Source organism: Juglans microcarpa x Juglans regia, chromosome 2D (assembly GCF_004785595.1).
Source record: "Juglans microcarpa x Juglans regia isolate MS1-56 chromosome 2D, Jm3101_v1.0, whole genome shotgun sequence".
Taxonomy (NCBI): Eukaryota; Viridiplantae; Streptophyta; class Magnoliopsida; order Fagales; family Juglandaceae; genus Juglans; species Juglans microcarpa x Juglans regia.
In genome coordinates, this window is record NC_054596.1 from 32245791 (window position 1) to 32316933 (window position 71143).

The window sequence follows — 71143 nt, forward strand, 5'->3', positions numbered from 1 at the left end:
CCCGCCATATTTATGTTCAAACTATATATTGTTTGCTCAAACGGGTTTTGAATGTACGTTGGAATAGTTACTAATCATGTTTAAATGATTATATTATTTGGACAACTTCTTCCATCTCCAAAAATATTGATCGAATGAAATATAAAGTGTTCAAACTATAATTGTTCTATTCTCAATGAGAAATGATATTTGCAGTCATATAAGCATCCGCACAATTTTTTTAGAAAAAATGAGTAAAAATGAGATCTATATGAAAAAAAATTAATTTTCTAGTGGTGGCTTCACTCTTTTTCAAAATGAATATGTAGTGTTTGCTTAACCCATGATTGTAATTATTCATTTTCAATTCCATAAAAAAACAAAAAGAAAAATCCTTTGCATTCGTATAGTTATATAAATCAACCAAAGGGTAAGTCAATTTCCGGCTTAAATTATTAACTTATCCTGCTAATTTTTAGTTCGACTGTAACTAATTTTTGTTTGAATGTTGATTTCTTTATTATCAAACATTTTAATACCCGTTCGAATGAAAATGACTTTAGGGACGACATTTTTTTCAACAGTAACTAATTTTCGTTCAAATGTTTATTTCTTTATTATCAAACATTTTAATACCCGTTCAAATGAAAATTGACTTTGGGGACTACATTTTCATAAATATTTGTAGAATAATAGGTGGTGATGTAGAATTTAAATTTTAAATTAAAAAAAATATAAAATTAAAAAGTATACATCTTTAATGAAGTGAGGAACGATTGTTTGAAGGGTTGTGTTTGATAATTCAAAGATCAACGATACATTCACAGGGATGTGCACAGGATTTGTATATGTAGTATTTAATATATAAATGGTGAAAGTATTTTTAGAGTTTTCTTGTAAGTATCGTGTAACCATATACAAAACATTTTTTTTAGAAAATTAGTACGAGCATCGAAAAAAACCCCAATGAGTCCCCATTTCAACTCCCCTCCTCCGCCACCACCTTCATTTTTTAGCTCTCCTCCTTCTCTCTCCATTTCGCCTCTTGTGAGCCTAGATCTAAACTTCTCTCTATTCTTTCCTCTTTTGAGATTTTCATCTCTCCCCATTATTAAAGACAAAAGGAGCTCCACAGAGGTTTTTAAAAGTTTAATGAGCAGAATTCAAGTTTCTTTCCAGAATGCATCAATTCGGATTTATGCTTGATGAGTTCACTTCGGAAGTGTGCTAAAGACTTGTGCAGGGTTGAGAACTTTACATGCAAGGCGGTAGATTCATGCTTATGTGGTGAAATGTGGGTTTGACTTCTATAATTAGTTGTTGTAGCTAGTTCACTCTAATGCAAAATTATTTGTGCAATCTTAGGGTTAAATCATCTAGAGCCCTCTATTTACAACCTAGGTAATTGAATGAGCTAAAGATAGTAAAATAGTTTTTGTTGTCTAATCCCCCCCCCCCCCCCCCAACAGGAGAAATGAAAAAAGGGGAATCAAAGGTAAACTTTAAGAAGTATAAGCCTTGCATCTCTTCCCCTCGCCTGGCTCATTCTCAATCACGATAGGTGGCCTCTTGGAACTTTAAAGGTAAGCCCTTTTAGAGATAGGGGCGAGCCATGAAACAATGGGTTTTTTTTATGAAATGTTGTACAAAACACACACACACCAATAATGAAAAATAAAATAAAAGTAATCACAATCAAATACACGACACACAATATACGTGATTTGGTAAATTGTCTACATCCAAAGAGCTGCATAAATCTTATTAACTAGAAAAGATTAATATCACTCAATCTCAGCTCACACTCTCTAGGGATTTTTTCTCTCTCACATAATATGCACTCACTTGACAATTGTTCTCTCTCAAAATATGCTGAAAGTCGTCCAACACAAGTTAAATATGAAAAATATATAGTAAACGACATTGGAAACCCTAATTGGCAAAATCTACGTTCTTCGCTCAAGCGGCGTGTTGAGCACACCTCGAGCGAACAACCAAATCAACATTGGCTTGAGCAAGGTGTCGAACGAAACTCAAGCGAACACTAGGGTTTGTGTCTCGCGGGACTCGAGTGAATTCACGAGTTGAGCTTCACTCAAGCCCACTGTCCAGCGCACATCCAGCAAACACAGTTTTTAGCTCCAAAACCAGTCTCCACATACATCCCAACAATCTCCCACTTGGAGACTGGGTCTCCATATGCCAGCCACTGTTTCCAGCCAAGCCTTATCATCATCTCTGCAGCTCATAGCTCCCGTCTTCAAGCCAGAAGATGCACGAAAGTCAAGCTCGACTTCAATCTTCCACGTAGATCGCCCTTAGTCAACACATCCACTGGAACTCACAACTCCCACTGTACTAGGAGTATCCGGTCTCGAACCAATCTTGGCAACCTTAGCGAACTTTCTCAGGCTTTCATGAGGAACGACAAAGTTGATTCCCTTTGACTTCCTAACATGTTTCGCGTGATCAAGCCTGTCTTTTTGCACTCTTGTATTTTTCCGCAAATCACTGGACCCTGATGTTAAATACAAAGAGTTAGATCTCTTACCATGCACTAGGACTAGCGCACCCTTAGTGATCCAAGCTCTTCCAGAAAACGCTACTGTAAAATCGCTGCCATCAAGCTGTTCCACAGAGATCAATTTTTTTTTTAGATCTAGAACATGTCTGACTTGCTGTAAAGTCCACATGCCCCTGTTTAGAAGTGTGATTTGTACATCATCCACTCTCACTTCATCTAGTGCCTCTCCATCAACTGCATACATCTTCCCAAAATCACCAGTAACATAATTCTACTTGATTTCACGATGTGAGGAGCTATGAAACGAAAGCCCTGAATCTAACACCCAATTGTCAATCGGACTGTGCACTGCAAGAAGTAAGGCATCATGAATTTCTTCTGCCAATACATTCACAATATCATCCTCAACACTTTCTTGATTCCTACAGTTTCTCTTAATGTGACCCAGTTTGCCACAACTCCAGCACGTGATCTGCTACCCAGATCTCATCTTACTTTTCCCTTTGCTCTTGGAGCTTGACCTATTATGTCTTCTGCCCTGATTGTCAACATTCAGGGTCGATCCTGAACCAGAGAACTCACCCAGTCTTTCCTACGTACCTCTTCGGCAAGTACCATGTCATGTATGTCGTCGTAGTTTAGTTTCATCTTGTCGGCTGAACTACTCACAGTCATCCTCATGGCCTCCCAACTATTTGGCAATGATGCCAACATAATCAATTCTCTGGATCTCCTCATCAAACTCAATCTCTACAGAAGAACGTTGATTTGTGATTGTATTGAATTCATTCAAGTGTTGGGCTACAGACATACATTCTGACATCTTCGGATTGAACAATTTCTTAATCAAGTACACCTTATTGTTCGTCGACAACTTTTCATACATGCCTGACAAAGTCGTCATGAGATCTACTGTGATTCTCTCCTTACTGAAATTGTGTGCCACTGTTCTGGACAAGGTCAACCGAACAAGCTCTAGAACCTATCGATCTAACATGGTCCACTCAGCATCATCTATGCTCTCTAGCTTCTTTCCCAACAGTGGAAGGTGAAGCTTTTTCCCACATAGATAATCCTCGATCTGCATCTTCCAGTATCCAAAATTAGTGCTGTCGAACTTCTCGATCCCGAGTGTGATCACTTTATCTCCAGCCATCATTCTCCTTCACATCCGACCTTTGCTCTTGATACTAGTTGTTGTGAAATGTTGTACAAAACACACACACCAACGATGACAAATAAAGTAAAAGCAATCACAATCAAGTTCACAATGCACAATATACGTGGTTCGGCAAATCGTCTACGTCCACAGAGCTGCAGAAATCTTATTAACGAGAGGAGATTACAATCACTCAATCTCAACTCACACTCTTTAGAAATTTTTGCTCTCTCACACAATATGCACTTACTTGATAATTGTTATCTCTTAAAATATGCTGAAAGTCATCCTACACAAGTCAAATATGACAAATATATAGTAAACAGTGCTGGAAACCCTAATTAGCAAAATCTGCGTTCTTCGCTCGAGCGGTGTGTCGAGCGCACCTCGAGCAAACAACCAAATCAACATTGGCTTGAGCAGGGTGTTGAGCGGGGTTCGAGCGAACACTAGGGTTTGTGTCTCGTTCAAGCTCACTGTCGAGTAGGACTAGAGTGAACTCACGGGTTGAGCTTCGCTCGAGCGCACATCTAGGAAAAATATTTTTCAGCTCCACAACCAGTCTCCACATACACCCCAACAGTTTTTTCATGTGAATTCCAAGTGTAGCTATTTTTGTTTTCAAGAAATTGTATAGAGTTTGCATATCTTAGAACTGCATCTAGTTACTTTCCACTAATTAACATGTATCGAAGAAGTGGGTCTATTGAAGACTTCTTGGAATGTGAGCACATAGGTCTTGTGTTATAGAGCGCTATGATTGCTTCTTATGGGTTCTCTGGGTGAGGATGAGGTGACGCAAATGAAGTTACTTTCTTGTGCTTGCTATATGTGTTCATCCCTGATAATGAGAGGCATGAAGAGCTAGAGACAAAAGTGTATTTCTACTTGCAGGCATGTAAAGAACATACTCTTCACACTACTTACATGGTAGAAGTTGATTCGGTAGAACTTTTTTTATTGATGAGTTCACTTCAGAAAATGTGCTCAAGACTTGCAGGGTTCATAATTTTTCATGCAAGACGGTTGATTTATGCTTGTGTGGGGAAATGTGGGCTTGACTTGAATTTTTAGTTATTGTGGCTAGTTCACTCTAATGTAAAATGATTTGTACAGTCTTAGGATATGTAAGTCCTACGTAGTTCTTTTAAAAGAAGTGGAGCCCATCATGAAAAAGTGAATCCCATGTATGCCCTACTTTTTCAATGCAAAATGTGCGTAGCTTGCATACCTTAAGATTGTATTTAGTGTTACTTTGCACTAATAAGCATTTTTCAAGAAATGGCTCTATGGAAAACTACTCCTTGGAATGTGAGCACACAATTCTTGTGTTGTGGAGTGCTATGATTGCTTCTTCTGGGTTCCAAGGGCAAAGATGAAGTGAGGTGAACGATGTTACATTCTTGTGCTTGCTATATATATTTGTCCTTGATAATCAGAGGGATAAAGAGCTAGAGAGAAAAGAGTATCTATACTTGTAGTGATATGAACCCGCGGGAATGAAATCTCTTGAACCCATCAATTTGAAAACTCCCCAAGAAAGCCAAATTCAAGTCAATAGATGGAAAACCTAGACCCAATGAGAACTCGTTTCAAGAACCTAGATTATATTAAAATTTAGACCCGTTGAAAAACCCGTCTCAAGAACCCAGATTACAAAGGAGGAACACCACAAAGGTTGTGATTTACCTTTGATAAGTTCAAAAGTTCAATAAAAAACAAGATGAGATAAACTCAACTCACAATGAATAAATTCATCAAATTTCATAAATTTCTTAACATGAGGCAACAAAGAGTATTTAAATTAAAACCTAATTAAACCCTAGCCAAAATAAAACCCAAACTTCCAAAAATACCCCTAAGTGAATAGTATTGCGGCTACAGTAACGCGCTACAGTACTTGCTACAATAAAACCCTAACCTTAGTTCAATAAAATAATAACTTTCCCAATAGGCTCTTGCATAAGCTCTCCTTAAGTCTTTCCCATAATAAACTCAATTATTCTAAACTAATAAAATAAGTCATTTAAATGAATCAAACAAATTAAAAACCTTCAAGTGCCCAAAGCCTTGAAGTCATGTTGTTGTCCTCTTCTATAGCTTATCAAATGAATCAAAACTAGCAAATCTTGAATGTTAGGCTCTTGCTAAACTTGTCCCAAATGGATTGCATCAATCTTTGCATTGCCTCCTTGTCTTCTTGGCTCTTGAACTTATAATTGGCTCATCTGAAAGTTGCAAAGGATCTTTAAGACTAGGCCCACCTTGGTTCCCATCATGTAGATGTATAGAGAACATACTCTTCACACTACTGATATGGAAGAATTTGATTCGCTAGAGATTTTGGATTAATTAGTCACTTTGAGAAGTGTGCACAAGACTTGTGCAGGGTTAGAACTTTTCATGCAAAGCAGTAGAATCATGCTTATGTGGGAAAATGTGGGTTTGACTTAATTTTTACCTATTGTAGCTAGTTCTCTATAATGTAAACTAATTTGTACAAACTTAAAGTGTGTAAGCTCTGCGTAGTTCTTTTAAAAAAGTAGAACTCAACATGTACCTTATAATTATATCTAGAGTTACGTTTAAGAAGTGGGTCTATGGAAGACTCCTTCGAATGTGAGCAGACAGTTCTTGCGTTGGGGATTGCTATGATTGCTTCTTATGGGTTCCCTAGGCAAGGATTAACCAAGGCAAACGATATTACTTTCTTGTGTTTGCCATATGTGTTTGTCCTTGACAATGCGAGGGATAAATAGCTAGAGTGAGAAATAATTATTTTTACCTGTAGCCATGTAAAGAAATACATATGTCAGAATTTGATTTGGTTTAGTTTACGTACAAAATATTTTTTTTTAAAGATTCAAAATGTCTGTGTGTGAACTGATTGAAGAAACTATTCAACACATTTTGTGGGATTGTCTTTTGCAAAGAGTGTTTGGGGTAGCTATAGTAAAATCTATTAAAAAATGCAACTTGAGAAGTCAAAACTTTCAAGGTATTTGTATAAACTCATGCAAAGGAACATTTGGTTTAGAAGCAACTCACTCGTCTTTAGGAATTCCTTTTCACATCCACTTCAGTTAGTTGAACAAGCGAAGAAAAATTTTACAAAAGTTTTAATTGCTTCAAGAGAAAGATGTGCCAAACCCCAAGATTTGGTTTTTTCATAGCAAATTGGGATATATCCATTGATAACTCCTGTGGAAAAATGGGTGCTGGTATTGTTATCAGAAATAAGGAGGGCTAGGTTTTAGCTTAAGAGAAACTCTACTTGCAACCGGGCTAGGAAACCCCACGTACTCGGGCGCTTATTTTGATGAAAATTTTTATTTTTTCTACATTTCTCTACTCTTCATTTTGTTCCCTCTCTCTCACTATCAATTTTTTTCTAGCCCTCTTCTTCCTCTCATTCTCCCTCTACATTTCTCTCCTCTGTACATCGCAAACATTTTAGCGTACCCTACATTTCTGACCCTCTTCAATCAAAACTTTCTGCAATGGAATAGTATGCTAGCATACTTCATTGCTCGATTTTTGGAAAACCTTTTGAAGAAGAAGACATTCCAGCCTCATTGCAGAACTTTGATACTTTTGACATTGCAAAGGAATGGGAGAACATGTTGAAGGCAGCAGATTGGACAAAGCTCATCAGGCTGGAAATGTCTTACCGAAATATGCTTGTAGGTGTTAAAGACAAGCTAAAGAAGAAAAGGATCTAGGAAATTGTAGAGGAGGGTCTTTATTCTTCTTAAACGGGACCAAAGCGTAGAGATGAAGTTTATTCAGTACAGCTTCGCGAAAGTGTATTTCCGTGAGGTTTTCTTGTTTAATCTTTCGGGTAACGATGGAGATGAACAACTTGACTACCTTGCAGAGCGTGGAGATGGAGATGAAAATCAAGAAAATTAGTAGAAATTTAATGAAAATGGATAGAAAGTATGGGAATTGAAGATATTAGAGAACGTACATAATCAGCTTCAATTCACTCACTTTCTTGTATTTGGAGTCTTAGAAACTTCTTGTTGGTTTGGTTGTATCTAGGAAGAAACGGTGTAAATGTAGAAAAGCTGCTGCGACGGGGGCTAAGAATGCATGCAAAGTGTTTGATAAATTGTTGAAGAGAAAATCACTAGTTAGTTTGGCCATGGAAGACTCACCGAGAACACTTTCTCCTTCAACATTACAATCTGCATTAATAGCTTGGGCTACTTTCTCTTTTTCATGTCGTCTTTCATCCATTTTTTTTAATCATCTGACATGGCCGATTACACTGCGGTTGTACGTAGCAGTTCTATTAGCTTAAATACAGACATATCGGCCGAGCTGTACATCACCTGAGAATGTTGAAGCTAGCTTTGGTTGCTTTTACAAAAGTATGCTTTTGCTTGTTTAATTGTTCAAAGTAATTTATTACAATAATTTGCAAATTACAATAATAGAACGGGATGCAAATAAAATTATTATAACCCCAACAATAATAAAGTGCATAAGTATGTTGTAATTCAAATAAAGTACATAAATATGTGTCTAGTTCAAACAAAAGTTTTTGGTTAAAACAACGGATGAGAAATGCACAAGTTGATTCAACAGGGCCTAACCTCTGCTAAGCCTTTTTCTATAGTAATGAGGTCCTAAGGGTTTTACGGCCCAGAAAAAGGGCCCAATGGTGAGGGAAACAGATACTACTATAGAAATCACAAGCAATAGCCCAAGAGAAAAGCATCAGAGACACAGAACATGGAAGATGAGAGCTCGGGTAAGAGGTAAGCATTCTGAGACTTTCTCTGTAAATTCTCAGTATAAAAGAGGATTGATCGATGAAGATAATGATGAATTAGACACATTAGTGGCAAAGAAGGCAAGAACTATAGGCAGTGATAATGACAATTCGGAAACTGATATAGTGGCGGTGGTTATTGATCGGCCCGTCAATCATCATGAAAATTTTAAATTCAAACTGTCGAGAGGTTGGAACTCGTAGATATTTCAAGACCTTTACTTGATAGTATACTATCAAAAGAAATCCAATTTAATCTTTGTGATGGAGAGTAAAATAAAAGCCGGAATGTTTGATTATTTGAAAAAAAAAAGGCTTAATTTTGATAGCTGTTTTGTGGTGGAACCTTTGGGTAGGAGGGGTGAATTGATTCTTTTGTGGAACTCAGAGCTGAGTGTGGAAATTCAAAAATACTCTCAGGAGCACATTAGTGCTTGGATTACAGATGTTTACACAAATATAAAGTGGTTGTTCACGTGTTTCTATGAACAGCTTGAGATTAGTAGGAGAGAAGAGGCATGGAGGGTTTTGTCATTTATTAAACCCTTTAGTCACCAACCTTCGCGTGTGATGAGGGATTTTAATGAGATAGTGTTTAATAAGGAGAAATCAATTTTAGAGCAGCTTTAGAGGAAGGTGATTTGTATGGTCTGGATTGGAGAGGGTACAAAATCCACTTGGAGTAACAAGGTGGTATATCTTGATGTCACGGCTGATAAATGCTGCGATTCGATTACTGAAATCGATTTCTAGTTTTTTAAAAAAAAAAAAAAAAATTGCACTTTGGGAATCTATAACACGTGGAGCGAAAAAATAGCGCTACGTGGACCTAGAAATCTGCTCAGATCTTCTTCTACTTCCAGACTCGGCGGGCACCAAATTAACAGAAAACAACTTACAACCCCGTCTCGAGAGGCCGTCCCTGAGCCGACGAGATGTACCGAACGGCGGCGAAGCGTGTTCTCCTCCTCCGTGTACCCTCCGGTAGCAATAGCAATGCCCGTCTTCTGCTCCCACCCATTCTTCAATCATTCGCTGCTAACTCTTCTCCTTTATCCACTACTAGTGTAAATCCAAATCAACGTTCTCAAAACCCTAATTTTTCTGATCCAATCTCTTCATCAACATCTTCTTCATCTTCATCATCAACGGCCGATGAAGCTCGACGTCAGCATAGCCGCAGACCGACGGCCGAGTACGAAGACGAGCAAGCACGGGTGCTTCATGCCACTCTTCCCCACGTGGTCTGTCTCTACTACGGATTAGCCTAATTCAATGATTTTTTTAATTAATGCCCTCTATGTGTTTGTTTTAAGTGTCGATGAAATATTCGATGCCCTTTTGAATTCCTGACAGAAGTCCCTTTATAACATTAATAACGATGGTGGACGTACAGGTGAGGTTGGGATGGACTGAAGCTGCTATGATTTCTGGTGCGAGGGCCGTCGGTGTTTCTCCTTCTATAATTGGCTCTTTCCCAAGGAAAGAAGCCGCTCTTGTGGAGGTAATTTTGTCCCTCTTGGTCGATATTGGTATGCATATAAAACAATGACTAAAATAATTTTCTATCTTTTAAGATTTATAGGGCTCGTTTGGAGAATGTTTGGGGAATAAGATGAGATAAGAATTTTGTAAATAATAGTTAGATGATTTGTGAATAGTAGCGGGATAGTTTGAGATAAGTATTTATTAGGTTTTGAAAAATGAGAGTAAAAGAGTTGAATAAAAAATATTATAAAGTTAAAATATTATTATAATATTTTTTTTTAATATTATTTTTGTTTTAGGATTTGTAAAAATTGAATTGTTTTTTGTTTTTTATTTAAAAAGTTGAGAAAGTTGTAACGATTAGTCTAAAAGTGTTTGTGTTTAAATGATGTTTGGAAAGGAAATGAGATGAGATGAGATGGAATGTGATGAAAAATGATTCCAAACATCCCCAAAAGTTAAATTCGATAATGGGTTTGCAAGTGGCATTTTGGCCAATATTCTCTAGCACTAGGAAGATTAAGATTCTTGGGCACAAGACCCACCGGGTTTAAGTATAACCTAACAACTCCAATAATTTTGATAATAATATGACTCTTGATTTAAGTTGAGTCGTGCCGATAGTGTCTGTGGTCTTCTGTTTAGTCACGGTGTGTTGAAATAAATTATGTTTAGCCATCCGTGTTGAATTGATCTTGTTAACAGCAGGGATTCCAGTTCAGATGGCTTTTTCAATAGGTTTGAATAATCCAAAATTGTTGCATTTCTTTTGAACATCTTCATGCCAATATCGTATACTTCCTATAAAAGTTTTGCATTAGCAGGCTAAGGACCATTTGTTTTGTGTTGGTAACTACCCTGGTTGCATTCATTAGTTGCTTGGGTCAAGTGAAACAACAAATTTTGCATGGGACACTGAGTATTTCTCCACTTAACGCATGTTAGTGATAAAACTTGGGGTTTGTGATCTGAACTTCTTTCAACATGTCTTATGAGTTGATGATGAATATTTTTCCCCATCTTTGTTTTTTGCTTCAGTTTTTCATGGATGAGTGCTTGCAAAGGCTCATCGATAGAATTGAGTTGGGTGAGGACTTAAAAGGCAAGATACCTAGCGAGCGAATCTCTGAGCTTGTTAGGTTTCGCCTAGAAATGCAAGCTCCATACATATCAAAATGGCCTCAAGCTCTTAGCATTCAGGTATCATCTGTTGCTCCCATTCCTCTTGTTAGAGCTTTGATGTTATTAGTAAGATAAGAAACACAAAAAATATCTGCTATCAATTATATCTGCAGGCACAACCAATGAATGTTCCAACAAGTTTTAAGCAGCGAGCAATGCTTGTAGATGAGATATGGCATGCTGTCGGTGATGAGGCCTCTGATATTGATTGGTATGTAAAGCGCACTGTCCTTGGGGAATATACTCGACAACGGAAATATACATGCTGACTGATAGTTCCCCAGGTTCACGTTCTTTACTTTGTTTTTGGAATCCAGATTTGCAACATAACTTTTTTTTTTTTTTTTTTTTGCATGTATAATTAGTCATACCCATTATGTAATGTGCCCCATCTTGGATGTTGGTAACTATAGTTGTAACAATCCATCTTGTTTTTCTGTAATATCTAGAGGATTTTGTTCGTATAGTTTTGATGTTCTTTCTTAATGAACTTTTCTTTGGTGTAAACCCTCATGTGCTATTGTGAATGCAGTACTGGAAATGACCTTTTACTCTATTGGTTGCTAATTTTCTGGCAGATTTTCGTGATACATGGTCTTTCTTGGATGGCCGTGTGAAAGATGCTTTTGATCTGAAGAAGACCATTCAGGAGGTATATCATTTTCCCTTGGTTCTTTAATGTTTTGGGTTCTTTCTGTATTTCGCAAATATATGACCATTTGGTAACGTTAAGTTGGCAATGTGTAACACCCTTCGTCATGGTGAATTCTTGCAGGCAAAGTATTTGGCGGAAACTGTTGGTGCTGGTATGGGGAGCTCTTTGCAAGGATTTGTGAAGAGAGTTTTTCCTGGATGAATGCTAGTTTGCCAGATGGTTTAGAAAAAATATACTGCGAGTATCAGGTGCTGGGCCACATGGGGCATGCATCGGGATTTGAAGTATTCTTCTTCTTTCGCTTGATTGCCTCTGATAAAGATTGTTACCTGGAAGAGATGCTGTGTATGTGGTACTTTGGTCTTACGTATTATCTCCAATGTTTCATTACTCTAAATTCTTTTTCAATTGCCATGAAGCCACCGAAGAGTGAATCTTAAATAATGGTACTTTTTCGTTACATAAGTTACTATTAAACTTGATATCCTGTGGATTGCTCCATGGACCTGCGAACAAGGGCAGAATCTCCCTTGGGCAAACAGGTAAGGTAGAAATAAAAACGATAGAGTTCGTTTGGCAAAGAAATATTATTTCAATATTGTTCACACAACGAGCCCTGTATGGGGGAACTTATCTCATCCATATATTTTTTTTTTTTATATCATCAATGTTGTTGTACTTATTTAACCTAATGTTGCTTCTTGTTTGCTCATATTTATGATGTGTAAAATTAACATACCTACATGAATACCCATAAAAAATTACTCGAATCAGTCTTTCTTATAGTTGAATTATGATGTGGTTCACATAATTGGATGAACGCCAGCTGCTGGCTGGAATTTTGGGACTGAGTTCTTCCCTGTTTTGCTACGTTTTCCTGGAGGATCAGATGGTATCAAGTCCTACAATTTAGTTACTATTTTGGTTGAGTTTAGGTTTCTGCTTAGCGGGTCTAATTTGCTCCTCTTTGTAATTAATGTAGAAACAAAAAAGAAAGAGATATTAAACCAAATTTTATGGACCTGAAAAATGAAATTAGCGATACGACAAGTGAATCTAGCCAGCCAAGCAATTTTTCTTATGTGAGAGCTCTAGAATGCTTTCTTGCCTACCCCTTCGTGAGTGTTGCAGGCACTCGACGGAGTTCTGGCTCCGGCGTCCTTCCCTTTAATTTCTTATCCTTCCCCCCGTTTTCTCTATTAATATGATGACGATTGTGCATGCTTGCATATACATGCATAAATATATTTGTATTTATGACTTTATGTATACATGCATGTATAAGATGTATGTTGATGTATCGGAGGAAATCAAGCCACTCAGTGGTGGCTTGCCTCTAGTGGTTCGGACCAATTTCATCTACTTGCTAGCGTACTGTTGTCTCTTATTTTTTTGGGAGATTTGGCTTGCAAGGAATAAAGCCAAATTTGATAACATTCTCACTAACTCTATACCATCATTGATCGTTAGTTGGCTTAGAAATCTCAAAATCCTTCTTAAACCTCTTTTCTTTTGCTCAACTTAAATGCTTCCGCCCTTCAGTCTCTTCACATTTCTCGGATCATCATTCGGGGCTAAGAGGCCAACTTTGGTGAAGTAGCTCTTCCCTCCTTTTGGCACCCTCAAATTTAATATTGATGGGGTTTCCAAAGGCAACCCAAGTTCTTCTGGTTGTGCTTTTCATGTTTTTTGGGCTTTGGTACTATACTCTTGTAGAATTATCAGCTTTTTGAAATTTGTCTTACTATGTGCTATCAATTAAGTATTTCTGAGCTTACTATTGAATCAAATTCCCTTCTTGTGGTAAACTTGTTTAATATTGATTCCCAACCCCCTTGGCAATATTTTGATATTTGAGATGATATTTTACAGTTCATCATTTTTCTTTTGAAAAATTCTACTCATCATCTCTATGCACCACACACTATATTTATTTTTATTTTTTATATTTTTTTCTCTTATCAAATATGTGGTGTTTAGATGATGAGTAGAAAAATTCAATTAGTTTAAGAAGAATAAAAAAAAAGTATGATGTATAGTATGTAGAGATGATGAGTTGCAAAGGTCGAAGGTTTTTCCAAACACGGCTAAGAGAGTCAAAGAGGGTAGAAATAGCCAAGGAGGAACCGCATAGGTAGAGAACACATAGGACTAGAGGGGAATGGAGGGACGATGCAATTTTATTTTTAATTTTGATGGAAAAAAAAATGAAAACTTATAAAGAATATAAGAGATGATATATGATTATTTGTTATCTTATTTTATGAAAACTTTTTTTTTTATTAAATTATCGATATATGGTCAGGTGGGTGAGTCACTCATAAATAACGAAACTCTCTCTTCCAATATATACTTTTAAGATTGAGAGGTTGATCTTAAATTCTAGCTCACAATCGTGTGGACTTCTTGTATGTCTTTTGGATAGTTTCTATACTAAATATTAACCCAAGCCGATACGAGAAGGTTGCCTCTTCTACGGTTAAGTTTACACATCATTGGAATTTCTTAGTAGGTGGCATTTTTTTTCCCTTCAGATATAACTTGTTTGGACCTCAAAATTCTCATGTGGACACTTGCTATCAATGTGATGGTAATTGATCGTTCACCACTTTATAAGAGAGTAGTAAATAACTAGTGTTGACATGCTCAAAACACTAGAGAAAAAAGTGTTCAAGTCTAAGACATTCATAACTAGCCACTAAAGAAAATAGAGCAGCAACCATTAATTGAAACTATGTAGAGAAGAAATGTTCACTTGTACACGTCTTAAGAAACCACAACACAACTATTGGGGAAAAAAAAAAAAAAGAAGAAGGCAAATATAGAGTACAGAGAGGAAAGCTTTTGCAATTACAATACAAGACTCAGGATCAAAATCTTGTTTCTTAGGCAATTTTGAAACAAGTACATAAATAGGAGTATCACTTGCTAAACTAATTCGAGGCATACATATGGATATGGAAGTGAGAAAGTACAAGAAAGTAGAAGAAAAGCAAGCTTGTCAAGAAGAGGAAGTGGGAAAGCACAAGAAAATATAATTTTCCATCATTCCAAAGTCCATCGTTCTTCCTTAGAATACATGTCTATTTAGCTTGTCAAGAAAAGGAAGTGAGAAAGTACAAGAAAAGATAGTTTTCCATCGTTCCAAAGTCATCATTCTTCTTTAGAATACATTTATATTTAATATGAAAATGATAAACTTGCTACTTCCTACCACCCATTTACTACTCCTTTTAGAGCATTCTCATCCGGTGTCCTATACTTTTTCCCTATAATTTGAAGATCAGTTTACGTTTTTTACTAAACTTGCCCCTTCATTCGAATCCTTATTTTAGGGAAAAGGTTTAGAAGATGTACAGTGGTTTCTTAAATATAGGGAACCACTATTCATTCCCTATTAATTTTAAAAATAATTTAAATAACTACGAAAATATTAAAAAAAATTAATTTTAAAAATATTATCATACCCAAAAAAATAATTTAAATTTTTGTTTAAAATATTCACTAAAGTAATAGTTCAAAATATAAGCAAAAATATTGAGTAGTTAAGTTTGTAAATGGAAGTGAGAGAAAAAAATAATAAAAAAAAAGAATATAGAAATATTATTTTAATAGAATAGAGAAAAGATAGGGAATGAGATGTATGAGATTTTTAAAAGATGAGTAAAATTTAGGAAAAAATTTTAGGAAATGTTGGTTTTAGTTAAATTATAGGAAATTTTGTAGGGAATGGGATGTGAATGGTCTTTTTTTTTAATTCCTTTTTTCTTAATGATTAAGAAAGTGACTATTCTGCTGCCTGTAGATGACCACTCATTGCAATAGATGACCACTCATTGTGCCGTCTAGTGTAAATTATATATATATTTTTTGCTTTTTATTTCCAACATTTTTTTAAAAATGCTTAAATATTTTAAAAAATAAAAAAAATACAAATACACTAATAGTCACTTCTTTAATCATTAAAAAAAATTAAAAATAAAATTAAATACTTGAGCAGTCAAAATGAGGAGGCAAATTAAAGAGGCAGGGTAGCATTATTCTTCGAAAGAATAGCTATCTTAATTCGAGTTTTATGAAAATGAAAAAAAAAAAAACATAACCAGAATAATATTATTTAATGTAAAATAAAACAGTACAAGTGGCCAATTAGATGTTTGAAAATTGCTTGTAAAACAAACTGTTGCCTATTAAATAAAATAAACCATTCCTATTAAATACACACCCATCCAAGTGAAGAAGAACAAAAGTAAAAATATGAGCATCAAACAAGACAATTGTAAATGGTGTGTCAATACATTTATTTGTTGCCTTTTTATTTTTGATATTTTTTTTCTCTTATGTGAATAAGTGAGAATGATGGCTAAATTCCCTTGAAGCTTAATGAAACACGGATGGTTGATCACGTGTGAAGCCCGTGACGCTTGAGTTGCATCATCAAGTGATTGAGCCGTAGGATTGCGACACATGTTGGCATCTGCTTAATAATATATATTTGTGGCTATGGGATACCGATGGTTAATTGATTTTGATTTTCATTCTTTTGGTTTGTATTATTGAGAGACTTCGAGAGAGAGAGTCTGAGAGAAAGCAACTAGGATTTCTACCTAGGGTTTCACTGAGAAAGAAAATCTGTGCGATTTTCTCGTTTGTGAGAAAGAGGGTTTGTAAACTAGTTGTTCTAAAACTTCTCTTTGAAGGACATTGATCATCAATAAAGCTCTGAGGCCAATTCTGCCGTGGACGTAGACCATTAGGGTCAAACCACGTAAATCGGTTGCGTTATTTCTCTATTTTCTTTATATTCTTTATTTTCTTGTTTTATCTTATTACTGTTTATATTCTTGTTAACTTCTTGTTCTATCTTGCAATTTGATTTGGTATTTAAACTCGTTGGATCTATAAGTCTATTTTTTGGTATCAAACTGTATATCTTGCATTCTGTTTGGCAAAGAGGGATTTGAGAAGTTCCATAACAAGTGGTCTCTAGAGCCTAGGTCGAGGGGGATCATGAAGTTTGCTATAGAAAAATTCACTGGGGAAAATGATTTTGGCTTATGGAAGATCAAGATGAGGGCACTGCTAGTCCAAAATGGATTGTAGGATGCCCTCATTGGTAAGAAAAAAAGACTCTTCCTCAAAAGAGGAAGAAAATGAGACTGTCCATAAGGACATTCTCTAGAAAGCACACAGTGTCATAATCCACTCCCTTGGGGATCAAGTCCTGAGAAAGGTGGCTAGTGAGGATACTGTTGCTGGCATATGGTTGAAATTAGACAATCTAAATATGACTAAATCCCTAGCTAATAGACTTCACAAGAAAACCAAGCTTTATACTTTCAAGATGACCCCTGGGACTCCAATAGGCATCTTGATGAGTTCAATAAAATTATTCTAGACCTAGCAAATATAGATATTAAGGTGGAGGATGAGAATTAGGCCATCCTCTTAATGAGTTCTTTGGACTCATCATACCTAAGTCTAAAAGAAACCATGATGTATGGTAGTGTAACGTCCATCCTTGTAGTGAGACTTTTTATAAAATGATTTTAGAAAAGATGACAGGAATTACTGTTTGATTTAAAAATTTTTGCTTCCATACTCAGGGTGCAAGACTCTATGTTATAAAATAAAATGTGCTTTGAGAATAAAAGAAGTTTACAATGGAAAACATTAATTTTAACAATAAAAATGCATCTCATATATTTAAACACTCATGCCTAGACTTCAGTGCTCTTCCCCTTGGGTCGTGTCCGTCCTCACGCGTGCTGCTCATTTGGTTCTTGTGGGGGGAGGGGTATGCATAAAAACTAAAATGAGTTGATGACTCATAAGCATTACTTCATATCGTTAAAATATAATAACATATGTTTTCATTTATGCATTCATCATATCGTATATACTATACGTACATGCATGCGTGCGTTCGTTTGAAAACATCACTGGACGGGATTTTTCTTTAAAAAATAGTTTTTATTTTTTTTAAAATGAGCTTTCTCTTCGTAAAACGCTTCTCCTGCCAGTGCCTTCATTTCTTAAAGAATGCGATGCATTCATGCATTCATACGTTCATGCATTCATATATTTTTTCTTATCACTTTTATTGGCACTTTCATTGGCCGGTACACACTGTTACACCCCGTGTGTTGGGGTTAGCGGTCTTCATTTGGATCCAGACTCAGCCCATGGCCACGGGTTGGGAATCCCTTTTCAGTCAGGGGTAGCACTGGGTGCACTACCAGCACTACTTACCCGGCATTGCAATCTGCCCATTCATTCGGTACCCTTTTTGTTCACTCATGTGGTCGTTACGTCTTTTCATACATTAAACGTTCAGTCCTTTCATTCAGTTCAGTCATTTCCTTTTCAGTTCTTTTCATTTAACAGTTCGTTCATGGAGAAACATCATTTAAGAGCATGGGCTTAAACATCGTATTTCATGGCATCATTTAAAGCATCCGTTCATGGTATCCTTAAAACATCAATTCATAAGGACATTTAAAACACTTTTTTCGCATTGTTTAAAGCATTAGTTAAAGCATCAGGCATAAGCCTCAACATTTCTTTTCGTAGAAAATACATACAATAGATATTGCGTATAGTCATCCATTCACATGCCTACAATTAAAACTTTAGGTGCATAAAAATGGGTTGCCAAGAAGGGTCGTACATATATATACCTTTGAACACTTATACTTAGTATGCTTTGTAAAACATCTTTCATATTGTTTTGTAAGGTGTGGTAAAAGAGAAGCGTTTCGTTTTCATTTCTTGTATTTTGGAAATCTCTAAAAGAATATGAACATAATACTTACCTAGACTCTATGTTACTTTCATATCATGCAGTCCATTCATGTGCATGTCAGATGGCAACATACATGCATACACATAACCTTGACATCTTTCTTTATCTAATGCATAAGCAACTAGACTTAAAAGACATAACTACAATTCACTTGGAACACTCTCATTCTATCATATGCTCTTACGTGCCTTTTACTATGTTAAAACTTTCGAGATCCACTTACGATTACTATATCTTCCAACTCAAGGTCTTACCTCGAGTGCCCATCCACTAAAGTGAACCCATGATTCACCTTAGGATTAAGACACTAAGACCTTCATCTTACTCTTCCTGTTGATGACATTTCGAGGCATGATTTGGACAGATGGAGTCACGCGTCCCAACCCTAGATAATACGCCCGTCACTACCTCCATGCACCTTAGCTCACACTAAATCCTCATTCTCATCCATACACGTCACACGGCTCTAAGTCGACTTTGAGGCTTAAGCACCGTGTGCCCATGCTTAAGGCAAATTACCCATTACATATGGTGAATCTATCCGGTATATGTGTCTCACCAGACTACATATGTACCTTATCCTTTTATCACCTAAGAGACCAACATATAACACGTTGATCACATACTCGTAAGGACAAGCGCCATACTCCGATACCAATCTTTTCTTAACCCGGCTAGCATGACTCTTCATGCTACCAGCCCCTTTTGACTGTTCATCTCAACACTTAACACGAAAAGACTCTATTCACAACTATGTCTTACGTCACGTCATATAGTTCGAGACTACTCCCAAGTTACACTGTGACCGTGTCACGTCACTTGATATCCCGTTACGTCATTTCTACACCAACTCCTAACTCATCACGAGTACGGTCCCTCACGTACTCCTGTCATATCGTAACATCTCGTCACGTTCTTGCTACGCCATTCCTATACTAACTCCTTACCCATCACAAGCACAACTGCCAGTAACCATGTCACTTCGTGACATCGTCTAGTCATGCTTCCGCTACGCACTCTTACACTTGTTTTGCCACTACACACATACTTCCAGCCATAAGTCAGTTATGGTGACACTTTTCACCTTAGACTTCAGGCCACATTGTAGCTACTTCGGGATACTATTCCACAGTTCCTGAAACTACTCACCACGCTCTACGCCTATCAACCACACAGCCATCCTTATTTCTGCGACACGCCACACGATGTGTCGCTGCACCTCATGGAGTACACTCCATGTGTATTCCCTTCACACACGCTACGCCACATCACCACTATAGTATATACTCCATAACCACACTTCACAGCACAATCCACAACACTACATAGCATAGTTCCCAATTACACCTAACACTTCACTACACAGCACAATCCACAACACTTCACAGCGCATCACATCTTCATACTACACAGCGAACTCCACAATACTAACAGCATAGTCCACAACCTAACCAACCAATTAACATAAATAATGAGGGATAGAGGGTTATACCATCGTCGGGATTTATCCGTGCATTGTTCACTGACCATCACAGTTGATGACGTCGGAGAGGTCAAGGGAGGCTGAGGGTGGTCTCAATGTGGCTAGGGTGGCGGAGTCGTGGGTTTCCAAGGGAAACCTATAGGTCTCAAGGCATGGAAGTCGGAGGGAGGAGCTTGGCTAGTCGTGGCTGGTCATGAGGGAGCTTAGAAGGTTGCTGGTGGAGCTGTGGTGACGAGGTGGAGGCGGCATGGCAGCCTACGGCTGCGAATCTAGGCTAAACGGGTGGAACCCGTGTGCTAGAAATTGAGGGGGCATGCGGTTGAGGGAGGCCAAAGGGCTTCATGGGGAGTTAGAGGAAGGGAGAGGGAGTCAGTAGTAGTGCTCAGTGGGGCTAAAATCGGCACACGGCGGAGCTAGGGCCGTCGGTGGCCTTGAAGGTGTGCAAAACCCATTTTTATGGGTGTTGTGCGTGTGTGCAAAGGAGAGGGAGAAGGAGGTCCGTGGTGGCTGGGTTTGTGAGAGGCGGTCACCGGTGTGAGGTGGTGAAGGTGCAGTGGTCTGGGTAGCCACGCACGGCGGCACCGGGCTGGGCTAAGGAAGAATTCGACTCAGGAGAGGGGGTTTCCGTCGGGCTCAAGGGGAAATGGAGGAGAGAGAGAGAGAAGGGAAAAGTGAGGGAGAAAGAAAGAGGGTCTGGGTTTTAATCATGATCCCTTTATCTTGGGATCTTCAAAACGATCTAACGGTGGGGAACTAAAACTCTGATTTAAAATATGTAAACATTAACTTAATTAAAAGTACTGAGAGGAGTTAAGGTAGAATATTATTTAAACTAAACTTTAGTTTATAAAATAATATTCCTTCATCATTAATAAAATGATGAAGTCTTCTTTAATATATTTAAAAGAATAAAACTATTTAATTAATTAGAGTTTTCAACATAATTCAAATCTCATAATATTTTAAATAATTGAAATTATTTTAATAAAATGATATTAAAATGATTCTCAACAATTATAATATTTTTGGAGCTCTTCAAAAATATTATAGTTGTCTTATTTAAAATGAAACTTAGTTCAATAACACTGGAAATACTCCATATAAATATTTTCAGTGTATTTAAAATACTGGGCATACTTTAGAAATCACATAATATCTTTAGAAACACGCAATCGAGGTTTGACACGTATAATGAGGCTCGCAATTGCTAGAGAGAATGGGCAAATTATTACATAATTTCCATCCTCGGAACTTGATTACGTCAGAAAGAATGAGCGGGTTGTTACAGGTAGAGACTCACTGACACTAGATGAAGTACAATCTGTACTTCATATTAGGGAACTACAAAACAGAGGAGATACCAAACAGGATGATGGGGAGGGTCTATCTGTTAGGGATAAAACAGAAAAAAGAGAGAAGAGGGGCAAGAATGAAACCAAGAAATTTAGGTCTAAGTCAAAGGGAAAACATTTTAAATGTTTTCACTGTCACAAGGAATGACACTTCAAGAAAGACTGTTCTGAGAGGAGAACAAACCTTGGGAATAATCCTAAAGAGGCAGGGGATGCCTCTGTGGTATTTGAGGGGTATGAGAGTGCTGAGGTACTCACTGTGAGTGAAGTTGATTAAAAAATAGAGTGGATAATGGATTATGGCTGCTCCTTTCACATGTCTCCAATCAAAGATTAGTTTGAGACATTTTCTGAGTTAAATGGAGAACATGTAATCCTGGGTAATAATAAGTCCTGCAAAATCATGGGAATAGGGTCAATTAGACTAAAAATGCATGATGATGCCAAGAAAAACTTAATTTCTCTTAGCATGCTTGATTTATCAGGCTGCACCTTCAAATCTGAGGCATGGATTCTTAGGTTTACTAAAGGCTCTTTAGTTATTATGAAAGGGGTAATTAAAAATAGATGGTATACACTACTTAGGAAAACTGTAGTTGGGGAAGCATCCCCTATACAGAGCATTGTAGAAAATAAATCTATGTTATGACATAGGAGGCTTGGACATGTATGTCAAAAGGGCCTTTTAGAATTGCAAAACCAAGGGCTGCTAAGTGACCAAAACCTAGGGAACTTACCTTTCTATGAAGATTGCATCTATGGAAAGGTAAAGAGGATCAAATTTAAGTCAGCAACTCATAACACCAAACAAACCCTAGACTGTCCATTCTGACCTCTGGGGACCTGCAAAAGTAAATTCAGGGAGTTATTACCTCTCCTTAGTGGATGATTACTCTATGAAGGTATGGATATACATCATAAAGAACACAAGTGACATCTTTGAAAAATTTAAGGAGTGGAAGTCTCTAGTGGAAAACCAAGTAGGTAGAAAACTCAAGACCCTAAGGACTGACAATGGTCTAGAGTTCCTATCCAATGAGTTTAATTTGTACTGTCAAAAGGAAGGAATTCTTAGGCATAAGACAGTGAGGGAAACCCCTCAACAAAATGGTTTAGCTGAAAGAATGAACAAGACCATCTTAGAAAGGGTAAGATGCATATTGTCTAACTCAGGGCTGCCCAAAACCTTTTGGGTAGAAGCTGTCACCACTGTTATTCACCTTATAAATAATTGTCCCTCCTCTACTATAGGGTTTAAAACCCCACAGGAGTTATGGTATGGGAAACCTCCCAACTATGACTACCTAAGAGTGTTTGGGTTTGTTGCCTATGTACATTCAAAAACTGATAAGTTAAAACCTAGGGCACTTAAGTGCATTTTTATATGGTACTCTAAACGGGTTAAGGGATACAAACTTTGGGTAGATGGACTTGGAAGGTATAAATGTATTGTGAGCAGGGATGTGACTTTTAATGAGTCACAAATGGCTCGGGTACAGGAAGAAAAATTAAACCAAGAAGTTGATAAGTCTCTAAGGGGTTTACAGGTTGAGGTGGAGCAGGTTAACACCTAACCTGAACCTGAAACTGGGGAAGGCAGTAACCCTGAGGAATAAGTCTTAAGGGACATGGATCAAGGTGGAGTTAGCTTCTATAATTTGGTTAGAGATAGACAAAAGAGTTATTAAACCACCTACAATTTAGTATGGAACATGAGAAACCTGTGAACACACCCTTAGGTCAACAATTCAAACTATCTGTAGATCAAGCTCCTAAAACATAATCAAATATTAGCTTTATGCAACAAATCCCCTATGCTAGCATAGTGGGAAGTATAATGTATGCAATGGTATGTTCTAGACTTGACTTGACCTATGCTGTGAGGGTAGTTAGTGGATTTATAGGGAATCCTGGAAAACCCCATTGGCATGCCATTAAATGGGTATTAAGGTAGCTGGCTTGCTTTACTAGGTTAGGTCTCAGTTTTGGGAATAATGTAGAAAAGGGTTGTGACTTGATTGGTTTTGTAGACTCTTACTTTGCAAGGAATGTAGATACTAGGAAGTCCTTAACTGAATATGTGTTTACTGCTTTTGAGGGAGCTGTTAACTGGAAATCACACTTACAATCTGTTGTATTTTGTCCACTACAAAAGTTGAATATAAAGCATTGATTGAAGCTATAAAAGATGCCATATGGTTAAAGGGTATTGCAAGTAAATTAAATATTTTCAATGGCAATATCACAATACATTGTGATAATCAAAGCACACTACACTTAGCAAAAAAATCAAGTTTACCATGAAAGATCCAAACATATTGACATAAAGCTTCACTTTGTTAGAGATGTTATAGAGTCTAAGGTTGTAAGTGTGGAGAAGGTCTCAACTAAGGATAACCACTAAGATATGATGACCAAGTATTTCCCTTGGTCTAAGTTCAAGACACTGTTTGAACTTAGTTAGTATGGAGTCTAGAGACTGTCCCCATTAGGGGGACAAATGCAGGATTTAGCAAATTATTTGTTGCCTTTTTATTTTTGATTTGTTTTTTCTCTTATGTGAATAAGTGAATGATGGCTAAATCTGGACCCTGGAAGCTTCATGAAACACGGATTGTTGATCACGTGTGAAGCCTATGACCTTTGAACTGCATCATCAAGTGATTGAGCCGCAGGATTGCGACACGTGTTGGCATTTGCTTCATAATATATATTTGTGGCTATGAGATAATGATGATTACTCGATTTTCATTTTCATTCTTTTGGTCTGTATTATTGAGAGACTTTGAGAGAGAGTCTGAGAGGAAGAAACTAGGGTTTCTACCGAGGGTTTCATTGAGAGAGAAAATCTGTGCGATTTTCTGGTTTGTGAGAGAGAGGGTTTGTAAATTAGTTGTTCTGAGGCTTCTCTGTGAAGGACATTGATCATCAATAAAGCTATGAGGCCATTCCTGCCATGGACGTAGACCATTAGGGTCGAACCACATAAATCGGTTGTGTTCTTTCTCTATTTTCTTTATATTTTATATTTTTTTGTTTTCTCTGATTACTGTTTATATTCTTGTTAACTTCTTGTTCTATCTTGTAATCTGATTTGGTATTTAAACTCGTTGGATTTGTAAGTCTAATTTTGGTATCAAACAGTATATCTTGTGTTTTGTTTGGCAAAGAGGGACTTGAGAAGTTCCATAACAACCACTATCACAAAAAAGACGCAAAAACCGAACTAAAAAAAGGTACAATTCAGGTTGAAGAAAGACAAGTGTAAATATGAACATCAAACAATAACAATATCAATGAGCTTTATCCACTTGTTATAGTTCTTGATAAATATAATTCTGGATAGCACATGGTAAGATTGTAAAATTTTATACATTACACTACCATCTTATTTTCATTTCACTATATAAGATGTGTCATATTTATTAGTATTGAAAAATTATTTATTGAATAATTTTTTATCATTTAGATGACAGATGTACTATATCTTACCTAGTAAAATAAAAATAGAAATACAGTGTATAAGATTTATCAGTAAAATAAGGGCAGTGTTAGGTAGCTGTTGGAATTTGACTTTGGGGCACATTTCGGTAGCTGTTGGATGGCATAGGCATGTTCAGATCTTTTTATGCATAACGCGGTAGAGCTTGCATACTGCCCCATAATCAACCAAAATGAATTCCGCTTCAGAGATTGTGGCGAAGTTGAATCTCAAGCCCAACCCAGAAGGTGGTTTCTACGCCGAAACTTTCAGGGATGACACCATCGTTCTCACCCAGTCTCAGCTCCCCCCAGAATGTATGTTCTTTTCATTGCATATTCTCTTCATTTTTATTTTTTTTCTAGATCTTTTGCAATAAAAGGTCTCAGGATCTATATAAAAAATCTAGAGCATTTGATTGGAAGTAACAATCGTTAAATAATCGACTTCTCTGGAAAATATAGAGAACCTAATAAAGATTTGTAAATCCCCTTTAGTTTTGCAAAAAAGGAAAAAAAAAATTGTGGAATCATTTGTTTTGCCTATGTTTGTTGCCAGATAAGGTGGACAGAGGCGTGAGTTCATGCATATATTTCTTGTTATCGTCTGGGAGCGTATCGCACCTCCACCGTATACCGTGTGCAGAAACCTGGCATTTTTATTGGGGTGAACCTCTTACGGTACGCTGACACCTTTTCTTAACACTGTTATTACAATATCAAGCATTACGTCAAGAGTTCGAGCAAAGGGATTTGCTCTGTTAAACTTTCTTTGGTACTAAGTATGGACATGGTTTTAGATAAGTAATTTAGGCTTCATTTGGATAGTGAGATGAGATGGGATGAGATTATGTGTAAATAGTAGTGAAATGACTTGAGCAAAAGGCTATTTTGCTTCGGTGCCTATAATAAGTTGGCTTACTAAAAGTATTTGGATCTTAAGAAGAAAACAGGGAAATCTATACAACTTCCATTATTTTCTAAACTTGCCTTTATTTAGTTTTAACATCACTATGGTTTCTGTTAGGTATTGGAACTGAATGACAAAGATGGGAGTGTCAAACTAACCTGTCTCGGACCCAATCTGATGGACAAGGAGCAGCCACAGTACACAGTGCCTCCAAATGTGTGGTTTGGTGCTTATCCAACGAAGGACATCAGCATTTCCCCAGATGGGTTGGTACACGTAGCCCCTCCAAGGAATGCTGAGAATCATTTCTCCCTTGTGGGATGCACTTGTGCTCCTGCCTTTCAGTTTCAGGACTTTGAGTTGGGAAAACGATCCGACCTTGTCTCACGCTTTCCCAGCAGTCGGCCTCTAATCACTCTCCTCACACTGCCAGGCTGATCAACAGAAGCTTGTTTTATTTTGCTATAATCATGGAAAGTTTGTGCTTTCAGTGTTGGTTTTCCCGAGATGATAATTGACAGTGCATACATCATTTTTCTCTTAAAAAATTCTATTCATAATCTCTATATACCACACTTATTTTTATTTTTTATATTTTTTTTCTCTTACTAAATATGTGGTGCATGGATGATGAGTAAAAGAATTCAGTTAGTTTAAGAATAATAAAACAAAAATAAATATAATATATGGTGCGTGTGGATGATGAGTTGTAAAAATCGAAAGATTTTTCCAAACACAACTAAGAGAGCAAGAAATAGCCAAGGAGGAACCACATAGGTAGAGAAGGCATGGAACTAGAGGGGAATGGAGGAACGGCGCAATTTTATTTTTAATTTTGAAGGGAAAAAAAGAACCTATAAAGAATGTAAGAGATGATATATGATTATTTGTTATCTTATTTTATGAAAATCTTTTTCTTTTAAATTATCAATATAAGGTCAGGTAAGTGAGTTATTCATAGATAACGAAACTCTCTCCCCCAATATATACTTTTAAGATTGAGAGGTTGATCTTAAATTCTAGCCCACAATCATGTGGATTTCTTGTATGTCTTTCTAATAGTTTCTATATTAATGTTAACCCAAGCCGATATGAGAAGGTTGCCTCTTCTACGGTGAGTTTATACATCATTAGAATTTCTTAGTATGTGGCATTTTTTTTCCTTGTACACGTCTTAAGAAACCACAACTACAGGAAAAAAAAAAAGGCAAATATAGAGTACAGAGGGGAAAGCTTTTGCAATTACAATAGCAAGCTCAGGATGAAAATCTTGTTTCTTAGACAATTTTGAAACAAGTACATGGATAGGAGGAGTATCACTTGCTAAACTAATTCGAGGCATACATATGGATATGGAAGTGAGAAAGTACAAGAAAAGCAAGCTTGTCAAGAAGTGGAAGTGAGAAAGTAGAAGAAAAGATATTTTTCCATCATTCCAAAGTCATCATTCTTTCTCAGAATAAATGTCTATTTAACATGAAATAAAGCTAGAATCCCAAGAAACAAATATTTGGTATCGAAGGAGCAACACTACACTTATCGATAATATATTTCCAATAGGTTTTTTGATAAACAAATTTCCCTTTTTTTTTTCTTTTCTTTTCTTTATATATTTTTTTAATCATCATAAATATTTAAAAAAAAAATCACAACATCATTAAAAAATACTCTCTTAATCACTAAGTTAAAAATAAATAAATCATTCGGGACACTTTTCAAATCCGAATTCGAGACCCAAAGCAATTCTCTCAAAGAAGTGAAATTGGTTTTAAGGCTTTAGATGGGAAATCTATACACAGATTGGCAGTCATGGGACGGGCTAAGGTCAAGACTCAAAGTTCACCGTGAATTTTCAAAAAAGCCCTCACAACCATCAATTTTAGCATTTTTGCCCTTATTGAAATCATGACTCATGAGGTGAGGAAAAACAAAAAAAAAAAAAACATAACCAGAATAATATTATTTAACTGTTAAACGAAACAGTACAAGTGAGTGACCAATTAGATGTTTGAAAATTGCTTGTAAAACAAACCGTTGCCCATTAAATAAAATAAACCATTCCTATTAAAAATACACACCCATGCAAGTGAAGAAGAACAAAGTAAAAATACGAGCATCAAACAAGACGGCCACTATCATCAAAAAGACGCAAAAACCCAACTAAAAAGGTACAATTCAAGTTTAAGAAGGACAAAAGTGTAAATATGAACATCAAACAATAACAGTATCAATGAGCTTTATCCACTTATTATAGTTCTGGATAAATATAATTCTAGATATGGTAAGATAATAAAATTCTATATATTACACTGTCATCTTATTTTTATTTCATTGTGTAAAATATGACATATTTATTACTATTAAATAATTTTTTATCATTCAATTGTGACAAATATAGTGCATCTTATATAATAAAATAAAAATAAGATGAGATTATGGTGTATAATATTTTTCGGTAAGAGTAATGCTAGACTGCCGTCCAACAATGACCGTTGGGCGTATTGCTTAGGCAAAACATATCCTTTTTATTTTTTTTATTTTTTCTTTTCATATTTTTTTAACTTCTTTAAACCTTTTTTTTTTAAATTATCAATACATTAATAGTGATTTACATAATCAGTAAGTAAAAAAGTTAAATACATGAATGATCAAAATGAAGAGACAAATTAAATGGATAAAATAGCATTAGTCTTTTCGATAGGGAGTCGAGATACTCTGTCGTCCAGAATAGCCAGTTCTACTTGACCGCTAGTTACTTTTGCAACTCATTTTTTTTCATCTTTTTTTTTACATTTTTTAATATATTCAATACACTTAAAATTATTTCCTTGTTTATTAATAAGTAAGTAAGTAAAAAAAAAAAAAAGATTTGTTTCTCGAACGGTCAAGAACAGTTTTTTCCTTCGGTAAAATAAGGGCAGTGTTAGGTAGTAGGTAGCTGGTGGAATTTGACTTTGGGCCACATTTCGGTAGCTGATGGATGGCATAGCCGCATAGGCATTTTCAGATCTTTTTATGCATAGCATTGTAGAGCTTTTATTTGATCTGTATCGATCGCATACTGCCCCATAAGCAACCAAGATGAATTCCGCTTCAGAGATTGTTGCGAAGTTGAATCTCAAGCCCCACCCCGAAGGTGGTTTCTACGCCGAAACTTTCAGGGACACCTCCATTGTTCTCACCGAGTCTCAGCTCCCCCCAGAATGTATGTTCTTTTCACTGCAGATTCTCTTCATTTTCTATTTTCTAGATCTTTTGCAATAAAAGGTCTCAGGATCTATATAAAAAAATCTAGAGCATTTGATTGAAAGTAACAATCGTTGAATAATCGACTTCTCTGGAAAATTTAGAGAACCTAATAAAGATTTGTAAATCCCCTTTAGTTTTGCAAAAAAGGAAAAAAGAAATTGTGGAATTATTTGTTTTGCCTATGTTTGTTGCCAGATAAGGTGGACAGAGGCGTGAGTTCATGCATATATTTCTTGTTACCGTCTGGGAGCGTATCGCACCTCCACCGTATACCGTGTGCAGAAACCTGGCATTTTTATTGGGGTGAACCTCTTACGGTACGCTCTGACACCTTTTCTTAACACTGTTATTACAACATCAAGCATTATGTCAAGAGTTCGAGTAAAGGGATTTGCTATGTTTGCTCTGTTAAACTGTCTTTGGTACAATTTAGAGCTGGAATCAACAAAGTTATATTTTAGCCAAAGTTTAACTAGATTGCATTGCATACAAATTTACCGCAGTGGACTCAACAAAGTTATTGTATTTTTAACTTTGATCATTTTCACTGGTCAAATTTGTTGAGTTCAAGTTGCTGGTCAAATATTATTTTGGCATAAAAAATTTCCTCTCTCGCGTGCTATTCGTTTCGCACGAGCTCACAATTCTAGAAATGAAATGAAATGATGTGTAAACAGTAGTTAAATGATTGTGAATAATAGTTGAATGATTTGAGCCACGAGAGGAAAAGACTATTCTGCTTCAGTGCCTATTAAGTTGGCTTACTAAAGGTATTTGAATCTTAAGAAGAAAACAGGGAAATCTATACAACTTCCATTATTTTCTAAACTTGCCTTTATTTTGTTTTAACATCACTAAGGTTTCTGTTAGGTATTGGAACTGAATGACAAAGATGGGAGTGTCAAACTAACCTGTCTTGGACCCAATCTGATGGACAAAGAGCAACCACAGTACACAGTGCCTCCAAATGTGTGGTTTGGTGCTTATCCAACGAAGGACATCAGCATTTCCCCAGATGGGTTGGTGCACGTAGCCCCTCCAAGGAATGCTGAGAATCATTTCTCCCTTGTGGGATGCACTTGTGCTCCTGCCTTCCAGTTTCAGGACTTTGAGTTGGGAAAACGATCCGAGCTTGTCTCACGATTTCCCAGCAGTCAGCCTCTAATCACTCTCCTCACATTGCCAGACTGAACAGAAGCCTGTTTTATTTAGCTATAATCATGGAAAGTTTGTGCTCCCAGTGTTGGTTTTCCCGAGATTTGTTCATCTCTCCTGGATTTTGAGTGCTTAAGCATTTACACAATAGAATGCAAACTTTGGACCTCTGTTTTTTTTTTTTTTTTTTTTTTTTAAATGAGTATAATCCGATCTCTTTTGGAAGCTTTGCGTTATATTAAATCGTGCCAAGTTAATTATAATGAGTTTATTGGCTTTCTCTCTGGTGGCATGTAAAACCCATGCGATAAAACTGTAAAACCTGATCTCAAACAATGCTCTTTTCTATCAAGAAAAAGGAAGGTAGTCAAACCCAGTAGAAACCTGGTAATCAATATTAATTCCATCTCTAACAAAGTAATAGCCTCCTGGGGCAACAAGCTCCCAAAGGAGCACCAGAAGACCATTCCCACTTTTCAATTTGACTAAGATCCATAAGCATCATGCTTAAACGTCCTTCTAGTAACTCGACTATACGTGTAATAGGATCTTTCCAAAGGTGGAGTTAAGGAAGTAAGCATAGGTGCTTCGGTTTCCGGTAGCAAGTAATTAGGAATTTGTTGTGCAAAGAGTGCGTTATGACCTGTGGTCGCCTGCCTGGTGGGGACGGCTCCTCTGTTGTGGGTAAACGGAAAACCTTACTCGACGAACCTGAGGAAAGGTTGCACAGCAGTAGTAGGGGAGTTAAGACTATAGCTTTTTGTAGTGCTAGCAGGAATGTAAGTGAATGAATCTCATCTCCTAGCAAGTGAAGTGCTTGCGTCCCTTTAAAGAAAGGGGTGCTTTGCAGATAGTTTCTCGGGTTTGTTTGTAGTAGACCCTTCCAAAATCAAGAGGAGTCGTTTTGGGCCTCAGCCTACATGAAAGTATATATGTGAAGGTATTTGGCTGCAATGGCACGAACCCAAAGCTATTCAGAATTCAGACAGATGTCCCGGCTGAACTTTGACAAAAGGACTTTATTGTACTCATGAAGCCCAACATCCCTTCATCTTCAATAGTAAATTCGAGAGCCAAATCAAAAAGCTTAAGAAGCAGTTGATCTTGATCTTACGAAATTCATTCGTTTGATTTACCATTTTTGAGATTGAGATTCTAGTCTTCAGAAGACCAATAGCTCAATAAATTTGAAATAGAGGGATAGAGAAGATCATATCTACTATTAAAACAAAGAAGAAGTTGACATGGGACATACCAAAAGAAAGATTTACATAGAAAGAAAGCTTTTCATAGCATTTGCGAGAGCTATCGCTTACTCAATTTGCACAAAACTACTTCGGTAGCTTTGCCTTCGTTACAATTTCCTACGAAACTTGATTGACCCGTTAGGGCCTTTCATGCTCTCCATAGACATAGAAAGAAGGACTAGCCTCGCACCGGATTCAGGCTCTTTAAAAGGTCCTATCACTTTCTTGTCCCTATCTAGTCCACCAACCAACCTCAGTGAACCAGTCGATCCAACTTTGAAGTCGGAGAAAGCTTTTTGTTAACAAGTCGGGGTTCACATGCTGCTTTCTATCTGTCTAAGTAAGTCGAACGAAGCAGTTAAAAGGGAGTTTGGAAAGAGCCCCAAGGAGGAGGAAGAAGAAATCAGAGAAAGATCATTTGAAAAAGATTATCCAAGTATCGTGGAGCTAACTAGTAGTGACCCCTATCAAGCAAACAAGCCCAGTGGAAATGCTAGTCAGGAAGGCTCTAAGAAGGTTAGGAAGGATAGGGTTTCAAACCTCCATTCCTTTCGCTTTCAGTTTTTCTTGTGCCACTCCAGCTTTTACTCAAACCATTCTTTGAACTTACTTAATAGGGGTGACAACCTACCTTGGATTGATAGCTTTTCTACCGATTCCGAATGCAAGCTTGGCTTAAGAGGCAATTCTAACCTATCTCCTTTCCAGTGTCCTTTAGCTGACAAGGGCGAAGAGATCAATCATGTCGAGGTGAAGGGATTCTTAAGCACGAATTCAACAGGCTACTGGGCTCTCGAAAGCAAGGGTTCCCGCTTTATTGAGTGGAATGATGAGAAAGGGGACTTTTTATATGGGGACGCCATTAAACTTAGCTTAGCTTCTGAAAGCAATCAACACTTGTATAACTAAAAGATTTACTTTGAATGGCACGACCTTCATATAAGGGAACTTAGAGATCAGGCGACTTCCCTAATGAAACAAGAATTGGTTCAGAATCTCGAATTTATAAATCGAGATCGACAAGTGGGTTGGTTCGTTTCATCGTTCTATCTATGAGATTCTCGGTCTTCGTTCGTGATCATGTTGGGCAAAAGGTAGTTGTAGAGGAGCAGCTATGAAACGGCGATCCCCCTTTTCCATTGAAGTATGGGGGGCCTCCTTCCTCACCATTCCACCCTATTCTTTTTAGGGATTTTACCGATTTTGAAGGTAGCTTGCTTACCAAGCCGCCTACTTGAAAAGCTAGTTTCCAGAAAGAAGCAAAAGAGAACTCACAGGCAAGGAAGAAGCATCATCCTCCACTAAAACTTTAACAAGGTCAAACCATATCTTAATGAATAATCTGACTAAATGAGGAAGAGCTCTTTATGTGTTCGCACTTTACCACCATAAAAAATGCACAAAACTTCAATTGGTGGAAGCCAGTCCATGAAGACTCTCCTTCTCCAATGCTTCTTTTGGATTAGAATGGGTGGGATTCAGGATTCAAATAGGAATTTGAAATATCATAGAAGAGTCTCAATCTTTCTTAAGTTAAGAAGCCAGAGCAAGTGCATGTGAAAGTTCGCCTAATACTCAAATTGGGTTCTCCTGTTCTGGTGGCAGACTAAAAGACGTAAAGAACGTAGAGCGTGAAGTTAAATTAGATCCATTTTGAGGACGAGTTTTAGGCAGAACGGAGTCCTGCCCGGTTGTGGTCTGGCATGTTGATGAGCCTCTATTGACAGAAGCAATCAAAGTACTACAACAAGAAAGCCGTTGCGCGTTAGAACAAGCAAGGGATTGGTCCGCTATTCCTGACCAATAAATAGAGTAAGAACTTAACTACTCCTCTCCTCCTACCCTCTCATCTCCTTATCCTATCTGCTAAGTGAAAACACATACGATCTTGCTAAAACATCTTTTTTAATTTCACGAACTTCCTTTTCTCAAAATGGATATTTTTCCACAACTTGTTTAGCATAGCCATGGGTAATCCTACTCATCTCCTTCCAGCTTAAGCCTTTCGACCATCAAAGGAAGGGTCAATTCTTGCTTTCCAACTAGTGTCCTAGGATCTGATTCCGGAGTATTCAACCAAGAGGGCTTCTGCATTATGAACGAAGTGGTCGGGGGTGAAGGCTTGCTCTTGGAGTATAAGACATAGTAATCAAACTTTCCTGAGGGCTCCCCAAGTAGATCAACGTCTAGGTCACCTGCCTCATACCTCTCTTTCACCTCCCCACGGATAGCTAGATCTGGCATTCATCTTTATCATATTGACCATCATCTTTACACATACCCTTTGCTGGAAAGGTTATGAGGGGTCTACCCAATCATTACCTTCCTTTAAGAAAGTTCCTCGGGTGAATTGATAGTTGTCCCCTAGAAGCCAAAGATAGTTAAAGTAGAGTTATGACGAGCAACCCCTCTATGCTCGAATCAGGGTAATTTGGCTTGGTAAAGGCAAGCCCGCCTCCAGTAAGTGAACAACTTAAAATAAATGACTTCGCTTTATTGGCAATAGCAACAAGCCCTCGTTTAAGAAGAGTTATATTTGACCATCGCTAAAGGGTACTTACTATAAGGCTACATCTAACTCATTACCTAACGTCATGGTCTTCTCAATTGGTGGTTTTGCTCCCGTTCCTACTCCTGTTGTTGACAAAGAAACGTATGTCTCAATTAGATGACATCGACACATTATATGCAATCTACGTTCATAGGTTCTACCTTGAAGCTCTTCTCAGTGCTTGTACAGCTTATTTCATTAAGTAGTTTGTTAGGCGCGTAGTTAATAATGAAATGATCTTCCCTTCTATGCGATGTGCCACTGATCTTGATCTGCTAGTTCCACCATATTTTCATTGATCGTCAGCTGAGGAGGGCATTCATACAGCGAAAAATCTTGTATAGAAGTCAAAGGCAAAGACAGATGGAAATCAAGTTCCACAACTACTCTGATCTTAATTACTATTTGGCATTTGCCAAGGATCCAAGCCTTCGCGGGTAAGAAGTCACATCTTCACTCCACTCAACTCATTTACGAATTCGTAGGTCATAGATGGGCTCCTCCGAACTCTAGTGAAGTGTGCGTGGATACCGATTATGGCCTAAAAATTGAGTGAATAGTGAGTCATTCATATTAGTCGACCCTATCAGACAACATCTACCTATACAAACTCGATCAGAAGATAGGGAGGATCTGACAAAGGTACGAAATTCCGATTTTTCGGAATGCAATCCAATCTACCAAACTGTCATGTACATCAATGAGGACATAAAATTTAGGTATATGTCTCACCTCTTGAGTTTGGACCTCTAAAGAGTAGTGATAGGGTTACTATCCTATTACTACTTATCTATTACTTAAGTGCATTTCAAGTTTTTTTTTTTATTTTTTTATCATTTTCTTTTAAGTATTTTTCTAACATATTTAATCACTAAGAAAAAATTAAAAATATATATATATAACTTTACTAATACTCACTTTCTTAATCATTAAGTAAAATAAAAAATTAAAAAAATCAAATAAATAAAATAATAAATAAATAGCAGTAAGACAGTAACTCTTATCATTATTCAACCTCTAAAATGCATTCTGCATTTATCTAGGGAGGGCGGCAATAATTTATATCCGCTACAGAACATCAAAATCGTGAACAGTAGATTTTTGCAGAAAATCCTTACCTTGAGATGGGTAAAAGCTACAGTACTAGCGATTTGGGAATATGAGCTTAACAAGTGAATCGAGCATGTCAAGATAGAACATAGCAGCATTTTTTAACATGGCAGCATTAGCAGTATAAAGAACATGCTGCATGCAAATATCATATGAATTATGATTTAGCATCTTACATATTAATTAAAATGGTGGCACAATAAAAAAAATGCAGCGCCAAATCCGAAATACCTAACAATTTCAGAAACCCTTCAACAGAAAGCAAAAAATCAAATGGAAGGACCAGAAGAGAACAAGTGAAGCAAGATGAAGAAGCTTCATCTTGTGTGTAACTAAAAGTAAACCAAAACCTTAACTTAAGTGAAGAATCACCACATGCACAGCCAATACCAACAAAATCCACATGCATATGATTGAGATCATCATCATTGCATCTAAAAGATCCAACACTCGAAATCTTTTCCCAACCACAGTGGATTAGGCCTTCATAGCTGTTGCAACTGTTTTTCTTCCCCGTCCTAAGAGATGGCATTAATCTGGCATGCTTATCCTACTTCATTCATACTTTGAGTCACGGTGGCCACTAGTATTTGCGGAAATAGAATGATATCATAAGATGGCAGGATTTATCAATCAAAATCAAGGAACTCCATTCTTTTTCTCATGGAGCCCTTCAGATCTGTAGCATCCCTTTCGGCTTTCTGAGCCTGGAGAGATGAGAAAACGGCCTGAAGTTATTCAGAAGGGAAAAACAGAAAAGCAAGAAATTCTCTACCAACCAATCATCTTAGAGCAGTCACACTCTTTTAACTATATCAATACCCTTGTAAAAAAAATTTGGAACATATTTGATACAAGGGATCATGGTAAAAGAAAAATTTGCAAGAATTTTTCTGGAGATTCTTTTTTCTAATCTCAAGTCGAATAATGCCACGACTGATCGAATGTATAGCTGTTCTGCATATTTTCAAAAGCATAAAAAAACTTCACATTATCATTACTGAACTTTTGGCAAAGGCAATTTGGAACACTACAAAGAGTTAGTGAAATGCATTCATGGCCAGTGCACTGGTGATCAGTGTTCAGTTTTAAAAGAAAACAAAAATCATGTACGAGGAACTTACCCTTTTTATCTCTTCTACTGACACACGGGTCATATGTGGTGGTAGCTCTTCCTTATCCAACTCCTAAAGAATCAAAAAGAAAAAAGAAAAAATCAGCGCACAAATTTTGCAGTAATTACTAACAGCCAAGTCTCATGGTATAAGAGAGAACCCATTATACCAGCTCTCCAATTAAGACAACATTCTCTCCACGGATTACATATAGACCTAAGGGGATGTCACAATATAGATCACCAACTATAACACGCTCACAGGCATCTTGAAGAACAACATTAGCTGTGCATAGAGAAGAGTACTGCTGTTAATCAAGGTTCAATTTTAAGAGAAAAAAGGATAAGAAACATTAGAACTTAGCATGTTATGTGGGATAGATATTTTACCAAATTGATCAAAAGAACATAGTAGCCCCAAGAGTTTTCTACCATCTCGTAACAAGACAAGAAGTTTTTCTGCAAGATTCATATGTTGAAGGAGTTAGGAGCAAAAAAATTAGTAATGAAGATATTATCTTTACATCAATTAGTTTTAATGGATGCATTTCTAATTCATAAATGATGTAGCGACAACTCGGTTTCATTATACAAGATAGTTGTTTGATTTCATATCCATTAAAAAATTCCGGGATAGCTCAAAACGCTGATGAATTAAACATAAAAAACACAGAAAAAGAATGCTGGTACATATTGATAATATCCTTTTCAATTGCAGACCATCTGTGGATGAGCTTAGAATGCTTTTTCTTAATATTTTATTCCATTCGTCAATTGTAATAGATTTTCATGGCATGAACATTCATGACTTCCATCGTATCTTTAGACAATCATGCATAGGTGTTGTTCTTGTATATGTCCCGTGTACTTGGACTATGCCTACTTTTCTCATTTAAAGTTCTTTCTCTAGTGATCCAAAAACAAAAAGAATGGTGGTACATAGCAAATCCCCCCACATGCCACAGCGTGCATAGAAATAAATTATTAAACATAGGATGGAAAATATTCTTTTTTTGATAAGTAATAAGTTATTATATTGATATAAAGATGGGCATAGCCCAGGTACACTGGTAGCATACACATGCATACACCTATTTAAAAACTAGAAACAGTTACAAGGAAATTATGGAAGCTGAGACCATTCAAATCTAAATCAATGGCCCACAAAATCAAAGTCTTCTAGAAAAAACTCCGAAACTCTTCCAATGAACGTTCATGATCCTCAAAATGTCTTTTGTTTCTTTCACTCCAAATACACCAAAAAATACATAATGGAGCCATCTTTTACACGGCTGCAATAGGTGGCGTCCCAGTGATCCCTCTCCAACTTGCTAAGAGTTCAACCACCCTACCCGGCATTACCCATGCTATTCACATTCTGCTGAAAAAATAATTTCATATATCACAAGCAAACTCACAGTGTAAAAGTATATGATCCGCCTTTCACTATTATTTCTGCGCAAACAGCACCAGTCTGTTATTATAAGGCCACGTCTTCTAAGATTATCAATGATCATAATCTTCCCTAGGGCTGTTGTTCATACAAAGAATGCGGCCTTGGTGGGTGCTTTACTCCTCCAAATATTCTTCCAAGGGACCGAGAATGGTAATAGCATCATAAAAAGAGCGGACCGAGAATTTCCCTTTTCTAGAGGGTCTCCAGACCATCACATCTTCATTTGTGGCAGCAATAGAAGTATTATACAGCAAGTTAAGAAATTCCACCAAAGCATTCACTTCCCAATCATGTGCATCCCGAGTAAGGCTAATATTCCACTCCTGTGAACCTTGATTGATTACCCTCAAATCAGCCGCCGTGGCTTCTTTTCCCCGTGCAATACTGAAAATAGTAGGATAAGCATCCTTCAAAGCCATGTCTCCCACCCACATATCTTTCCAAAATGGAAAACATTCCTGATACCGACCACTTCTTTATCATAAGCCAAAATAAACATAGAGAAGACTTGACTTTGGCAAATGTCAAAATTGAGCCTATTAGATGCTCCAAGGTGTAGCTTAAGTTTTACTCAGTAATATCATAAAATGAAATTTCGTGCACATTCAGTTCAGAGGACCCAAGTGAAGGAACCATCCTTGACTAGTGTTGCATCCTTAGTTATTATTGGATTATGCTGGGAGTGGACAATTCTCAAGTCATTATTTGAACTATAAAAAGAGGTTATGTCTATATATTCTAATTCAGGACTATATATACAACAGTAGACACAGGGGCTTTAAATAGCAGCTTAATGCCTTTTTTCCTTTCTTTTCTAGTCGTCCTTTCTAATTTCCTACCTTAGTTGTTATCAACGTTGCCTTTTCCTTCTAGTAGTTTTCTCCTTTGTTATACTTTTCTGGCAATACGTTTGTTTTTCCATTGAAAGCACTGACAAAAATGTCAGACCGTTACCACAATTGATCACGGTGTGTTAGTAAATTGGGAATTCCTAATACTATAATCCCTAAGTTCAGACACCAAAATCGTAGCTTTTTTTTTTTTTTAGAAATCCAAAATCGTAGCTTTCATTAATGGGAAAAAGGAAAGAAAATCTCAAAGTGAAACCACGGTAAACATCAAACATTATCAGAAGTTCCTTTTTTTAGACGGAACCTTCCCTAAAATTAAAAACTGATAAAATCTCGACAAGAGAGAGTGCACAAAGAATCTATAAGTCACAAAGGGACTAAGTAATGAACCTATTACATTGAATTCTATAATATAATTTCACCAATAATAACAAGAGGACAGAAAACTTCTTAATGCAATTAAATTTCCAAAAAACAAATAAAGAACCCAAATTATAAATTGTAAATCGTTGAGCAACCCATTCGCATTTGGCTTCAAATCCAACCTTCATACACACAAACACAGAGAGAGAAAATGGAGGAGAGAAAGTACTGTCAAGATAGCTAGCAAGAGAAGTGGAGAGCAAGACGTCTTCAGGGCCAGCCCACGACATGGAGCTCTCTCTTTTCCGTTCACTTCAATAAACACCCAACAAGTCCTCCAAAGTCTCCTCAAAGTGGCATTGGCTTCCAAACCACCCGCTCCAAGGAAAAGATCCAGAAAAAACGAAAGCCGCACGCACAAAACTAACTCTCCAAACTCCACAAAACCACAACCAAACGCAATTTCAGCACAAACCCATATCAGCTTAGAGTCTGCGACATTCAAGAGTGTTAGGTTTGGACTTTTGCCTCACCAAACTTGGCTTGAAATCTTTGCTCAAGGATTTCAGCTTTTCTAAACTCATTCCTCCGAGACAGTGTAAAAACAAAACAAAATTAGGCATCGCTTCAGCTTACGGCCTTTGGTAAACCATTAAAATATATTTCTTAGTGGGTAGACCGAATTGGGCTCTTTTAAAATTATGCATCAGATGCTCTGGGCCGTTGGATTGGTTCTAAATGATAGAGGGTTCCGCCCAGCTGTGGACCAGATCCACTGGGTCTTAATAATCATTCACGGTGTAAATGTCAATCACAGGTAGACTCGAGTCAATTATTTCTCTTTCAATAACAGCTCCTTCGGAGCGGATGGGGTGTGAAAGGCCATTTAACACCCACCAATAGAAACACATCAGCGAATTACAAATATTATTTTTCTTAAAATTAAAAGTTGAGAAAAAAATATCGAGGGATATTTTTATAATTTTAAAAAATTTTAAAGATAAAATTGATTAAGTTTGCATTGCACCCCCAAAATGAGATTGTACGTAGTATTGCTCAAAAAGAGAAATAAAATATTGTTAAAATATATATTTTTTAATATTATTTTTGTTTTAAGATTTGAAAAAGTTGAATTGTTTATTTTATTTTATACGAAAATTTAAGAAAATTGTAATGATTAAATTAGATAAGATGAGTTAAGAAGAATTATGAAAATAAACGATAAAACTCTGCAAACTCTTGCACAAATTCTAGGGTCTGGGAGTTGAAGAGAACTAGAAACTTAAAATAAGTCCGGTAACATTAATTTAGTATTTCGATTATTCGTGAATCCACATAGACCACAATAAAAGATGTAGTAGTACCAATCAACTTCATGTATCTCTAATCCAAATAAAATATATCTTTTTTTTTTAAGAGAAAATTAATTTTATTGTTGAAAAATTATGACGGAAGAAAACGGTATTGAAACATCATACCCCTTTAACAAGGTCAATGCGTTAAAGAAAGAAACCGTATTGAAAGTTGATACTAGATAAAATTCAGACTGTCATCGTGCTTCATTCCCCTGCACTTAGTTTCTGGGGTTCAATCCCACCCTTTAACTCTGATCCACCAGTCTCCTCCTGCCTCAACTAGTCCAAGCACAAAGGTAACAAGCTTCCTCTTGCCGGAAATAATGTTCTATGTTCCAGAAATCCTTTAGACTTAGAAGCTGCAACATGCCATTCATTTTTCACTGTGAAATTATAGATAGCTCTAGTGTCCATCTTTTTAGTGCTTTTTAAGGGTAAATACAGGTGGAAATTTAAGAATTCATACCACTAGAATACCCAATTGCCAAAAAGTTCTTAATCCAATCATAAAGCTTGAAGAACAGAAACATCAGTTTATTGGAAAATCATTCAAGCCATCCTAGTTGAGTTAATTAAATACCAAATGCTGGAAAAAACTGAGACAAAGCAGTAAACACATACCGTGAAGATTCAAAAATCAGTGCACTCAAAACATTGTGACTACATTGCAATTGAATTTTCTGCCAATCACAAAAGTTTGAGCAAACAAAATTAATGTAAATCTCTTAACTTTGAAATAATCACAATGTGCTGTGTTAATTTATGAATTCCTGTACAGGACCCTGTAACATCAATCTTTTATACATTATAAAACATCAAGAATATTGTAAATTATGAAATAATTCAAGTTTAAGTTTCTATTGCCCTCTTAAGGGAGGGGAAAAAAATAGGAGATCCTATTGTCCATCACTACCAGAACAGCACACAGTTGTACAACATTCAACACAGCCAAAAAAAGCAAGAGCAGTGCAAAGCTGTGTCAATACGATTGCACATTGATTATTCATCTTGGAACAAAGCTGGATGCAGCACATGCAACAGCATTGATTACACATACTACCACAACAGTTTGAAGCTGCCCTGACAAATATTTCAGCAGCTTCAGGCAATTTTGGCTCTTCGGATCCTGGAGGTATATTGTCAGCAGTTGCAGTCAAGTTGCCAAAGCCAATTCCAAGATTTCGCAGTATTATCATTTGCTGGCTGCCTTTGAAGTCAACCATTTTCTGAGATTGGTTTTTGTTTGTCAGCTGCTTAAAGGATGACAAGCTCAAATCAATTAGAAATCAGTAAATAAGGCTTTATAAAACCAAGCAAAGATAAATAATTTTGGAGCAACAACATTCATCATTTAAACTATGCAAGCTTTTAGGCAAATGAACAACTGATGCTGAGAAACATGGCTCCTTAAGATTTTCTATTCAACTAATGGATCTGCACACACTATCAAAAGTCATGATCTAATGGGAATAATGTCCTTGTCTTTAGAATCAAAAGAAATTTAAAGATAAGGAAAGGTGAAATTCCAGGCCAGAAACGAATACGGGTAAAGAAATGCCATCAAAAAGCTCAATCTAACAAAAAAAGAAACCTTAACAGTTACATTTCAATGATTGGATAACTCGCTTCAAATTTCCAGCAAATAAAACATCAAAATAAGAAAAAAAAAAAAAACCGTCAATCAACATGAAAGCTTTAAGAGGTAGTTAAACTAATTATTGCTACTCCAAGGATGTCCCACAAATTTTAAGGTGAATATGATATAATGGCAGAATCATACCTCTTTTATTACAACTGATTCTTTAGCTATCTTTCCTGGGTCGCTTTCAAGTAGGGCCATAAAGGTATATTCGGATACAACGGCAGTCTGTATGCTCATTTTTGCAACCTGCACAAAAATAAATAAATTAATATAAAAGTGTGATACCCATATGATAAGGATAAGGGTAGGTGGTGTATGAAATCCCGCATTACTTGGGAATGATAAGTTCTTACTTTTTATAAGGTTCTAATGGAGCTCTAATTGTATTATTGACTAGTCCTTTTGGAGAATAGGTCATGTGATTTGGACCTTCTATTAGGGTGTTACAAATAGTATCAAAGTCTATCTCAACCAGAAATGTGAGACTTGAGCTATGTCATCTACAATGGACTGGTCCGACGAGGACGTCGGGAATTTAAGGGGGTAGATTGCAATACCCAATATGATAAAGATAAGAGTAGATGATGTATAGAATCCTACAATGCTTGGAAAGGAGAAGTTATTACTCTTCATAAAGTTTCAATGGGGCTCCAATTGTATCATTGACTAGTCCTTTTAGAATATAGGTTATGTGGTTTGAGTCTTCTATTGGAGCGTTACAAAAAGACACCAACAATTCCCTTTATTACAAAGAATAAAAAGCTATAAGCCAGGATAGGCAGAAATGGTCGGTGACATTGCCAGTCATGCACTCAATTCATGGTGTCCTGTTACAGGTAGAGCGAAACAGCTATCAAGCATGAGCATGGCACAAAATCCAACCTACCTTTTCCTCGAGCTGTTTATTTTCTGAAAGCCATGCCTGAGCTGTTAGTAGTTCTATATGTTCTTTTGCAAATACCTGTAACAGGAAAAACACAACAAAAATGGAAACTTGAATAAGCCTTGTGGCTCTAAAAAATAAAGGGTCCTAACATTAAAAATATGGAAGTCATTCATGAAACATGAGGCAGATAAGCATCTAGGCAAAGCAGCAATGACATATCCAATAGCAAGAACATAAGCCCACCATATCCAATAGCCCGAAATAGCATAATAAGAAATTGAGAAGAGAGTTCAATTGAACAAAAGCTCACAAGTTGCTTTCTTACTCTGTCAAGAGGTATGTCCTTGGCAATTTCTATCTTCAAGTCAACCAGAAAATTACTAAAATCAGCTAAGACACCTTTAACTTTAAGTGTGTCAGGGAATTTGCCACGGTATCTGCCAGATACAATCAATGGGTTCTCAGATGAAAGATCTGTAATATGAGAAGGGTACACCTGTCACAATATTTGCAGATATGTCAAGTGAAATCTAATCCATATTTTTAATATAACGATAAATATGTTAGGATGTTGCAAATATGTCTAAGGCTGATTCTGTGAGAAAAATGACACAGAATATGAATTTATATAAAGAAACGTATCATTTCAGATAATTAGTAAGTAGAAAATACAGATAGGAAATTTGTGGATAATACACTGGGTTTTGCTACTTGCAAGCCTGGTGTGTCAACACAACACTTGTTCTAAGACCCATTATAAATATAAAAAAAATTTAAACACCAGTGCTTTTCATCATTGTGGGACCCACTTCAGTGGTGTGTGTTGGGTGTGTCAAAATATAGGCTTGCAAATAGATTTTTTCTAATACACCACATACATCACAATGGACAACCATTGGTTAGTGTTAAAAAGTGTAGAACAGTAGAAAGCACGATGGCACACCACAGTGAAGACATGTCTTATCCACAGGATAAATCGCCATTGGCATTGATAGGGAGACCCTAAGTTGGTCCCTAGAAGATATGGTCAATGCACAAAAAAAAAGAGAGAACAAAAGTATTTGCAATGGAACTTTTGTAGTTAAGGTTATGTGGTAAAAAGTATAAGAAGACAATTTTAAGAACGCTTGAAGGGGAAATGCCTCACCTCAACTTCATCAAGACCATCACATTTTTCAATAGTTATATTTGCAAAAATGGGAGAAAAAGCTCTGGTGAATAATCTTTGCAATCGATCCTCAAGAGAGTCTGACAATTGAAAAAGAGAAACCAAAAATGTTTACTAAATAAAGCACAAGAATTATTGATACAAGTAGGAAACGTAAATTTAATAATGTTTACTAATGTAGATCACTAAGAAGACATTTGGATGCCAAAAGTGAAGATTTTCAATACATAGAAACCAAATTGATGAGTATGACTGCTGCTAGCTTAACTGCACAGGACTGGATTCCAATCCGTCAGTCACAGAATTGGTAAGCTAGTGGGTTTTATGCCACCCTACATAAAGGCCATTACCTAATGCTAGTACCTATCAAAGTTGGGTCCTTGGGGTTGATCTTCTTATGATCCTAAACTTCAGCATTTTTTGCAAGGAGTGGAGCTCATGCACTTGTGCTTAGTAGCTGGGGCTTTCTACTTCTGTACATGCACAATCTATTTATATCATCCTAGAACAAGGGTTCAAGGTTCTGTAAAGGGTGGCTGCCAAAAAAATGGGGGAACAGAGCCCCCAACAACCAGACCTATGAAACGTGCACTAACTTATAACACCAAGTTTTAGAGATCTAAAACATTCCTGATTGCTTGATGTGATCTCTTAATAGTGCAGCATCCACAATGTTACGTCACTCCAGCCATGCCCACAAGCCCCCAGGATGAAAGTAATTGAAGTCAATTTGCAAATTCTATTCACAGAACCAACCTATATCATAAGCAGCATCATATTGGCCCCTGCCAATTGTTGCAAGCATTCGCAGGAAATAATGGTTGCAGAATAAACCTGAGATATTTCCAGATTATGAGTTAGCTAAATGGCATCACAAAAACGAAGAAATCATAACTCCCACATGTACAAGTGCAAAGACAACAGGAGTATTTTAAATAATCACAAAATGTCGCCGAAAGCTGGCAGAGGCAACAATATGTTTTCATCATAACCAAAAGTGGTGGGACCCTAGAAAATATGTCTAGGTTGGGAAATTTTTTAGATATGTTTTTATTGAGTTTTTAAAGGTAATAAGATCTATTGAATATATGTTTGGGAAGACAACTTTTATGTCAAGTTATGAAAACTGAAGCAAACGATTAGATAAAAATATTTTTTTAGAGAGGAAAAAAACCTTTGATGTTTAAAAGATGTTTTGATTGAGAGGAAAATATTTTCTATAAAATTCTCAAGGTTTTTTAATTAAAACATGGCCTAAGGTTCACAAAGCCATTACCTATGCCGAAAGTGTAAATACGTGGGCACATTGGTCTTCCATCCTTTAAGCAATTTTTCATTGCGTCACAAATGTGTCTCTCATCCTCAACAGCCCCATCAGTAACTAGGAAGATGATAGGAACTGAACCTCGAACATTGGATAGCATCTCAATTGCCTGAAATAAACGAGCAACTTATATTTTGGATAATTCCCATTTGGAATTGGGTTCAAATAGTCACATGAACTCTAAAAAGTCACAAAGTAAGTATCACTGCAAAAAGACCGACATACTTACAAAAAGTATCCAAACACCACAATTGGTGAAATCCAGAAATTAACTGAGTGAGTGTGAACGAAAGGATACCATTTTAAGGGGAAGTAAAATATTTGTGGAGCCCCCAGCTATGAAGTTCATGTTAATCCACTCAATCGCTCTTTCAACAGCTTCCTTGGTTACTGATTCTAGTAATGTTGAAAATTTATAAGTCTCTCCATTAAAAGCTATAATGCTAAAAGAATCTTCTGGATCAAGCTTAGAAAGGGCAGCAGATAGTGCATTCTTTGTATCATCAAGTGGTTTGCCCCGCATGCTTCCACTGATATCAACAACGAATACTATTTCCTTTCTGAAGACCTGTCAAATTGAATTAGATGAGAAAAATACAAAATAAAAAGATGGAAATGTATATAAGGTAAAAGCAATAGATTATAAAGTTGTACGTTAACCTTCCTACTCTGCCGACGTCCAGGAAATAGATAAACACAGAACATCTCTCTTTGATCAATATCAAGCAAAGATGGAGATTGCAAAAACCCACCGCCAGATATGTGACTTGAAGGAACCTGAAAAATGTAGATGTGAATGAGAATAAGACTATTGAATATATAAAATATCGCAGTGCAACAGATTCTCCCCAAAATACCCTTGCATGTGTTTCTGATAAGATGAAATTTTCTGTATATTAAATTATAAGAAACCATCTTTGAATAAGCAGTCCATGGTCAGTGGAAAAAAATGCAGTGGCAGGAGAAAAAACTTTGGATCTGAATCTTACTGTGTAAGAGAAACTAAAGTCAGTGCTTGACCATGAGTAAACTTCTGATTCGTATAAGAACTCCAACTTTCCTACATTGCGTCTTGTCTCCTACAAGTCATTAAAGAAAAAGGCAACACCAAAACAATAATATATCTCATCACTCATTAAGGCTATGACAAATTAAAAATAACCCTGTGAAATCTTAATCCAATATGCACCTTCAAAGGATGACTGGCTGTCTTGCACAAAACCTGAGTTCCAGCACCAGCGTTCAGGTTTAATTGTATCTTTTCCTTTTTCTGAATTTTCTTTCCAGCAGGAGTGACATACTCAGGAAAAGTAAATGGTATATTCAAGGAGAACTCGCCATCATAGTACAACAATTTCTGACACCAACTCATTTTAATTGATAGATTGGTGCCCCCATCAACCTTGAAACATAGGGGTGGGACAGGAAAATTTAGTTGAATGAAACTAAATAAATCTATACAATCAATAGTCCAAGTCTGTTTTATAAAGTTATTACATACCTGTGGTATTGTTAAGGTAAATATGTGGGGCTTTAAAAATCCCCAATCCTCAGCTCGAGCAGCTTTTGCGGTCCCTTCTATGTCCTCTGTTCCAAAGAGCTGGGTACGGTATGACTTTCTGAGCACGTCCACCTCAACACCTAGAATTGAACCCTGTCAGCAAAATAATGCACTTACTTAAGAACATAAAACAAGAAATTCAGCACCAACGCAAATATCGTAACAAAGACATGCATAAATAAATAAATAAACATTTGTTAGCAATGATTCTGAATATATCCAAAAGGAAGCTTCCTTTTCTAGTCGTTCATAAAGATTTTGTTGTCTATTACTTCCTTCCGAATTTCCAGACGGACGCTTATCATTTATTTATAAACTTATTAAGCAAAAAAATCTCTTAAAAGGTCTCCAAAACAAACAAATTACCAAATCTTTTCACCAAAACCTCGCGTTCTCTTCATAATTTTTCTCCAAAATCTATATCATATGTCCAAACCAAGAATCCCAGACTACTTGAATTAGATAAACCAAGAACACAACGAAAATTCACAACTAACCTTAAAAGTCAAACTTCAATTAAAAAACGCACCTGCTCGCCCATAGGGACGGCAATGCGACAATCACAGCTCCGGCTTCCCATGACGCAATGGACCCTCCAAGAACCATGGACCGTAATGAACGCAGTGTCCAGAATGCAATCGGCCTCAAGGTGGATCCCGTTCATCTGGAGCGGGATCAGAGCCGGCGGATCGCACCTGCCGTGCACGTGGGGCTGGTAGCTGGGTACGTCCGGGTTATCCACCATAGCCGGGTCGTATATCACCGCATAAACCATCGGCGCAGCGGGAAGAAGGTAAGAGTAAGCTGCCGAAGATGATTTGTCCATCGGAGGAGGAGGCTTAGGGGGAGAGACGGCTCTGTCCTTACCGAAGTAAACGCGCTTTGCAAGCTTGAGACCGTCATCCACGGCTTTAGCAAAATCCTCAGGCGTAGCCATTTTCAGAGAGTTACGAGATTTTGAGAAATACTTTGGGAGTGGGTTTTGGTGGTGCTTTGTAAAGCTTCGTAATCGCGAGTGGGTTTTCGAATTTTTTGATTTGATTCGTGAGAAAGAGGCGAATCGGAGGGACCCTTTTTTTTATTTTTATTAAAAAAAAAAAATGTTTTAAAGCCTTTACGTAGCTGTTCGGTATTAGAATCACCGCAGACCAACCAATGCTGTCACGACGCGTTTACAGAAAACGGCTATGTAACGGTCAACTTCGATTAAATATCTTCTTTTTTTTTTTTTTTTTTGAAACAACGATTAAATTATATTTTAAAAAGAAAAAACTTATTCCTACGTCCGAGTTTATGATACGGAAATAAGAATGATATTTGTAATTTTATCATATATAAGTTTTGTGTAGTAGACTAATAGTTTTAAAAAAGGTATTGGATTGGATTTATTAATAGAAAATATTTTTTTTATATGAGTCTCATATTTTTTTAAAGAAAATCTGTCAACTTGTATACCTTAAAATTATATCTAACATTATTATTTAAAATATATTAATTATCTTAAAATATATTAGTCTTGCGTACACTCTTTAAAAAAATTAGGCAAATCAAAAATTCATATTAAAAGTTTTAATTTTTAATAATAGATTTTTTTTTTTTTTCAAAATGAGTGTTTGGAACTCGTATTATATATAGGATTATTCTATTATTTATGGCATTTAAAATGATATCCGACACTTATATTAAATACGAAATTCTTATTTCATATTTATTCTATTATGATTTCAAGGTATTGCCTATTATTTGAATTTCTTTAAAATAAAATAAGAGTTGATTCAATAATTAAAAAATATCATATCAAAGCAGAAAATCCGAAGTCAAAATGACAATCGAGTATATAATATTCTAAAAAAAAAAAATTTAAAATACATCACATCAATTTTGATGATCGATAATACTTGAAAATTGTTAAAGGCATCAACTACCTAACATCCAGATTAATGACTAATGAGTTTTCAATAAAATATCCTTAAGAGTAAGAGTAACGTAAGCGTTTTAAATAGATATATTCTATATATTTTTTAAAAAAAAATAGACTATACCATAAAAAATAAAAAATAATAATAATTGTTAGTGAGATTTTATTTTTTAAAAAATATATCTATTTAAAATTTGTAGCTTTCATTACTTAATAAATAAATCAAAATGGAAAGAGGACAAAAATGGTATTTAGATATTCTATAACTGATTTCTTGTGGGTCCATTTCTATCGATATCCTCAACAATTGGAACCCTTGGATGTTGCCATGTGGCAAGCTTGCAGCTGTTTGAACAAGGAGGACTAATTTTCAAGAGCAATGATTCATCATCATCAACTTTTATAACTGATATTAAATGATTAAAAATTATTTATTATATTTTATTTATAAATTTATCATTTAATATCACTAATAATTTATTTAATATTTATAAATTATTTAGATATTTATAAGAAAATAATAAAAAAAAATAGATGGATTAAGAGATTTTTTTCAATTTCTAATGATTTTGTCTGACTTGTCGTCTAAACAATCGAGCAACGAGAATCTTGTGCAAGCTCACAATCGAGATAAGATTACGTCTATTAGGGCCCCGAACAGTGTTTGATCATACCCAAGACAATCTATGCCTAATTCTTATCATCTCCATAGTTTATATGAAAGATGCGAAATACCTCCATAAAACTAAAAACAATATGCTAAGCCTCTTCCAAAACTTGTCGGATGTCAAGTTATTAAAACTCATGAATATGATATTTATAGTTTTAGAATGTATAAACTCTATTTTATATGTATTTTTTTTTTTTAAAATGGATCAGTGTCCATATAAAAAAAATTAATTTTTTAATACTAAACTTTATTCTTTTTTAAAAGAAATGTATTAGATTTATACATCCGAATATTATATTTAATATTACTTATATGTGTGTATATATATATATAATCTAATTACCTATTAAGGTATAATTAGGATGAGTAATTATTAGATATTTCATAGTACGGACACACACGTGTTGCTCTCATTCTTGTGCCATATCGATTAAAATTAATTTCTATAAGTATTTTTAATTACATTGCATGCTGTGTTAGAAAGAGAATACCACATTATTCATTTTTTGAGATTTCCTAATAATTTTTCCAACTAGATGCACATTGAGTATGGTTTTCTATTAATATTTATTCAGTAAGAATATTATAAACATATTTGAGAATGTTCTTGTTTTTGCTTCTAAAATAAAGATATATAGGCAGTTTTGGAGCGATTGATACAAATATTTTCAGGTATTTTCAAATATTTTATTTTTAAACACACTCAAATATAAATATTTTTTAATTTTAATTTTTAAAATTTTCATCTAATCATTATAATTTTTCTAAACTCTCAAACAAAATAAAAAAAAATAATACTACTTTTTAAATTTAAAAAAAAAATAATATTAAAAAATAAGACTGTTACAGCCACCGAATGTGTAAATTTTTTTTCAAACATTTTTTAAACCCTTTAAACATGTAAAAAAATAAAAACTAATTAAAAAATACTTATTTAACCATTAAATAGAAACATAAAAGAAGTCGGTAGCTTTTAACGGTGGGTATCCTCGGTGGATATAGCATTTTTTACTAGAAAATTATATTAAAATAATTTTTTAACTTACAATATTTTTATTCAATTTTTTATCTCTTATTTTTTAAAACTTAATAAAATATTTAAATTTAAATTATTTCATTATTATTTATAAATATATTATGATATTTCAAGTAGAGTACGTCTACGTACAATATACTACAGTCAGACTGTACACAAGGGATGCTCGGTGTCTCCCTGTGAGGGGACTGCACTTAGAATTTATTCCTTTTTGAAATGAAACGTCGGATGTATCCTTTTTATTTCTAATCTTGATCTTCTTCACACGACCAATCAAAAAAGAAACGTTCTTAGCATAAAACAGACAACAAATGGAGCAATGCTTATCATTCCTTTCCAAATATGGGAAATTACAATGTGAATCAAAATGGCACCATTTGTTTTTTTCTTTTTTTTGAAATGTTCACTTGAATTCCAAAACATTATAATTTGTACTCGAAACCATAGAAAAATAGATCAACGGATAATAAACATTGCAACTTTTTATTGTTAAGGTCAGGTTTGGATATACAGTTCAGATGAGAAGAGATATTTTAAATAATAGTGAGATTTTTTGATAATTTGCGAAAAAACTGTGTTTGGATAGTGAGATGAAATAAGATAATTTTTAATTTTTGAGATTTGAAAAAGGTGCAGGTCTCACTATTTTATAGAGTATCCGAATTTTTCACTGTTCATGTACTGTTTACATCAGTTTTGGCACTATTCACACACTGTTCGTGTCAATTTTCATTGTTTTATACTGTTTATTTTCTATTCATTTAAGTGGATGTTTTCCAAACTTAAGAGATGAAATATCGTGTTTAGATAACCAAAACTACTATACAATACAACTCTATATGAGATGTTTTCATTTATATTGACTAACCAAACTGGGCCTAAGAGTCCATGTAACATTTATATTAGAAATGGTAATTTTAGAACTACTAGAAATGGAATTTATAATCTTATTTTCTCTAATTCCTATTCATTTGTTCATGATCTTAATCTAACTTAATTTTAAATATAATTTGTTTAATATTAAATAGCCTGAAATTTCCAATACGTATAACTTTCAACTTAGAGTAGTGCTAGTGTGCCACCCAACTTTGACCGCTAGGCATGCCCGCAAGCACAAATTTCTCTGTTTATTTTTTTTTCTTTTATTTTTTACATTTTTTAACATATTTAAATATTTTTAAAAAATAAAAAAATATATATCAATACACTATAAATCATTTCCTTAATCATTAAGTAAAGAAAAAAAATTAAAAAAATTAAAATATATAAGCGGTCAAAATAAGGGAGCAAATACAACGACATAGTAGCATTTTTCCTCAACATAACATATGATGTTATATAACCCTTGTGAGTTAGTTCAAGCGGTAAAGTCCTTCGCTTTAAAAATAAAAATAATAATAATAATAAATGTCTTAGTCTAAAGTTCAAATCCTCTCAAGTGAAAACAATATTTAGAGGCTATCGGAGTGAAAAAAACTCTATCTTGAATTACTCAATGTGCACTTGCAAAAAACTTCTTATCGATGGCCTGTACATCCCGAGATTAAAATATTACATTATTAAAAATTTAAATTTATATAAATACTTTTAATGCCATGGTATTTTATTATATATTAAGATAAAAATATTATGTTATTCATATTTTAAAATATTGAATATTTTTTCTAATTATTTTTCATCGTCATAAATGAAAATATACAGGAGGACGGGAAATCTTCTCAATAATCTCTCTGAAGCAGTCATCTCTCCCTTTAAGAAGTGGTTTTGATGGTGAATTGAGATAAGATAATATGAACGTAGAATAAAATATTATTAGAATATTATTTTTATTTTAAAATTTAAAAAAATTAAAATATTTATTATATTTTATATGAAAATTTATAAAAATTATAATAATTAAATGTGACGAAATAAAATACGTTAGAATGAGTTTTAAAAGTCAGTGATTTCAGCGTGGAAATTATGCTCCTCCCTTTTTATGAGTCATGGCCTACCCCAACAAAAGTTCATGCTGATTTGAGCTAGACATTGTAATGGGAACTTAGTGCCCCATTTTGTTTCCTTTTTATAAACTACTAGTCAACTAATCTTTGGCCATGTTGAAGAGTTGGAATCATATATAAGATAGTAGTACTACATATACTAAACAATTTTACGCAGAAGATTAATTTATTTAAAATTTTCAATAACTGATACATGAAAAAATCAATTTTTTATAATTTTTTCTCAAATACAATTAGCATTTTTCTAAGTAAGATTACTTAACAAGTTGTTCGTTCAAGATAAACTCAAACTCAAGTTCGACTTAGGTCTCGTTTGGATAGTAAAATGAAATGAGATGATTTAGATAAAATTTGAATAAAATATTGTTAAAATATTATTTTTTTAATAATATTATTGTTTTAGAATTTAAAAAAATTGAATTGTTTATTATATTTTGTATAAAAATTTGAAAAAATTATAATGATGAGATGATATAAGATAAAATAGAACCGTTTATGTATCCAAACGAATCCTAATTGGCATCAGTTGCTCGTGAATATAAAATTATGAATAATTATTAATGGATTGTACAATATATAAATTTATGATGAGAATATCTTGAAGTGGAGATTATGTTATTAACTTATTAATACAATGCATGTTTGAAATCTTATGAACACGGGCGTGCGTGCGTGTATAAATATATATATATATATATATATAATATAATATAATATAAAGAAAAATCAAAATTAATTTGTCAAAATTTGTAGATCAGTTTATAAAATATCATTTAAATAATTTATCAAAATTAAATCACTCATAAATAAGCTCAACTTCGTTCGATAAATAATTATACTGTTTATAAACATAAGATATAACTCGCTTGACATCAACTCATGTCATTGCCCACTACACTTCCTGCTAAGAATTATCATTTGTACAAATCACTGCCAATACTTTTTGTACTAAAAAATCTCAAACTAAAAACTTAAGTAAAAAACTAATAAACTTTTCATAAATAACAGTGGACGAAAGTGCATAACCAAAGCCTAAGGAGCGATTTGATCACTTTTAAAAAAATATAAAATTAAAATTTTAAATTGAAAAAACAAGGACCGATTCATCTCATCAGTTACTATTCACTACCCCACACTCCACACCCTATAATAAAGATAAAATAAAATAAAATAATAAAAAAAAAAAACTATAGGTGTGGGGTGCGAGTGAATAGTAGCTGATGCATATCATTCCTCATGTCTATGTCTGTGTGTTGTGAGGTAAGTAGATTCCATAGTACTTTTATGGCTTGGTCTCAACAATATACCCTAAGATAAATGTATCGTTCTATGTTGTATGCACTATTTTTTTGTTTTGTTTTGTTACTCCACTGCAGCCTACAGGCATTTAAAATCGACTAATCCATGGAAATCCAAGATTCCATTCAAAGGAAAGGCCTTCTCACACTTGATTCTGGTATTTCTCAGCTAACCTCCAATTCAGGAAGTCAAATGTAATGTCAAGAGGCATAACAAATAAATGGTCAACTAAGCATCTAGAAACTGCAGGGGACCTTAATGGTGCACATCCCCCAAAAAAGAAAAAAGAAAAGAAAAGAAAGAACAAACCTTTTTTTTCCTGTCGGCTGATCAAAGTGGGAAAATAAGCTCCCATTAAGGAAGTCAGCCTCAGGATAGCTACCATCCCATGTTACATGCATCATTGGAATAGCATGGAATTGAGAATATTTGATTGGTGCTCTATATCCAAGCCAGATGAAGGAGGAGCTGAACTTTTTCAAGGCACACTGCAGTATTCTTCTGCAACTATTCCGCTGGACTAAATTTGTGCAAAAAGGATTTCATTCCACGTATCAGGAACACCAGGTAGACACCAATGCAGGCAATCCTGCACTCCTGGACTGGCGGTTCTGCTAAACCGGGATATATGACCCTCATCTCTAAGATGGGAAAGAGCCGTTATGTCCAATAGCTTAACCCCAGTTCCCTTCACTGCACTCGCAGCACTCTCATCACTGGACTCATCTTGTAATACTTCTTTTCCCACTGACATAGGGATGGTATTGTCACAGCTCCCTCCTGTGTTCCAGTCCCCACCAACAAAATGCCTAGGTGAGATGGTTCTGTAGAAGGCTTTCAACCCTGGATGTTTTGGAAGCTGTGAGTTCACCCAATTAACAACACTATGAATTGTGAGGTTTTTGGCTACCCAAATCATTGCTAACTTCCGATCGGTATTTTGCACACCCCCAACATGCATAACCCACTTGTTAGCCTTAAGCTTTCCTCGATTCCAATGGTGGCCTGTATTGAGTACTAGAACATTGAATTTGTGAAGATATTGACGCAAGAATGCCGGTGGCCTATCAAGATGCATCGCATAATCAGTGTTTGGGTTTGACTTATCAATGGGTTCCACATCACAGAGGCTTGCTGACCAGTAGTAGAGGATGGTTGTATTGGTGCTCGGGAACCGATACACCCAGCCACTAGGGCGAGTATCACCACGAGCTTGGGCTAGTCCATATTCCTTACCCGCATCTATGACATCATGCCTCTCCTCACCACCTGTGATCATGCACATCAAAGACTGGAACTGCTGCCTGCCCAATGAATCTCCAACAAAAGCTAGAGTTTTGCCTTGCATCCTGAATACACCAATACAAGCATCATATTGTCATAGTATCTGGGGTATGCATAGAAAAGAAAAAAATAATTTAATAAAGCAACCAATCCCATAAACTTTGAATGATAGCTAACAAAGGAAGGAGACGGGGATGAAAATCATATTGCCTGTCAAGTGCCAACCCAAACCAAGGGTAGAGATGAAGATAATTCTGTCCTTTGGCAGGGCAGGGCTGCTTATAAGTAAGAAAATACAAGGTAATTTTAATGAAGGCAAATGCATATAAGAACCAGAGAAGTACTAGTATCAGCAAAACATTATTTCTTGGAGGGTTAAGTGACGATATTTGTCAACCAAATGCTACACTGCTTCAAGTCACAAGGGAGGGATCTGCCTACAAAAATGCAATACATACAAATGGGTTTTTTGAGGAAGCATAGCTTGCATCTACAGGGAAACGGTCATATGATAGATTGGTTTCTGATGGCAGGTTTTTGTGGTCAGGCCAGGCAAGAAAACAAAGACCAAGCCTCAAAAATAGTTAAATACTTCATTGAACAAGCTTCTAATTTTGATAAAACAATAGGAAAATCTATCCTATTGTATTGAGTTTTAAAAATCACAACATACTTTCTCAAGAATTTAGACCCTTCAAATTGTTCCATTTGACAATTTTTAGGCTGCCACCGAAGCTTCTCATAGGCAAAATCTGTTCGTTGCATCAACCGGCAAGCCCACATCCCTGACAACCATTGCTTACAACCAAATCCAGAGTATAACGGCCGGTTATCATCCGGAACCCATTTTCCTTTTGCATAGTTACAATCTGGAGTAAGGTCAGAAAAGAAACAATCATGAATCAGTTACAGATACATAATTTTTCTGTTAACAAATATGTGGAAGAAATTTATATCATCACAGAAGAATTGACTGATTCTTCTTCTATGGAACTGAGTAAAAGCATAAATTGGAACGCAATAATCAAGGTCTTTATGACTGTAATTGTAAGATATAAAACAGTAAAGCTTGAAAATGTTAGAATTATGTCAACTTGTGCAAGAGAATAGTGTCAACACCTCAGCATCAAGTACATTGCTCTATGAAAATGTCATGCGTGTTTCCCTCACAAGCTGCTGTTGTTACATAGTACTCAAATTGAAAAGGCAGCTTTTTCAAAAAGAAATAGCCCAAGATTTTCCAGATCACTGTCAATGAAATTTTCTCGTGACAAATTCCAAAGTAAACCATTCTGCAAGTCTCTCACCCTCATAAATATCTAGCTTACCACGAGGTAAACTCAACTATGCCACATTCAAGTAAAACTACATGATGCAATACATCGAACAAACTAGTCATTGTAGATTCTCTTGCAGAAGTTTTGTGTAAGTTTAAGGAGAGCACAAAAGAATTCATAAGAAAAAACTAAGTACTACAATAAATATAAAAAGAATAGTCTACCTCGGTTTTCTATACCCACTTGTGCTACCATATCCACTTCTAGTTGTTCTGAAACTTGTTCTATCATTTTTTTATGATTTGCCTCTACTTCTGTTGGAATTGTAGGACCTTGTGCAACAACATATGTTTGTGGTTCCTGAATCTGTTTGCCTTTTGCTTCTTTTTCTGATAGACTTGTGAGGATTTCTGCACAAGCACAATAAAACACAAAGACTAAGCCCCCAATGATTCACGGCATCTAAAATGTATGGATGGGACATGGAAGTTTAGAAGAACAAGAAAAAAAATTGAAGATTCAAAACAAGTTCAAAATACTAATTAGTATATCTAGGACTGTTAAGTACATGCACGCATGCACATATGTATAACCATTCAGAATATAAGCAAAACGAGTTTTCAGTAACTAATGGTCATGCTGCAAGATGGCAATTATTGTTTGATAGTAAGAAGCACATATAGGGATATCCAATTGGCAAAGCAAAACTGTCTTACGTCTCCCCAAAAAGAGCACATCAAATATAGGATAAAACAAGAAAAATAAACAGAGTACTACAGAACTTGTCATTCTTCTTTTATCTAATATACCAAGTAACAAAAAAATCTTACCTACATTCCAATCTGTGGTGGTTACTGGATTGCTCTTAATCACACTCCCTTCGGATGATTTTTGTGAAGAAATCAGAGGAGCTGCTACCTGTTCAATCACTTTTTCTGCAAAAGATGATATACCTTTTGATTTCGGCGACAATAAGCTGGCTACAGGCTTACTCACAAGATCATCTGCAGACCATGAGAGAAGACCAAAAAAGAAACGCAAAATTGTAAAAAAAATAAACACTAACTAGTACAATAGCATAATTACTAGTCTATGTATCCTTTTAAGCTTCTAAGTTCAAAGTGTATCTATTCATTCCATGCAAAGAACTATAACGAGAGACTTCTCTTGTTCCACAAGGATCACCTATCCTTCTCAGCCAATTACTAAGATTCATGTCGAGTTTCATCATTCTTTGACAGGATCCGTTGACAAAGCCTCAATTACTGCAGCTCGAAAATAAGAACCCTTACGTCTAGGCATGAAGGTGCAACATGTATATCACCATCCATTCACACATCTCGAGGGAGATTTCCAACAAATCCTGATGGGTTTTGTTCTAATTTGAATATCTTGTAATATTTTTTTATTTATTGTCAATAACAAATGGAATAGGATCATCTATCCGAATAAGTACAAAGAAAACAACAGTAACATCTATATTTATATGTAATCTGAAGGCGAACCTGGAGACAGCCTCAACCGGGTTTCCGGCGGCATCAAGTTAGTGAGAGGGGGCGTTTTCTCCCAGGCCCAAAAAAGAAAGGCTGTGCACATAAGAACAATAGTAATTAGAGAGAGTTCTCTACCCCTCAATCCAGAGAATCCTCCTTTCATCCTGAATATGCAAATCAGAACATAGTCAGAACCCGTCAAGAAAATGTACTTTATTTTCAAGTTAACAAGTAATTTTTCAGAATTTAGATATTGGAAATTACAGGAAAGAAGTTAATAAACAAATGAGATACGATTTTCGTTAAATCCCAGATCAGAAACTGAGGCTAAAAAAAGATATTCTTAGTGCTCTTTTCCGAGCATCTTTATAGCATGCAAAAGCAGATAAAATGCCAATCAAAAGAAAAAAGAATAAGAAAACCAAAATTAGAAACAATCTGACTCTGAAGTACGAAGCCAACGGTCAGCTAAACAAAAATTCAACCAAATGAACCTAAAAAACCAATAAAGGATCCCAACGGTTTTTATCAAAGTAACTAAACAATAAAAAATTTACCAAATTAAAGAAGAAAATCTACTTTATTTTCTGGACGCTCTTGGGAAGAGATTTACCTCGTGAACAGTGGAAGCGCCCAGAATTAACGAGTGTCCGTACAGATGTTCAAAACAAAAACGAAAAATAAATATAATGGCTGAAGAATTAGTTGCTAAAAAGGAAGGATCTTTGGAAAAATGGATGTGAAACGGCTAACAAAATATGGAGCTCGAAAATGGAGGAATTCGCAGAAGAGAGAGAGAGAGAGAGAGAGAAGGATAAAGGGCAGGCGAATGTAGCGGAAAGAAGTCCTTGCGAAAGAGGAGATTTTAGGGACGTAAGAGCTTTAATGCAAACCAAATTGAGCAATCAATCAATCAGTTTTGATTTATATTCAGGCAGGCTCGCACCTGCAACCTTTTAAACTGATGGAGAAGACGACGGTGCTGATTCTTCTTTCTATTAAATAATAAATAGCCTGTTCCCCTGTTAATATTGCAATTTGCCAATGCTTCATTTTAAATAATAATAATAAAAGAAAATCTTACTACCCCTGAATGTTATTGTTTAAAACTATAGTTGGAGTATTTTAATTTTTTTTTATTTTTTTTTTTGTTACACAAACCAACTTATATCATCTCATCTAATTATTATAACTTTCTCAAACTATCACATAAAATATAATAAATAATTCAAAATTTTCAAATTTTAAAATAAATTTCAAAATAAAAATAATATTAAAAAATAATATTTTAATTATATTTTATTCAACTTTCAACTTTCATCTTATCACATCTATATATCAAACGAGGCTTTAGTGAAATTGTTTATTTTTTTAATTTCTTCTTAATGGTTAAGGATGTTAAAAAAATATTTAAAAGAAAATAGAAAAAAAATTATACTAGCGGTACGCCAAGCGGTAAACGCTGGGCGGTCGACTAGCACCACTCAATAAAAAAAACTCATCCCTTCGCTGGCCATTTTTGGGTAGCCCAATTCGTCCTGAGTCACCGAAGTTTATGTGGTGTCTCGTCCTTCATGAAAGGCTAAGTGAGGTACCGTGGTGTCAAGAATGCTGGCCTATTGGTTAACACCTAGAAGAATAGTCAAGTGTGTAGTAATCCAAAGGGAAGTACATGTGTATGGAATTTGTTCAATCACAACGGATATATAAATAGAACATATTGTAATAACAATGTAAACAAGTGTGTATGTACCAAAATCTAGACTTCATACCAAAGGGATTTCTCGACCTTCATATCCTCAAAACATTATATAGTTCAAGAATATATAAGTTTGGCTGTTATAGGCAACCAGCTAAGTTACAAACGAGCACTCACCTTAGTTATGAACATCCTACAAAAAGTATGAAGTAGCTACAACAAACACTAGTGCTGAAACGGTACTAGTCTCATTCATCAAGATTTGGACGGGATTGACTCATCTTCCTCATGCATCATGCTGAGATCTGAACCTGCATCAAAATTTATGGTCTTGAGAACGAAACCATAGATAGGTTAGATAGCTATGACAAGAATGTTATGAAAGAAAATGATATTAGAGATGCAATGAAAAGATTTCATGTAAATGCTAGAAGTACACATATGTTCATGGAGAGTTGTCACCCTCTCTCTTGCAGATTCGCGCATCCTTAAAACTTGACGACAAATCATTCCTTTAAGTGAAAACATATTCATCTATAGACACGATAAGGAATTACCCTCTCGGAACGTAACCCTCTCTTTATGCAAAATAGATAAAACTCAATAACACTATTATGGCGAGTAGTTACCCATCTTCATATAATAGAAAATCTCTAGAAACACTAATGGGTCAAGTATCGTTCTTTGCTCATAGGCATTTCCACCAATGCTCATAGGCACACATTTGCTCATAGGCACACATTTGCTCTTAGGCACACAAGATTACCTGCTTCCGTTCATGAAAATTAAGAATGCTTAGAAATATTCTTAACACAACCAACAAAAATCCACTTCACATAATCACAAAAATTTTAAGTAAAAAGATCCAAACTTTTTAACTAAAATACAAACCCTTAAATCTCAAGGTTTTGACTATTTTCAAAACATCTCCAAGAGCTTCAAAAAATTCAAAACTTTATTCTAACATGCTCATAACACATTTCTAAGAACTAACATGCTTTGAATCAACATATAGAAGTCACCAAAAATCACAAAATGTCACTTGAAGTGCTCGGCTCCAACACTTAGTCAAAAGTAGAATTTTTCTCAACTTTGATTTGATCAAACACTTGATCCGAGACATAACATGATGAAATCTTCAAACCAACAACATTATATGGTTTAAAAAATATGTCTTAAAGTAGATCCAATCATTAAACTTAAAATCACCTGACTAAAAAATAAAGCAAAAGATGGATCTAGCCGAAATCATCAAACTTTCGACCTAACCAAATATTCTCTTGCATAAAAATAATTCTTCCCGAATTAAAACCTAAAATATTCAAACCAACATCCTAACATGTAGATCCAAGGTTTAGAATCATCAAATAAAAATATCAAAGTCATTGGAGTAAGATTAGACAACAAAAGATCCAAATTTTCTTAAAACAGAAATTGTTTTTCTCATTCCAGTTTCTAAGTTTCTAGATATGAGAATATCTCTCATCAAAAGCTTTAATCAAGCAACTAATCCTTAAAAAACATTCATATAAACATGTTGAAAACACTCCATAAAAATTTCGGACCAAGACCTTTCCATTAGTATGGTCAAAAACTCCAAAATACAACACACCATCTAGTTTATTGCCCAGGTTGACATCTCAATGGTTAAAACAACTTTTGATTGATCAAATGACAGCGAAATCAAACAAAAAAAATTTACCCATAGAAACTAGACTCAAAGAAGAAAAACTTTCATGAGGAATCATCGTGCGAAAATACCTACAAAGGTTTAAAAAATGGCATGAAAAAAGATTTAGAAAACTGTCCGAGAGAGCTTCTAATTGTTCTCTCCAAGAACAAAAATGAAAATAGGTGAAATGATGACTTGCACGCCAAATACACTTCTGAAAAGTGGAGTATTGGCTTGAGTGACACCTTGATGGATGGTGATTAGGTCACAAAAATGTGGCCTTTTAGCCATGAAAACTTCCAAGAGAAGGGTGGTGGTGATGTGGCCTTTTCCTCTCACATCAAGTGACTATTTGAGATTTTCATGGACAGAGGTTGGCTTGCCATCGATGGGTGAAAACTTTCTTGAGAAAATTTGCCAAGGTGGCCAAAGTTCGTAGACCTTAATGGGCTTTAAACAAGTGGGCTTCAATTTGGGATTTAAAAAGAATTTGGTTAGGATATGAGATGTTATCAAGTCCAAATCTAATTTTTCTTAACCCAATAAAATTTTTGAGGTTTAAAGGGTTGAATAATGATGTCATAACATGAATTTGAAGAATTAATAGCATGTAGAAGTGATTTAATCAAGTGATTAAACACAATACTAGAAATCAGATCCAATAGGGTTTTGAAATCAAGTTTGGGATTAGGGGTAACCGTTTAGAGTTTCGGTTTCCTCCAAACTTTCAGGATTTCAATTGGATTCTAAGTATTTAGGGTTTCACTAGGGTTGAAACCCTCTTTGGTTTGACACAAAATGGATGATTGGATGAAATAGTATTTTGCTTAGGTGGCATGATCTCACACCTTGATTTCGTTCATATTTTCATCTCATGGTTCCTCTTGATGCCAAGTGTCCAATACTATTCACTAAGTGTGACAAAGATCTTGTCACGTGTCTAAATAAAACTTCTCAAACCTAATTTGAACATTCCACACTATGATTTTGAAAACACTGCATTTAGTGCTACTATCGAGGTTACTATTCAATCGGAAAAGTGAAAACAAAATTTGCATTGTAAAATCATAAATATACACACTAATCAAATTGTGCAATTTTTTTTATCGAAATCCAACTCCGGAAGGTCTCGAAATAAACAAAATGCATTTTCGAACAAGCATTTTGTCTGAAAACTGAAAATGAGTTTATTGAACCATAAAATCTTAAATATTCTTCTGAGTCTAATGGCGTAGACCATATCAAATTCTAACTTCTATAACTATCTCAAATTAATAAAATCACGCTTTTAGCACAATAGTGAGTGTTAATATTGACTATGCTGACAGACTAAACCTACGCGATTGGTTGATTCGTGAAAACTCATAGAGTTTTCACAAGATTCCTAAAACCTATAGGAATTTCACCATTGAATTTCTAGCGGGCTGTTACACTCATAGATGCTGAGACTTGTTACCTCAGAGATGCTACTCTACCCGGTCGTGACCAACTCAAAAATACCAACACGTAATACATCGAGGGATCCCACATCTCGATTAGCAAATGAGGCCAAGCACGACATCGTTCCACCCCACTCCCCACGGGGCATTCTCTTTCTCGTGTGATGTACATGGTACCGCTTCACAGAATGGTTCTGAGGGATTCTTTGTCTCGTATCATGATGATAGACTCAAGTATTCAAGACTCCCAACAAGATATTATCATCAGTAGCAGAAAGCAATTAAAAGCATTGAAAACATTGAAAGCATAAGAAATTAGCGAGTAAATGTAGTTCAAAACATAGTGTTGGAAATATTTATTTATGCTTACAAAAAAAGGGAATAAGATTACAGAGATAATGCAATGTCTCTTACACACAACATTCACCCTAGTTACCCAGCACTGTCTTGGAAGCTAACCTATCTTTCAATATCGGAAGTCTTATCATTGTCTCTTTGCTCCTTGCATTTCCGCAGCAGTTACCTCCTCGAGCTCTTTGATAATAAGGTCTCAAAAGTAATATCTCATCCTACGTCTAAATCCTTTAAATAGAATGAAAATTTCAGATGTCTTTTCTGGTATATCTCTAACTCCGGGTATGCTTCAATAGGAGTATTTCATCCTTGTCTTGTCATATTGGAGGAAGAGACAGGTGACTAGGGCATTGTTTACACACCCTACGATCTGCCAACTTCTCAGTTCCCTTTGAACGAGGGTTCTCTAAGTGGCATCGAGCCATACTTCTAGGTCCCAATGATACGACTTGTTGACCATTTACCTTTAATTGCATATCTTAGTTCACTTTTCTCTCATTGGTGTGAGCACTTTTGACGAGGGCTTTGGCTCTCCCTGGGCTCACCTAGTTGTGAGATATGTTTCTTTTTCAGGTACTCACCTACTAGCTCCCACGAGCGGCTAAGCACTTTTTCTGTTTGGTCCTTGCCTGGGGGCAAGCACTTCAATTGTCTTGATGAGGCGAACGATTTTGCTCCTGTCGTCTTCACTTGTTTGGTGAGCACTTTTGTTCTCCTTAGTGCTCGCTTGGGGTGAGCACTTTGCCTTTCCACGATACTCACTGCAACAACAAGCGATTTTGCTTACCCTCTCTCGGCAAAGGAGCACCCAAGCGAGCACCATAGAGAGACCTTCTGCATGAGGTCCTTGAGGTTGTTGGCAATGTGGGACAGTGGCTTTGCACAGTGGATTGGTGATGGTGGTCTTTGCAAACAAGGGCAGCAAATTTTGGCAAACATTAGGGGGGGAGAAAGAGAGAGAGAGAGAGCACATTACCTAAGATTGGTAGGTTCATGGTGGACAATGACCACATAATGGAAGGCTTTTGCCCCAAGTCTCTACAATGGTTTGAAAATAAAAGATGTTGAATTCAACTTTTTATCTCTCTCATAGAAACAAAGCCGCCACATTACTTATTACGCCACTTGTCTTAACCAAAACTTTCTTTAGAGATTGTATCCATGGAAAAGTTCTTGCAATTCGAATATTATGTCCCTTTTTAAATCTAAAGTTAGGTGTGGTTAGAATATTAATGTTGATAGAGAGAGAGGGAGAGAGAAATATGCTTCCTTGAGGTTAGTGGTGTTGTGAGACAGTGGATTCTTGATGGTGGCCGCAACAACTTTATAAACAAAGGCAACAGATTTTGATGGACATTAGAAACGAGAGAGATTGAGAGCAGCTTATTTGAATCGGCAGGTTCATGGTGGAGGGTGGGAGTTTGAGAAGATAAACATGCTTTTGTATAAGTCTTTATACAAGTTCGAAAATGATAAATGTTGGCTTCATCTATTTTTTTTCTCTTTTGAATAGGAATTACTCTCCATGTAATGTTGAAGCCATGCTCGAAGGCATCCCTTGAATAGGTGAAAGGAGTTGGCCTGATGGAGATGATTGGGGAGGTTGAGAATTTTGATACTGGAATGGTGCAAAGGTACGACCTCAAATTTGCTAGCTGAACTAGATTGTCCAAAACTACCTGTTTAACATGGATTGGACTATTAAAAAAATGCCAAAACGTTGTTTGTTTGATGCAAATTGAACTATTCAAAAAATAAATAGTATTGAACCATTAAGTCCGAGTAGAACAATGATGAACCATTGATTTTATGGGCAAAAATGACATATTAAAATCATGTTGTTAATAACTTTGGTTGGCCTTATATTTTAACACAAATGGAAGGAAGGGCAAAATGGAGATACAAATTCGAAACCCAAGCCTCTTTCTATTGAGAGACTTAGACCTCATTTTGATACTTAGAATATCTCAATATATCTATAAAAAGTAGTGAAATAGTTTGAGTTAAGATATTTTTTTGGGTTTTGAGAAATGAAATAGGAAAAGTTGAATAAAAATATGAGAAGTTAAAAAATTATTTTTTAATATTGTTTTAGTTTTGAAATTTAAAAAAAAATAATATTATTTTTTGTGTTTTGTTTAGGATTTTAGGAAATTTGTAATGATTAGGTAATAATTAGATAAAAAAGTTGAAAATTAAAAATTGAAGTATTTTGTGTTTAAGTATATTTGGAAAGAAAATACCTGACAATATTTGAGAATACTTGAGAACAATTGTGTTGCCAAACGGACTCTTAGAGAGTAGATATAATCTATATAGATAGGGGTAGGCTCCGACTTCGACAGAGTCGAAAAGTTCACCTCTGACCTCCAACTTTGATAGGAGTCAGAGTTCAGCTTCGATCGAAGTTGACAAAGTTAGAGTCGGAGGGTCAGAGCTAGAGAGAGAGAGAGAGAGAGAGGGATGGCCTAATTAACGCATTTGTGATGCCGTGCATGCTTTAAAATGCTAAAGCCACCGTAAATTTTCTGTTTGGAAGATGGCTTGACTAAAACAGAAAATGAAAACTTAAAAGGGAGGAGACTTGGTGCTGAAGGGAAGAGATCGAATACTAAGAGACATGTCCCAAAAACTAATTAATATATATATGTGTGTGCGCGCGCGCGCACTGTATCCAAATCAAAGAAATTAATCAGTCAAAAATGAAAAAATCAAGCTGTTTATGAAAATGAATGAGCGGCTGGGATTGGTAGCTTGAAGCTAACATTGGATTATTCTAATGATTTCTAAACATTTGATTTGCATTAAATGTGTTCAATAATTTTACATTTTCTATTTCGTTCATTTTTTTCAATTAGAATTAGGCTTCATTTGGTTACACAGATCAAATGAGATGAGATGAGGAATATGCTAATAGTAGTAAGATAGTTTGTGAATAGTAGTGAAATAGTTTAAATTAAGGTATTTTATGAGATTTTGGAAAAGGGAGAGAAAATGTTGAATAAAAATATTATAAAGTTAAAATATTGTTAGAATATAATCTCATAATATTATTTTTATTTTGAGATTTGAGAAAGTTGAATTATTTTTTGTGTTTTATTTGGAAGTTTGAGAAAGTAGTAATGATTAGATGAAAAGTTGAAAAATATTTGTGTTTGAATGGTGTTTAGATGTTGAAATGAGATGAGATGAGATGGGTTGAGACCATTTGTGAAACCAAATGTGGCCTTAGAATTATTTGTATATTTTTTTTTTACTTTGATTTATCATATTTTTTGTTCTAATTGTGATATCCATCTTAAAGTTTATATTTTTTCCATATAAAAAATGCAACAACACTTTCAACCAGGTATAGATGTGTTGCACGTAGACTCCTATCCAGTGTATATGTGTATATTTATCTTAAAATCATGTCACCCCTGGAAATTGCAATATGTAAGAAGGAAGGGTTTTCCTTCTAGGGTTGCTACTCGCACCCCTACACGGGTGGCGACCAACCCCACCCCCAATGGGAGGGTGGTGGGAGAGTTGGGCTTGGGCCATCCCCCTTTGGATGCGGGGGGGCCCTGTCCACCAACGACCCATGGAGAGCCACCGAGCTCAGAAAGAGCTTCCAAACAGAGAGAGAGACCTGAGGTTGGGGGCGACAGTTAGAGGGAGAGACTGCAATGGACGGCAAAACAAAATAAGAGAGATTAAGAGAGAAGAGAGAGAGAGAGAGAGAGAGAGAGAGAGAGGCCGCGAGGAGGGGGCGAGATTTAAAACAAAACCTAAGGGAAAACGGCAACGTTTTGAAACGACGTTATTTTGTTTAAAAAACAAAAACAAAACCTGAGATAAAATGAAGTTATTTTATTTAAAAATTATTACATATATATATATATATGTTGGGCCAAGTGGGGACCGAACCGAGATGGCCTGGATGAGGTGGCCCGCCACCCACCCTTACTTCCTTCCCATTGTCTGGCCAATTTGAATCGTTATGCTGTCATTGTGACATCCCCAAACGAACCCTGGTTAAGAGGGTGATTAGACCTTAGGTTGATGTTAAATTGCGAAAATATATTTATTTTTCATGAATTATTGTATAAATAAGAGGAAGATAATTGTTATATATATATATATTTTTTTTTCTTTCTTTCCAGATTATGTCATATAAGAATAATCATGATATTTTTAATCCTTAAAAAATAAAGATATTTTTATGAATTACTGTCCATAGATTGCTCATACCGGAGTGAGCGAAAGCATCCTGCACTTGGGCAAGTAAAGAGTGCTCGTAAACCAGGCGAGAAAATTGAAGAATAATAGTGCTTGCCAACCTGGGTGAGCACACTAAAGGTAACGATGCTTGCAAACTCTGGTGAGCATACAAAATATAAAATCTCGCTTAGAAGAGCAAAGAGTCTCCCTAGGCAAGCAACAATTAAAAGGGAAGTGCTAGCCCACAAAGTTAAAAAGGTACCATGCTTGAGGTGAGCATAAGTGCTAGTACCTGAAACGAGCAAAGAGTGCTTGCTTTGGGGGGCAACACCATCTCGCACCAGGGAGAGTAAAGAGTGATCACCAATACATGCGAGCAAATTAAATAATAAAAATGCTCACCAATTTGGATGAGCACACTGAAAAACATGCATGTCGAACCAACCAAAGAGGGCTCTTTTCTTTATTCAACTAAAATCATTTCATAACTAGTAGAAGTTCAAAAAGGGTCCGAAAATCAATTTTAGAATATTGACCAATATATTACAATGGAGACAAAAAGATATATATAATACAACATTATTCAACTCATTCTTAAAAATCTTCTCACTTTTTCATCTTCTATTTCTCCTTCAATAAGTGAAATCAGTAAATAATAAAAAATGTACTGCTATAACTCATTTTTCCTTATACAGCTACCGCAATATCTCATCGAGGGTTCTATCATGGTCATATCCTGCTTTGGGATCAATCATTCGGTCATTCTTTATAACTAAATGCATCTGATATATATTAATGGAATGAGTGAGTTCAACAACTCAATAAGTGAAAGTCAGTATCGGTAGTGTGAAGAGATAAGCAGATTATAATGAGTAAATTACCATAAGTAGATATTAGTGCACAAATAATATAATGAACGTGCAATAATGAAAAGGTAGACATTTAATATATAGAAATGAGCTTTGATCCAAATAAGATATTACCAACAATTGCAACAATTATTAACTCAAAATTGAATATAAGTGAGCCATAATCATATAAAGAATATTGTTGAGAGAAAAATTAGTTGATTGGCATATTCTTGTGAAAAACTGTGTAAAATTGAGCTGTAACAAGTGTTGAAGCAGTGTAATATGAAAAAAATTGAAGTGTGCTCAACATGGCTCAACTGGTGCTCGACTGGCACTCGAGCGGGACCTTACAGAGAGGTTCGCTCGATGTACGCTCGACTCAGTGCTATAGTGGAACCCATACAGAGTGATTCGCTCGATGTGCGCTCGACCCAACGCTCGAGCGGAACCATACAGAGAGGTTCGCTCAAGGTGCACTCGACGTGGTGCTCGAGCAGAACCCATCCAGAGTGGTTCGCTCAAGGTGCGCTCGACGTGGTGCTTGAGCAGAACCCATCCAGAGAGGTTCGCTCCAGGTGCGCTCGACGTGGCGCTCGAGCAGAACCCATCCAGAGAGGTTCGCTCCAGGTGCGCTCGACGTGGCGCTCGAGCAAAATCCATCCAGAGAGGTTCGCTCGATGTGCGCTCGACGTCTCGCTCGAGTGGTTTCAGAAGACAACGTGCGCTCGACCTTCGCTCGACACCTCACTCGAGCCAATGTTCAAGACAACCTAAAATTCATGATTTTGAGCGCCGTGTCTTGCTGGGACTATAAATAGAACAGGTTATTTCTGTTATTTGGTGTGGAGAAACAGAGCAAAAACCCTAGTTGCCTCAAGAACCATAGAGAGAAGCTTTTCCACATTGTTGAATCTCTCTTAGACAAACACATCTTCACCACACCACACTCAAGATCAAATCTTATTCAAAGTCCATTGAAGTGGACGTTTTGTTTGGCCGGAAGGTTTCCGGAGCTGCTAAGAGCGAGATGTTCTCGAGGGATGCTATAGAAAGGTCGGAATTCCGACACTACATGCGTGTAGAGATCGAGTGGGTCACTCGTGATGTTGCAAGCCAAGTTTAGGAACTCCAAAGATTTTGTGAGTGTCTCTATATTGGTTGTAACAAACTTTTTCTATAGTGAATTTTAGGTGGTGGCTTACACCCGAGTGGTTTTAGAATTTGAAGACGTTCTTCAAATGAGTTTCCACTTCGTGACCAAATCTCTGTGTTGATTATTTGTATGATTTGTGTCATCTTTTAATTATTTCTTGTCATTAAATTTTATTAGATTAGAAAATTTGAACTGCACCTATTCAACCCCCCTCTAGATGTTGTATGGGATAGAACCACTACTTTTTCAAATATACTAATAATTCAACAATTATTAGTAGACTCATTATTTTCGTCTTTATCTTTTCTTCTCGCAAGTTTTCACATTTATCATTGTTCATGCTATCTTGCAACATGCACGTATGCTTTCACTCATTAGTGGGTTGTGCACCCTTTACAACCTTTCATCGCATAGGGTTGTCCTCTCACAAGACTTAGGGGTCTCTTGCCACAGGGTGTGTATCTCTCAAGGACTACATCCACCACCTTGGATATATTACATTATCCCAAAATCATATTTGGTACCAATCTCATGGCCAGAACATCTCTGTTTGAATATTTTAATTATAAAAAATGGGCCAACCTTGTCTTCATAATCCATTAGCTTGTTGTAGGGACATGATTATAGCAATGTCATTTGCATGGCATATAGCTTGTTATAGAAACATGCTTGAAGCAGTGTCATTTGTTTGTGCAATTTAATGAGTGATGGAAAAAGGGACACAAATTTGTCAATTTTGTTCTTTTATTACTTAGGTTGGTATGTGATGTTGACTGTGCTTTTTTTAATTGAGCAATACAACAAATTACACTACTATTTTACTTTTATCATACTTTTATAAATGCCACACATTCTATTACTCTTAGATAATTTTATTTTTATTTTTTTAAACAAATAGTTAATTGAATGAGATAAGAGTAGCATGATGATGCGACTTGTAGATATATTTTTTTTAAAATTCTTTATACAATATGAATGTCATTTTATTATTGATCATGACAAAGTTTGTATTTATTAGATGAGCTTTTTTTCTTCATTAGAATACTAACTGAGTTTGCATGAGGGGTGGTAATTCGAGTTAGTGGGTCATGTTCTTGTCATGTCTAGTCATGTGTATTAAATTATATAGATAAACCAAAACACAACCCGTTTAATTAAATAGAATTAAACAGACCAGACCCTAAAACCCTAACATGACCCATATAAATAATGGGTGATACGACACGATCCACTTAACCCATTTAATAATTAACTTTAACTTTTATTGGGTTAACTTGAACACAACCAGTTTAGCCCACTTGATATAAATGGGTTGAGCTGATCGTATATTTATTTTTAACCCAATTAATATAATTTCATATATAATACAAGGATAACTATATAAATAATTCATAATTATAATTGGATTCATAATAAAATATTTTATTATCAATATCTAGATCAATAATATATAAGAAAATTAATATTTTTATCATATAAAATTATATATTAACAAAAAAAAATTAAGAGTTTAAGATATTAAATAGTCAAATACAAATATTAACATTACATATTTTCAACAATGAAAAAAGACATATAAGACTAAACAATTATAAAATTTGAAAATAGAATTTATTCGTATTATATAAATAGATTTTGAGTTGACTTGCAATATAACTATTTATTAATATTGTCTTATCGAATCTATCTGATTTAAACTGAATCAAACTTATATCCATTTATTTGGTGTTGTATTTGTGCTGGTTCGAGTCTTATTATAGAGTTTTGCTATACATCAGCCGCTATTTACCCCACACTATGCACCTGACAGATTTTTTTTTTCTTAAAGTGTAGGGTTTTTTTATAGAGTATTGAGTGTGTGATAATGAATAATAACTGATAAGAAGAATTATTCTTTATTATATACTACCACTCTTAATTTATGGCGTCTATATTTTAAAAAAGGATAATGCTAGTAGCACCG

General features: G+C 35.6%; 6 protein-coding genes across 9 annotated transcripts; 3 read left to right on the forward strand and 3 right to left on the reverse strand.

Moving 5' to 3' along the window:
• The first annotated feature begins 9220 nt into the window (after positions 1 to 9220).
• On the forward strand, positions 9221 to 12352 carry LOC121250721 (ubiquinone biosynthesis protein COQ9, mitochondrial). The gene is given in 7 exon segments (XM_041149916.1): positions 9221 to 9686; positions 9839 to 9946; positions 10969 to 11130; positions 11226 to 11343; positions 11346 to 11396; positions 11691 to 11764; positions 11888 to 12352. Coding segments are annotated over 7 exon segments (903 nt in total). The 5' UTR covers positions 9221 to 9377; the 3' UTR covers positions 11969 to 12352.
• A 12610-nt stretch (positions 12353 to 24962) lies between these two features.
• LOC121250854 lies at positions 24963 to 26363 on the forward strand. Its single transcript, XM_041150085.1, has 3 exons — positions 24963 to 25205; positions 25447 to 25568; positions 25915 to 26363. Exons 1-3 carry the CDS (start codon positions 25082 to 25084, stop codon positions 26233 to 26235), a joined length of 567 nt encoding a protein of 188 aa, XP_041006019.1. The 5' UTR covers positions 24963 to 25081; the 3' UTR covers positions 26236 to 26363.
• Positions 26364 to 28691: 2328 nt separating this feature from the next.
• LOC121250853 lies at positions 28692 to 30369 on the forward strand. The gene is made up of 3 exons (XM_041150084.1): positions 28692 to 29002; positions 29242 to 29363; positions 29917 to 30369. The coding sequence occupies exons 1-3, from the start codon at positions 28879 to 28881 to the stop codon at positions 30235 to 30237; spliced, it is 567 nt and encodes a 188-aa protein (XP_041006018.1). The 5' UTR covers positions 28692 to 28878; the 3' UTR covers positions 30238 to 30369.
• Positions 30370 to 35245: 4876 nt separating this feature from the next.
• On the reverse strand, positions 35246 to 39499 carry LOC121250861 (sm-like protein LSM1B). The gene is made up of 5 exons (XM_041150090.1): positions 39123 to 39499; positions 36614 to 36682; positions 36394 to 36509; positions 36234 to 36296; positions 35246 to 35816 (listed from the first exon to the last, which is right to left on the reverse strand). Exons 1-5 carry the CDS (start codon positions 39181 to 39183, stop codon positions 35739 to 35741), a joined length of 387 nt encoding a protein of 128 aa, XP_041006024.1. The 5' UTR covers positions 39184 to 39499; the 3' UTR covers positions 35246 to 35738.
• Positions 39500 to 40944: 1445 nt separating this feature from the next.
• On the reverse strand, positions 40945 to 47870 carry LOC121250378. 2 transcript variants are annotated; one of them, XM_041149499.1, is made up of 13 exons: positions 47359 to 47870; positions 46770 to 46922; positions 46458 to 46670; positions 46258 to 46347; positions 45923 to 46045; positions 45567 to 45836; positions 45221 to 45377; positions 44701 to 44778; positions 43924 to 44024; positions 43102 to 43272; positions 42777 to 42851; positions 42029 to 42136; positions 40945 to 41498 (listed from the first exon to the last, which is right to left on the reverse strand). In XM_041149499.1, the coding sequence occupies exons 1-13, from the start codon at positions 47764 to 47766 to the stop codon at positions 41145 to 41147; spliced, it is 2301 nt and encodes a 766-aa protein (XP_041005433.1). In that variant the 5' UTR covers positions 47767 to 47870; the 3' UTR covers positions 40945 to 41144. The 2 variants fall into 2 exon arrangements, with proteins under 2 accessions (XP_041005433.1, XP_041005434.1); XM_041149500.1 differs by having other exon boundaries at positions 45929 to 46045; positions 47359 to 47869.
• Positions 47871 to 54135: 6265 nt separating this feature from the next.
• On the reverse strand, positions 54136 to 58807 carry LOC121250905 (protein trichome birefringence-like 16). Of its 3 annotated transcripts, none has more exons than XM_041150152.1 (6): positions 58756 to 58807; positions 57822 to 57973; positions 57147 to 57320; positions 56541 to 56726; positions 55713 to 55908; positions 54136 to 55104 (listed from the first exon to the last, which is right to left on the reverse strand). In XM_041150152.1, the coding sequence occupies exons 2-6, from the start codon at positions 57970 to 57972 to the stop codon at positions 54276 to 54278; spliced, it is 1536 nt and encodes a 511-aa protein (XP_041006086.1). In that variant the 5' UTR covers position 57973; positions 58756 to 58807; the 3' UTR covers positions 54136 to 54275. The 3 variants fall into 3 exon arrangements, with proteins under 3 accessions (XP_041006086.1, XP_041006085.1, XP_041006084.1); XM_041150151.1 differs by lacking the exon at positions 58756 to 58807 and adding an exon at positions 58389 to 58741; XM_041150150.1 differs by lacking the exon at positions 58756 to 58807 and adding an exon at positions 58367 to 58740.
• Positions 58808 to 71143: the final 12336 nt, after the last annotated feature.

Bases quoted from the DNA above. Each gene is read 5' to 3' on its own strand.
- LOC121250854 (XM_041150085.1), top strand. From the start codon at position 25,082: ATGAATTCCGCTTCAGAGATTGTGGCGAAGTTGAATCTCAAGCCCAAC. The intron at 25,206-25,446 runs GTATGTTCTTTT...GTTTGTTGCCAG, and splicing joins GTCTCAGCTCCCCCCAGAAT to ATAAGGTGGACAGAGGCGTG. The intron at 25,569-25,914 runs GTACGCTGACAC...GGTTTCTGTTAG, and splicing joins ATTGGGGTGAACCTCTTACG to GTATTGGAACTGAATGACAA.
- LOC121250853 (XM_041150084.1), top strand. From the start codon at position 28,879: ATGAATTCCGCTTCAGAGATTGTTGCGAAGTTGAATCTCAAGCCCCAC. The intron at 29,003-29,241 runs GTATGTTCTTTT...GTTTGTTGCCAG, and splicing joins GTCTCAGCTCCCCCCAGAAT to ATAAGGTGGACAGAGGCGTG. The intron at 29,364-29,916 runs GTACGCTCTGAC...GGTTTCTGTTAG, and splicing joins ATTGGGGTGAACCTCTTACG to GTATTGGAACTGAATGACAA.
- LOC121250905 (XM_041150152.1), bottom strand. From the start codon at position 57,972: ATGAAAGGAGGATTCTCTGGATTGAGGGGTAGAGAACTCTCTCTAATT. The intron at 56,727-57,146 runs GTAAGATTTTTT...GTGCTTGTGCAG, and splicing joins CACCACAGATTGGAATGTAG to AAATCCTCACAAGTCTATCA. The intron at 55,909-56,540 runs GTAGACTATTCT...ACCTTACTCCAG, and splicing joins AGTGGGTATAGAAAACCGAG to ATTGTAACTATGCAAAAGGA.
- LOC121250378 (XM_041149499.1), bottom strand. From the start codon at position 47,766: ATGGCTACGCCTGAGGATTTTGCTAAAGCCGTGGATGACGGTCTCAAG. The intron at 46,348-46,457 runs GTGCATATTGGA...AATGACTTGTAG, and splicing joins CAGCCAGTCATCCTTTGAAG to GAGACAAGACGCAATGTAGG. The intron at 43,273-43,923 runs GTGAGGCATTTC...ATATTGTGACAG, and splicing joins ATGGTCTTGATGAAGTTGAG to GTGTACCCTTCTCATATTAC.
- LOC121250861 (XM_041150090.1), bottom strand. From the start codon at position 39,183: ATGTCGTGGGCTGGCCCTGAAGACGTCTTGCTCTCCACTTCTCTTGCT. The intron at 36,683-39,122 runs GTACTTTCTCTC...TGAATCTTGCAG, and splicing joins TCTTGCTAGCTATCTTGACA to AAAAACTTCTTGTCTTGTTA. The intron at 36,510-36,613 runs GTAAAATATCTA...CTCTATGCACAG, and splicing joins ATGTTCTTTTGATCAATTTG to CTAATGTTGTTCTTCAAGAT.